This window comes from Microcebus murinus, chromosome 22 (assembly GCF_040939455.1).
Source record: "Microcebus murinus isolate Inina chromosome 22, M.murinus_Inina_mat1.0, whole genome shotgun sequence".
Taxonomy (NCBI): Eukaryota; Metazoa; Chordata; class Mammalia; order Primates; family Cheirogaleidae; genus Microcebus; species Microcebus murinus.
In genome coordinates, this window is record NC_134125.1 from 11416421 (window position 1) to 11488041 (window position 71621).

General features: G+C 49.2%; 2 long non-coding RNA genes across 3 annotated transcripts; both read right to left on the reverse strand.

Moving 5' to 3' along the window:
- Positions 1-948: 948 nt before the first annotated feature.
- Positions 949-4087, reverse strand: LOC105866847 (uncharacterized). The gene is made up of 3 exons (XR_001152044.3): positions 3663-4087; positions 3016-3203; positions 949-1793 (listed from the first exon to the last, which is right to left on the reverse strand). It is a non-coding gene; the product is annotated as an uncharacterized LOC105866847 (long non-coding RNA).
- A 36519-nt stretch (positions 4088-40606) lies between these two features.
- On the reverse strand, positions 40607-47688 carry LOC105866852 (uncharacterized). Of its 2 annotated transcripts, none has more exons than XR_012914248.1 (4): positions 47123-47688; positions 42202-42372; positions 41478-41595; positions 40607-40987 (listed from the first exon to the last, which is right to left on the reverse strand). It is a non-coding gene; the product is annotated as an uncharacterized LOC105866852 (long non-coding RNA). The 2 variants fall into 2 exon arrangements; XR_012914249.1 differs by lacking the exon at positions 47123-47688 and adding an exon at positions 44593-44798.
- Positions 47689-71621: the final 23933 nt, after the last annotated feature.

Consider the following 71621-nt stretch of genomic DNA (forward strand, 5'->3'; position numbering starts at 1 on the left):
TTGCTTATGTATTTATTATCTCTCTCTCCCTTGACCATAGAAAGCTTCATGAAGGTGGGAGCCACGTTGTCCTGCTCACCATGATGTCCCCGAGCCCCTAGCATATAATAAGGGCTCAATAGTTGCAGAATGAATGCTTGAAAAGTATGTTTGGAAGTGTCTAGAAGTATTCCTCGGCCACCACTTGACCCTACTTAATGCAGTAATGCAATCGAAATTTGGCTGCTGCTGTAAAGCTGCTCTAACCCTGAGCTGGTGAGAGCGCGGCTACCCAAGATGGTAGCCTCTGGGGCCATCCAAGAAACCACATTGACAAAGCGAAGGTCCTGGCGGGGTGCGGTGGCTCACGCCTGTAATCCCGGCGCTTTGGGAGGCTTAGGTGGAAGGATAGCTTGAAGTCAAGAGTTCAAGGTTACAGTGAGCTATGATCGCACCACTGCACTCCAGCCTGGGAGACACAGTGAGACCTTGTCTCAAGAAGAGAAAGAAAGAAAGAGAGAAAGAGAGAGAGGGAGGAAGGGAGAGAGGGAGGGAAAGAAAGAAAAGAAAGAAAGGAAGGAAGGAAGGAAGGAAGGAAGGAAGGAAGGAAGGAAGGAAGGAAGGGAGAGAGAGAGGAAGGGAGGGAGGGAGGGAAAGAAAGAAAGAAAGAAAGAAAGAAAGAAAGAAAGAAAGAAAGAAAGAAAGAAAGAAAGAAAGAAAGAAAGAAAGAAAGAGAGAGAGAGAGAGAGAGAGGGAGGGAAAGAAAGAAAGAAAGAAAGAAAGAAAGAGAAAGGGAGAGAGAGAGGAAGGGAGGGAGGGAGGGAGGGAGGGAGGGAAAGAAAGAAGAAAGAAAGAAAGAAAGAAAGAAAGAAAGAAAGAAAGAAAGAAAGAAAGGAAGGAAGGAAGGAAGGAAGGAAGGAAGGAAGGAAGGAAGGAAGGAAGGAAGGAAGGAAGGAAGGAAGGAAGGAAGGAAGAAAGAAAGAAAGAAAAGAAAGAAAAGAAAGAAAGAAAAGATAAAGGCCCCATGTCTTCAGCTTTGGGAAGCAAGCACGAGGGCAATGACTTAACTCAAGAAGGATGAGACAGTGATGCAGCTTTAAAGCCCAAAATGTCTCGCCCGCCGGCTCCGTCCTCAGAGGACACTGCCCGTGGCGGCTTTTATGAAGCGGTCTGAAGCGCAGGCAATGGGCTGTACGGGAGTGCCGAGGGACTTCTCCAAGTTGTATCGCTTTCTTAGGAAAATGCTGCTGGCTCCTGGAACTGCAGTTCAATTAAATCCAGTTGGCCGGAGACCTTCAAAGGCTGTTCCAGGCCCTCACCAGCACTCGCAGACGCAGGCATCTTCCCAGCACACGCGGGAGCAAGAGAGCGCGGGAGCAATCGCTGGCCAGACGAGGCAGTGCTCTCGGAGGTGGCACGTCCCACCCGGGCGGGCGGTGGGGCCGGTGGCCGAGGACCTGAGCGTCCAGACCTTCCTCCACCCATTGCACCCGTCTCCACTCGCCACAGCGGAGGTGAGACGATGCCATCTTCACAGAGGTGGTGCAGGGTGCCGGGGCTGTCAGAGAGAGACACGCGCGGGGACGAGCAGGCCCACGTGACGGGTTCCCAGCCACCAGCTCATGCGATGACCCTCCTCACGGGACTCACCTCCGCCCCAGGGCTGGAGTCTGCAGCACGGGCTCCTTGACGTGCGTGTCCGAGGGAAGAAAGATTTGGGGGCCACGGGGGTGGGGGAGCCTTCTGGAAACTTGAGATCACGCAGACCAGTCTGTGGCACAGAAGATAAACACGCCTGCGTCTTTTCACAGTTCCTAGAAAGGACAATAATTGGGTCAGAGATGCAGTCCAGACTCCACGGGGCATTTTGGGTATCTCGGTAAAATATAAACATAAACACAGGCCCTATCAGTTGCAATGTCCAAAGTAAATAAATAAGTTTTCACTTCGATATAACTTTTCATTTAAAAAAGAAAAACAATAACAAACAAAAATCTCACCCCCATAGCCCCAATTCCCAAAAAAACTAAAGAAAAACAAAAACAAAAACAAAAACAAACAAACAAGAAAAACAGCCTCTGGTCTCCAGGAAAACCAAACTAAGCCCGAGTCTGTCGCCAGGTTGAGCAGACCTTTGTCATCTGAGGTGCCCAGGACTAGGCTAGGGGCATACAAACCTTTGATCTCCCTTGATCGTGTCAACAACACTGAGAAAAAGGTTTTGTTAAGCTCACCTTCCACAAGAGGAAATCAAGGCACACAAAGGTAATTATCACTCCTTCAAGATCACTCAGCTTGGAAGTGGCCAGAAATCTAAGTTGAGATGGTTAAGCGCATGCATTTGGCGCTATTTATTGGCAACCTAACGCTATTGATTATTGGCACGGTTTTGGGTGCTGTGGATATAAAAGTTAAAAAAATAAAAATAAAAATAAAGCAATCCTGGCCCTGAAAGAGTTCACTCTTTCTTTCACATTTAAGATTTCATCATACATTTTGATGAGTGTGTTTGTCTCATTCCCCGGTTACACTGCAAACTCTTGAAGAGGAGTAGGAGCCTCAACTCAACTTCCCAGGACAGGCTGTGACTCCCCTGGGCAGCCCGGGCGAGCCTACGGACTCCTTTTCTGAGCTAGGCGTTTCAATATATAAATTAAGCACACAGACTTGCAAAGGAAACCGCTTATGCTATAATACAGATGTCAGAATATTTTTTTAAAAACCCAGTTTGTAAAATAGGAACACGCAAGCTTCTTATCTGTGAAGTGGCAAGATTGAGCCCCTACTCTTTCTACGACTATATTTTCCAAGTTGTAAGGAGCACCTGTAATATTGTCATATATCTGCAGCAACTGTTAGTGACACAAAAGTATCTGTGATTTGCATGGGTGCATGACACTGTGGATATCACACACTGCTGTGTCACCTACATTCCTAAGAGAAGAAAATGCTGTGATGTGGTTAGAGGTTAGTGAGAATAAAGATGTCATTCCCCCCTCCCCCAGCTAAATTTATGGACCCCTAAATTCTACTTACGTTACCCTTGAGGGGTCCAAGGACCCCTATTAATCGAGTGGCATTTCCCTGCAGTGTGCTGGAAGCCCGTAGGGTCACTGTCTTGTCTTATCATGATGGAAGAATGACTGCTTGGTTTTTCCATGTCATCCAGGAGGTTATGGGGGCGGGTCACATTCCTAGGGTGGCACACGGAGATCAAGCCACACCTAAATTCAGGAGGGCAGAGTGGTCATGGCCTGGAAGTCACAGAAGACTTCGATTCACATTTGGATACACCCGCTATTTGGCGGCTGTGTGTCCTTGGGCAGGTCAGTGGTGGGTCAGGTCTCAACTTTCTCACCTGTACAATGGGTCTGAAGAGCCTGCTCACAGGGCTGCTGTGAGGACCAACAAGATACAGGACGGAACATGTGCACACAGCTGGCACATGGAAAGCACTCAATATAAAGCAAGTGTTTGACACCCCCTTGTACCTCAGGCAGCATTCGAGTTAGACCCTTCCAGAATGCAGCTTCTTGTTCCCCCCACCCGGAATCCCACGCTAGGATATGGCTGCTCGTAGCTGGCAGACTTCTCTCTGTAGAAGCTCAGAAAGTTCCTCTCTTCCTCCTCCCTTCCCCCCAGCCCTCTCCATGCTCCAGGGAGTTTGGGGAGGGCGTCCTTACCCAGTGGCCTGGTGGTTTTTCTTTTCTTTTCTTCTTTCTTTCTCCTTCTGTTTTTTAATTGTCCGCCTAAGCCCGAGCTGCTGAGTGAATCGTTAGGGGAGCGAATTCCAAGAGCATGAGCGTCCCTCTGTTTCCCAGGACAGGTTCGGGCCAAGACAAACCCTGGCGATGCCAACAGCAGTTGCTTAAACAGTGGAGCTCAGAGCAGCCTTCCCGGCTCGCAAGGGCTCTGTTTGAACTTTCTCCTCCTCTCTCCTTCCACCCGGTGATTAAAGGAACCACATGTCACTTTCTCCTTAGTCCTCTTTCCCCCGGGTCCTTCCCGGCACACCCCAGGGACAGGCTCTGCAATGTCCCCCGGTGGTTCTCAAAGAGGCTGGGCGGGCTCTTGATTTACATCCACTTGGCAATGCAAAGCCCAAACGGCCTGAGAAGCCTGAGTAACTGGAAAGGGACGTGGGGAAGAGGAGGCTGTGGGTGTCTGACTCCACGTGGCTCACGCTTGGCACTCCTCCCGACCAGAGGTCCAGAGCCCCGGACCTTGGAGCCCACGGGCAAAAGGAAAAAGAAAACAAGGCAGCTGGAGTTCGAAAAAGAAGCCCAAATTGCCCAGAGACACTAGCATCATCCGTTCTTTCTGGAAGCTTGATGACTCCCTATTTTTTTTTCTCCTTCCATAAGGATTGCCTGCTCATTTGGGGTTCAATACACAAATCATGGGGAAACAGCGGATATTTTAATCCCCAATCCGGCCCATGGTTGGGGCTCAATAAACGTTAGTGGGATTATATACTTTTTAAAGATGTTGGAAGTTGGCTTTCTTAAGTTTGGTTCTGGGAAGTGTCTTGCCTGGGCCTGTAGAACATGAGTTCGTATCTCCACGAAAGTACGGCTTTCATCCCTGTAAAAGGCCGGGTCTGTTTCTCGAATTAGATCTTGAGATATGGGAGGGGAGGAGCTATCTTCTCCTGCCTCTTTTTCTCTCCCTCACTCCTTCCCTCCCACAAATATCTACTGATCTACCACTATTGTCCTCCGTCCACTCCATTCTAACACTTAGCGTGTTTGTCCCTGATAGGAAGTTCAATGTTGAATGAATGAATGAATGAATGAATGAAAAGATGGAGTTTTAGGTGGGAACTCCAGGAAGTGGGACAGGGTCTTAGGTCTTCTTAAGAAGGCTGCACATGTCATTAACATCTTAGAACTGGGATCCCAGGTAACAGAGAGATGGGCTGAGTTTGGAGCTAGGAATGAGGACCCTTGCCCAGTACCAACTTGGCCACCATTTTGCCCTGAGACCGGAACTGCAGTTGTTCTAGCCCTAAACTGAGAGGTGTCTCAAGACTTCTTGCAAATTTAGAGTTCTATGATTGCCCAGAAACTTTTACCTGCAAATTCAATGAAACCGGATCCTTCCATAAAAGAATTATGACACCACCAGAGTCACTCCCAGCTTATTTGCTTCTTGGACTGTCTCTTCCTGATCTCACTTGGAACTGGCCACATCTTTTCTTGTTGAAGAATCTACAGTAGCTCCCAATTGCCTGTCACATCCAGTGTACCTTCCTCTCCTTAGCTTTTAAAAAATACACAGTCTGTACACAAATCCCACCTTATTTCCTAGCTCACAGTGTTGAGAATCCTTCACCCCAGTGAGACTACTCCCCTTCTGGCTCTATGCTACACTTCCCTCTTGGAGCACATCTTCCCATTCTATTTATGCCTTCTAAACCTTAATGATGTCACAAAATTTCCAATTAGAGTCAACCCAATTTAAGTTGGTTTGGAGTAGATCATCCAAGACAAGGATTTACTCTAGGAAAGAAAAAAAAGTCACCCATATTTCTACACCCACAGACAAACTCCATGATCATCGTGGTTAATTTCCTTCCAGTCTTTTTTCTTTTAAAAAGAAAAGGGTTTGAGCAGGGTTTGAAAGGATGAGCTATGTAATTTACTTATCTGTCCCCTACCCCCTACTGTTGGTTGGATGTGGAGGCTGTTTCTAATCTTTCACCATAATCTGCATGTTGCAAGGAACATCCTGTAACTGGATTTTTTTATACATCTTTTAGTGTTTCCTTGGGCTAAATTCCTAACAGAGGAATCACTGGGATTAAAGGTTTTTTAATGATGGGGGTGGAGACAGGGAGGAAGAAGGCTCACATTGAGATCCAGATCCTTCTGTAAGTCCAAGGAGCACATTGAGTGAGAAGGTGACAATACCCATCTTTTTCTTCCAATACTGGTCAGCTTAATAGGTATTCCAGCCCCCTGTCAACCCTGCCCAACATCAAGCTTCTGAGACATCTAGAAGGTTCTCCAAAGGCAATATGTGATGGAAAAAAACCAGCCAGCATATCTCTAGCTGGTGGCAAAATTTGCGACACAGGGGCTGAGGATTCTGGAGCCCATTCTCCTGAGTCTCCCCACCCCCTACCCCTACCCCCACCATTTCCCTTCCCTCCCCCTCCCCCCTCCTGGGTTGATGCACTTGGACAGACATGTATGATTGACTGTGTTATTAAGAAAATATGTATGACACAATGTTTTTTAGCTTTTTCCAGAGATATTTATATCACACAAATGGCATATTGGGTTTTTTTTTTCCCCCCTCTCAACCACTAAGAATGAATAAATCAATTGTCCTAATCAAGCTAATGGAGAGTGCATGGGCTAGCAAGAGAGGCGGGAGGAGCTCCGTGCTGGCTTCTGATACTCCTTTATCAGGGGTGCCCTGGTATCCCCCTGGTGGCTTTGTATCTCTGGGCCTCTGTTTCCCCGTCTCTGAGATGGGCAGGGTGCTATCTGACCGCTAATGACCTCACGAGTTAAAGGTTGTTGGGAGCATTTGGAGTCCCTTGGAAGGAAGTCGCTGCACGAATTTGTAATCCTCTATTTTCAGCTCTTTGGAGCCGTGTGCAGGAGCAGAGCTGTAAACGCAGAGAACTCACCACTACGTTCTAGTTTATAAGGTTTTTGGTTCACACAATCCCACAGACCTGACCTTACGAACCACTCAAAATGTGGGGGAGATGTAGTTTGTTGTGGTCGTTGTTATTACATAAAAATTAATGGCTTGGCAAGCACAGGGATCATCCTGTCACGCTGAGGTCATGTTTACACCAAGCGAATATATTTCAAGCTTCCTGTACCTTCAGCAGCATTGCAAGGCAGAAGGGACACAATTCCCACGTAAGACGAAGAGTCCCGTGCCAGATTCACACGGCTCCGCAGGGAGACATTAGTGAATATTAATTCTGCAACTAGAATCCCATCAGCCCCCAAATGCCTTACGGACAAAGCAGGTTTTTCAGTTCCTAACTGATTGAGGCCAGCTAACTTTACTGATGGGTGAAAAAAAGAAATGTAAGATTACGACCAAATTGGAGGCTACGAAAGGAAGGCTATGGGATCGAGAGCATCATCAGAGGGGTATCTGATCTAGTTTTGGGGCGAGAGTGAGTAGAAGCAAGGAGGATGGGCTGGGCGTGGTGGCTCACGCCTGTAATCCTAGCACTCCGGGAGGCCAAGGAAGGAGGATCACTTGGAAAGAGGTCAGGAGTTCGAGACCAGCCTGAGCAACAGTGAGACCTCATCTCTACAAAAACTAGAAAAATTAGTTGGGCATGGTGGCATGTACCTGTAGTCTCAGCTACTCTGGAGGCTGAGGCAGGAGGATCGCTTGCACCCAGGAGTTTGAGGCTGCAGTGAGCTAGGATGATGCCACCACACTCTAGCCCAGGGGACAGAGTGAGACCCTGTCTCAAAAAGAAAAAACGAAAAATAAGAAGAAGTAAGGTCCCTGGCATGTGGCATGTTTGAGGACATGAAGGTCAGAGTTGTAAGAACTAAAAGATGGAGCTAGGCACACACACGGGAATGGTGATAGTAAAAACAAAATGGGAAAATAGCAAGTGACTGTTGGTGGGGACGTGGAAAAACTGGGAACCTTGCGCACTGCCGGCAGGGGTGTAAAATCGTTCAGTCACTGTGGAAAACAGTCTGGCAGTTCCTCAACAAGTTAAAGACAGAGTTAGCCCATAGCCTAGCAATTCCACTCCTAAGTGTATGCCCCAAAGGACTGAAAACCGGTGTTCAAACAAACACTCGACCACGAATGCTCACGGAGGCACTATTCACAGTGGTCACAAGGTCGAAACAACCCAGGCGACCACCACCAGTGAGTGGAGCCACAGCATGTGGTCTGTCCCCACAAAGGAATAGTACTCAGCCATAGAAAGAAATGAGGTGCTGGCACATGCTACGACACGGGTGAACCTTGAGGACATTGCGCTGAGTGGAAGAAGCCAGACACGAAAGGTCCCATGTTGTATGGTTCTATTTATATGAAATAGTCAGAACAGGAGGATCCACCGGGAGAGAAAGCAGATTGGTGGTTGCCAAAGGCCAGAGGGAGGGCGGAATGGGAAGTGACTGCTAGTGAGCAGGGGGTTTCTGTTTGGGGCAGTGGGGAGGCGGATGCAGGGCCTGGAGGGGAGTTTTCATGCTGAGACGGTGACTGCTGGTGGGGAATGGATGGGGGAAGGGAGGAGACAGCTTGAGAGGGAGACCAATGAGGGAAGGAGCAGTGGTCCAGGAGGACATGCAGGTGGCTTGGACCAGGGGCACAGGGTGGTGGAGGGAAGGGGGCAGATTTGAGCCACATGCAGCAGGTGAAAGCAGGAGGGCTTGGATGCGCAATCACTCCACAGGGACGCAGCTCTGCTCCCTCACACTCAGTCTGAGTGTGCGCTTGTCACTTATGGGGTGGCGGTGGAAGATGTATGTGTTCTCATAGGGATGCTGGAAAACATGCTGTCAGGAGACCCCTGGGTTCAAATTTTGACATTTTTTTTGTCACCGGACCTCAAGAGAGTAACTTCATTCCTTTATGCCTCAGTTTCTTCCCCTGTAAAATCGGGTCGTCGTGTGGAGATGGGGACAACAGGCCTCTCCCGGGATTCCTGGGGGACCCAGACGAGCTGTTCACCCTTCAAGGACACAGGCATCACACAAGGAGGGCAGCTCACACCGCTGGGGCTGATGTCATTGCTTTTAGAAAGCAGGTCCCTCGAACGGATTCTCCAAAAGCAGGGGCTTTACGATCCTTTGGAAGGCGACAGATTATAGTTGTTGAGGCTACGATTTAATAAATAAATAAATAAATAAATAAAAGCAGAGGACTCCAAGAAGCATGCGAGATGCGTAGCCAAGTGGCCCATAACGCTCTTGCTCCCGTGCTCGCCCCGCCCCCTCCGGCGCGGGCCCCGCCCCGGATAAGCCCCGCCCCGGCCCCGCCCCCGATGTTAGCGCGGGCCACGCCCCCTGGGCGCCCGGCTGGGGGAGTTGCAGGCTACCCACCTGCGCCAAGCGTTGGGTCCCGGGGTGGGGGTGGGGTCGGAAACTGGCGGGGTGAGAATGGGGGGAATTAGTCTGGGACGGATGCCTCCAAGCCCCCCTCCCTCACTGAGCCCCCGGTTGAGGGCCGTGGCTTTTGCATAATGTAAGTACTTATTTAATGCGTGCGCTGGCTCGTTCGTCTTCTCTGCCCTTCGTAGGCCGGCGTGCTTCCGCCCGCCGCGTGTCTGTCTGCGTGGTCGGCGGCGCCGGAGAGGAGGGCGCTTCCCTCCGGGAGCTCGGGTCTACCCCCAGCCCTGGGGCCGAGGGCAGAGCGCGGCCGGGGCTGGCGTGGGGGCGGGGGGCGGGGGCGGGGGATGGGGGGGACAGCGGGCGGGAAGGAGGAGGAGCGCGCCAGATGACAGGCTTGTGCCACCAGAGCGGATGCCAACTTGGATCCTGTCCTTTTCGCCAATGAGAAAGAACTTTTCACTTGTTTTTCAAACACCCTTTTAAAAAATGTATTTAAAGAGACTGGGCTCGCATGCATCTGACTGCAGGCATCGTCGTGCAAAAGCAAAGCTGAGTCCTGCACACTCGCGCGCGCGCGCGCCCCCCACCCCCCGCGCGCGCGCACGCCCCCCACCCCCCGCGCGCGCGCGGCCCCTCCCGCGGCTTTCCCGGACGAATCTACTCGCGGTACGCGGAGCCGCGCCCCTCCCCCGCCGCCTGCCCCTCCCTCCCGGGCTCCTGCAAGGAGCGCGCCCCGCGCCTCCCGAGCCCCCGTGGGGGCCTTCCGCGGGGGGAGGGGCGGGGGGAGGGTCACGTCGCCAAGGCCAGAAAGAACAAATTAGATAATCAGGAGAATTACAGTAATTGCTCTCCCTGTGCCCGGCCCGCCCGGCGGAGCCCCCCGCCGCCCCTCCGGGCTCCGGCCCCGCGGGTCGGGGCCGCCGGGTCTTCCCGACCCCCTCCCCGTTGCTCCGCCGCCCTTCCCGCCTCGCGCGGTCCCCCTGCTCCGCGCGCGCCCGTGCGCCGGAACGCTCGGCGGACAGGTGATGAATGATCACCTGTCACGGCTTGTTTATTATAATGCAGGCAATCAATTACACATCCCCAACGCCGGCCGGCCCGCAGGAAATTTATATGCTCGGCACAAACCAATGTGAAACTGGAATCTCATTTGCCAAATGTCTCTCTCCCCGTGCCGCACGATGATTACAGTCTGTGTTTGTTTCGACAGTCGTGTACAACTGACAGTGCCATCATTTACTGCCTGGCTCGGGTCGCGTTACTCTAAGGCTTTATTTATTGTGTTGCGCAGGCCGGCACAGGATAAAGGACAGGGGCGTCTGTCAGGGGTGCCACTGTGTGAAAATGTGGGCGGGCAGAGCCGCATTCCCTGGGCAGACGCCGCGACCTCATTCCCTGGGCCCTGCCTGCTTCGTCCTTGTCACCTCCCCCTGTCTCCAGCTGCCCAGACTCCACCCCCCAACCCCCCAAGGCAGCTCTGGAACCAGGAGCTCCACAGGTTCTGGAGTGCGACGCACCAGAGTTCAAATCCTGGTTCTTGCTGCTGTCTGATTGTGTGCAGCAGGGACTCAATCACCGCATCTGGAAAATGGGCGTTTTAACACCCCCTGGCAGGGATACTGTGATGTTTGGGACGCCATAGGTATTGATAAAGGTTCGTTTGCAGAACTTCAGAAAGACGTCCTGTTGGCACAGGTGCGAATCGGAATTCCTGCCCTATATTCAAATCTGTGCCAGTCTCTATCTACTTCTGAGACTGCCTCTCTCAGGACGGTTTGTTTCCTTCCTGGTGGGATTTTGCACTGCGTGTCCCCTGCAGCGACAGGTAATGGGACTTTGGGCAAAATAAAAGAGCCACCTTGCTGTCCTTCTGTTTCTGTCTTTGTAGCATTGCTGGCCTTTCTAGCTGTGTGACCTCCCGTGGGTCAGTCCCTGTGCCTTGCCAAGCCTCAGACCCCTTTCCCAAGACCTGAAGGAAATTACTCCTAAAGCACCTCCCCGGGTCTGGCTGGTAGGGCACAAGGTGTCAATGGGTGTAACAAGTGTCTTGTAAACTGTCAAGTGAGGTTGCCACTGCTGAGTGACATCCTTTGGTCGGGAACACTGGAGTTTTGCTGCACAAAGCATGGACCCAAATACGTACCCCCAAAGCACATGAGGTCACATATGAGCTCAGTCAGCGAGGGGCAGGCAGAGTCTCATGGGTGTTGGACTGTTCTGTTTTGCATTGTGTATTTGTTATTTCACACGTGTGTTTGTTTAATGGCCTCTCTGCCCTGCTAGTATGGAAGTTGCAAAAGGAAAGCCACCAGGTTGCTGTGGGTCACCTCTGTATCCCCAGCACCTAGCCTCTACGTGGCACGTGCCAACTGCTCAGTAAATAGTTGTGGCTTTAACAGATGAATAAATGAATGGCTACATGGATAAACTCAACTCGAGGGCAACCTCTGTCTTGCAGCAGGCGGGCCTGGCGAATGCATATTTACAAGTATCTTCACTATTCCTGATCCCCACAGAGGTTCAGGCTATGCCAGGTGTACCCAGCCCCGCCTGGGGTTATGTATTCTACATGTACTCCTGCCTGCCTCCAAACAGGTGCTTTGCAATCAATCCACCAATCAATCGATCGAGGTGGATCATCTTTGCCCAACACTCATGTATGCACTCTACAGCTTAGAATTCCATTCAAACACCCAGGGTCAAGAAAAAAAAAAAAAGTTCAAATTCCTATTTTAAAAATGAAACGTGCATGCTGCGTTGTGTATTTTGGTCGAGTGCTTCAGATCAGTGGAAGGGATTTCTCTCTATAAATGTAATTGTTAGTCAGCATGCTGATGATGATGATAACGAGGGGAAGAGCAGGGAGCCCCCGCAGCACGGGCTGGGTAGAGCGGGGTATCCCCTCCGCTGATTTGCTTCACTAGTTGACTAACAGACCTTATTCCCTGTGCCCTGCCCGCGCCAGCTTCCCAGCGTGGAGGGGTGGCCGCGGGAGCAGGCACTGTGGGATCCCAGGGGGGAACGCAGCCTGTGTTTGCTGCTGCTTTGACAGTTGAGGCTCCGAGAGGGGCTGGCAAACAATGGGAAATGAAACATTCGAGTGGCTGCAAAAAATTCCGTGGGAAATCCCCCCTGGTGGTATTTATGTGCGACGACGACGGCTGTGACAAGGACAGCACTCAGGGCTTTCGCATTTCAGGGGTTCCTGGGCAGACCACATTGGTGTTCCCAGACGGGAATAGCTCTCCAGGCCACAAAAGGCCAGTCTGTCGGTGCAGGGACGATGGGGTCCCACGCACGACGTGAACTGCAATGGCTTGTTCAAGGTCGCCCACATTGGCAGGCTCTGGGCCTCCAAGCCTTCTGCTCTTAGGACAGATCTGTCTCAACTGGCCCTCTAGCTTTTCCCTGGCCTCAGAGCCCGGGGGCTCAGCCACCTTCAGGCCTCCTCCTATTTTCTCCATTCCTGTTTGTGATGGACATTTATTTAGCTGTTACCTCCACTCTGCTCTCATTTAGAAAATAAAGTTAACTGATATTAACCAATCCTTGTTTCGCTTTCCTTAGAACTAATAAATATTCAAAATGCCACCGTTGCTAATGTTTTGCTGCTGCTGATGTGATATAATTGATGCGTTTATAAATCTGCTGAAAGGTAAGGTTTATAGATTTTTAGGGACACTCGGTAAAGGAGAAAACAGAAACGCAAAGAGGTTAAATCACTTGCCCGTGTCTGTTAGCTGTGAAGTTTCAGTTGCAAAGTGACAAAACCCTAACTTAAATGGACTTAAGCTAGACTGAAATGTATTGAAGTATTTAGCTGAGAAGCAAGGGCCGTGTAAGCTTCAGGTATGGCTAGATCCAGGCCCTCGATGAAATCTTCAGGAATTTGTGTCTCTCTAGCTCTTTGGCTCTGCTCTTCCCTGTATTGGTTTCATGGTTAGAGTGGCTCTCTCTACCTGTTTTACATCTTCTCAGAGTCAAATCTGGCCTTTTCCCTGGTTGCTTCCACAAAAGTCCCTTCTGGGTCAAGTCCAGTGGGCTCTGACAGTTTCAGTTGCTCATTGCTGAATAATATGAGTGTCCAGGTTCCAGTCACTGCTGAAGCCTCGACAGACCACCTACGCAGAGTAAGAGGGAGAGGTTCCTCAAAGAAAATCAGGGTTCTCTTACCAGAAGAAGAAGGAATGGATGCTGATGGCCGTGAAGGTCCAATAGCCTAAGCTCTTACGTCACAGTGTCACTAAGGGGCGAGCGGACCTGCACAGACAGCTCTGCCTTGAGCCTTCTTCAAGCCGCTGGAGACCACCATGGGACCCTCGCACTCTCTGTCCTGCCCTGTGCCTCCGGGCCCCGCCCCTGCTGCAGGAATTCAGTCTAGCTGGTACTTTTCAAAATGTGCAGAGGGAGGAAGCCAGAGAAAGCAGGCGGCTGTGTGACCTGTGGCTATGGCACTTCCCTCCCCCAGTTCAACCACCCAGCAATTCTTACGCCCCTTGATACATTCAGTTTCTTTCTCCACTTTTATTTAAACAAAGGACTCACTGGATTTTTTTTTTAAGCTTGAAAATCAGCGATTTTTCTGGAACCCCTCTCCGCTCACCCATTCAGAAAGAGGCGAGAGCTTGACCAAGGCCACAGGCACGTATGAGAAGCGACAGCTCCGGACCCCCATCTCCTGCCTGGCCTCTGCTCGTGCAGAGAGCCATGCGCAGAGACCGCCACACGCACCCCTGCCCTACCTTCCCGACTTACCAGCCAGCCCCGCAGACCCTGGACCAGGGGAGCAGCTTCCCAGGGCAGAGCAGGAAGAGGGAAACTTCATGAAGTTTCCTTCTAGTTTCTTTCTAGTCTCTGGGTTCCCTGCACCCGAGGACTCAGGCTGCAGGTAGAAGAATCCTGCCAAGATGGGGAAAAGCAGCCGGATTCCTGCTCCTCTCTCCCAGTCCTGGAAGCTTCCATCACCCTTCCAGTCGGCCATGTGCTCCATTTGGGAGGATGTTTACAAACAACTGTTCTGTCCTCCAGGTGTCTGGGAAGCTAGTCTCTGCACACCAGGCCCTGCCATGTATTTCAAACACAGCTCCCCGCTGCACCGACCAGAGCGAACCCTCCTACTTAACCTTTCTGAGCCTGTCCAATGTCCCTGCAACGGTGTGCTAAGCGCTTGGCATGTACGGTTTCGTTGAACCGTTCCAACAACCCCATACGGTAGGTACTATTATTATTTTCATTTTATAGGTGTCAAAAGCGGTACGGAGAGATGAATGAATTTGTCTGAGGTCCTCAGCCAGGTTCAAACCCGGGCAGTCGGAGTCAAGACACGAGCTGTTAGTTCTGTTGCTACGCTAGATGCACAAGGAGCGTCGGACCAGGAAGATGTAGGGTGTTGCCAGCACCTGTGCACAGACAGACAGACAGACAGACAGACAGATAGACAGAAAGTTCTCTCTGCTTTCTTCTCGCCCTGCTACTGCCCAGGGGCTTCCAGCTGAGCTTGTGCTGTCCTTTTATTTCCTCCTGTCACCTGGTGTCCTCAGCAAAGGGGGATTCACAAGGAGAGAAATATCCCGTTACCGGGTGGGCATGGCCCCGAGGGTGCCGGGCGCAGGTAAGTCAGGTAGGGAGAGGCGTGGCCTCATTACTTAGACTACCTTGCAGTAGCTGATTGAATTAGTGTGATTCTTAACATCTCCCACTTGGATCGCCTCCAGGCCGGCCAGCTGCCGAATTCATCCCCAGGAAGCTCGCCTTAACTCAATTAACTGAGCCGGGCTGAGCTGAACTCAACAAGTTGTCCTTAAGCACTGAGCTGGCTTGGAGGGGAGGGGGTGGGGAAACAACAACAACAACAACAACAAAAGAGAGGAGATGCCGACTTAGCCCTTCCAGGCTTGCCTTGTGCACTCAGTTTCTTTCTCCACTTTTATTTAAACAAAGGACTCACTGGATTTTTTTTTTTAAGTACCACTTGCATGATTTCTGCCATATCTGCGCTCCCACTGCGCTTCGCACGTATTCTTCTTTCAATAAACTTCCTTTTTCAAACTTAAATAAGTTAATTTTTTGATGTATGCAGGCGAAGTTGGCACACCATAAAATTAAGCATTTTAAAGTGAGCAGTTCAGTGGCGCTTAGTACATGCAGTGTGTGCGGCCGTCACTTCTGTCTAGTTCCAGGACATTTTTATCACCCCGAAATAAAGCCCTGTAACCAGTAAGCAGTCACACCCTGGTCCCTCCCCAGCCCCTCCTCCCCTCAGCCCCGGCAACCACCAATCTGCTGTCTGTCCCTGTGGATTTATCCATTCTGGACATTCCACATAAATGGAACCCTATAATTTTTATCCTTTTGTTCCTGGCTTGTTTCACCTAGCGTAATGTTTTTGAGGGTTTTCCATGTTTTAGCATGTGTCAGTGCTTCATTCCTTTTCATGGCTGAATAATATTCCATTCTGTGTACATAGCACAATTTATCCGTTTATCCATTGATAGATGTCTGAGCCTTTCCCATCTTTTGGCTATTGTGAATAGTACTCATAAATATATTTATTTTTATTTAAAAATTTTTTTTAGAAATGGAGTCCTGCTCTGTCACCCAGGCTGGAGTGCAGAGGCATCATCATAGCTCACTGCAACCTCAAACTCCTGGGCTCAAGTGATCCTCCTGCCTCAACATCCTGAGTAGCTGGGACTACGGGTGCACACCACCATGCCCAGATGATTTTTAAATTTTTTTTGTAAAGACAGGGTCTTGACCTATTGTCCAGGCTGGTCCCAAACTCCTGGCCTCAAGCGATCTTCCTGCCTCAGCTTCCCAAAGTGCTGGGATTACAGGCATGAGCCACCACACCCAGTTTAAATAAATGTATTTAAAAGGAAATTCTATATCACTCCCATAAATGAGAAACCTGCATTTTTCTAATACACAACAAAATACGTACATAACTATCAGAAGTAAAAATTTCTCCTCCGTAGCACCTAAAACCATACCTTGAGCTATTAGATGCCATAGTAAAAAGCCAGGGCTCTGGGACTTGAGTTCGAATCCTGACTTTGCCATGGGTGTGACTCTGGGCCAATGCCCTGTCCTCCCTGAGCCTCAGTGTCTTCCCTTGTAAAATGACAATGCTTATAATTCTTTGCTCCATAGCTGTGAGAATTTAAATCCTAAGTAAAGTGTCGAGCACCGAGCACCGTTCTGGGCACATAGGAAGTGGGTGGGTGGGACCACAAGTCCTCACCACTGTAGTAGTAATGCCACTGGCAGCTGACAGAGCAACTATGTGCTGTGTGCCGCACACTGGGAGAAGCACCCTCCCCGTGTCTTCTCATATCATCCCCTGAACGTTCTAGGAGGCAAATATTATCACCCCCATTTTGTAGATTGGAAAACAGAGGCAAAGAGAAAGGGAGCCGGCAGTCACAGGCTCCACACAGCCCAAGACTCAAGACTCTGGGGAAGTTAAAGGACAGTAAGAGAAGGAGGTAAGGGTGCCCTGGGTTGTAAGGGCTGCCCCGGGGCAGGGGTGGCTCGCTGCACAGTGGCTGTCTGGGCCCCTGAGGTCCAGCCCTAGCAACTCGCTGCAAACCCGGCCCCGGGGCTCTGTCCTTACTGGCCTTCTCCCAGGAGTGTGTCTTTATCACGTGGCTCTTTCTCAGGCCCTCCAAGACCTGGCGCCCTGAGCGACGGCTCTCAGCCTTCATGGCTTCGCTGGCTGACTTACCACCTCCAGCAGTTTCATGGGCTTCACCTGTCCCTCCTGCGTCCCGTCACCCGGGGACAAATCTGGTGTCCCTAAAACCCTTCTCTCTCTCACTGTTTCTGTGCTGCCTCTGAGCCCTCAAGACTGTCACGACTGTCACGCAGCCCCTTGCTAATTATCCACCCCTGGTGCAAGAATTAGCACGTCTCAAGTTCACACGTATCCATTATACCTTCATCCACAGGGACGCAGCATGCATAATTCGCAGCTTCCGTCTGCAGTGGGGAATCGTGTCCTGCGTCTGTCCGCGGTGACACCAGCACGTGGGCTGTATTAGACTCCTAGGGCTGCCATCCCCAATAACACAAACCCGGGGGCATAAAGCAACAGAAATTTATTCTCCCATAGTTCCGAAGTCCAAAATCAAGGCACGGGCAGGGCCGAGCTCCTTCTGTGGGCTCCAGGGGACAATCCTCCCTTGCCCCTTCCAGCTTCTGGTGGCCCTGACATTCTTCGGTCCATGGCTGCATCCCTCCAATCTCCTTCTCCGTCGTCACCTGGCTCCTCTGTGCATCTCTGTGTGTCCTTATCTGCCTCTTACAAGGACACTTGTCACCGAATTCAAGGCCCACCGTAATCCAGGATGATCTCATCTTGATCCTCGTCTTAATGACATCTGCAAAGACCCTGTATCCTAATGAGCTGACATCCTGAGGTTCTGGGTGGACATGAATTTGGGGGCAGGAGACACTCTTCAACCCACTATAGCCACTTCATATAGAAGAAGTACCTGGTGTTCTTTGCAACTGCATTATTGTGTATCTGAGCCCAGTGGGCACAGACATAAAAGAGTTTAATTCTCCTCCAAAGACGGTTGGCAGCCGTATCCTTGCCAATCTCCCTGTCTCCCGGCCCTTAGTGGCGTCATGGGCAGATCGCGTCACTTTGTGGCCATTTTCCAATATTAAGAAGGCCAGGCCAAACTGAAACACCCCTACTCCCCATCTCTCAGCTCAGGGTGGTCTCACAGCCTAGGGCACCTTGGCATGGGCCTGGCCACCTCCTGCCTGTCCTGCCTGAATTCCTGGTTCCCAAAGTACACCAGCGCTGCAGGGCCCCAAGTCACCCAGTTGTCTTTGCTTTAGATTCCGCCGATGGGTGAATGCACGTCCAAGAGCAGGTTTCCAAACTCCTTCAGCCCAGGAAATCATTTTTCCAAGGATCATCCCACCTCCCTGGTGTTCCCCAGAACACCCTTTGGGAAACGCCACCCAGCATAAAATACGGCCCGATATAACGTGCGTCTACAAGCACTATCACGCCCACATAGCAGTGGAAGATGGACTTTTGAGTAAACACAGCGACTGCGGAAGGATTTTGTGATTCATTCAGAAAATTGGCTTCCAGATCACCGTGGACAAGACCCAACTTGGCTGGAAGATTGCAATTCCTCGGTCGCGTCGCACAGACAGCTACACTGGCCGAATTTTATTCTGAGAAAGGATCAGAGACCGAAACTGCTCTGATTTCCCTAAGCCCAGGAGGATGGAACTCTCACATTCAAAGGCAGGTCCTTTCCACAAAAAATTTGCATGAGAGTGTCATCCTCTAACTCACGCAATTACGTTATGCACATTCAATGATACAGGCTCGGCAGAATAATACTAATAACAATAATAATGATATGTTAATAATAACGAGAAAAAAGATAGGATTAATGAATAAAATGCAAGTGCCAGGCAAGGTTTCGCCTGCCAGTTTTCTCCTGGTATGGATCTGGGGTCCACTCAATAATCTCTGCTCCCATTCTCTCAGCCTGAACATGAGTCTAATATTTAAATAGCTGTTGTTTTCCTATCATATAACCTCCAAAAACTGGCCGGCTTCTCCATCTGTCGTTCAGCTAAGCCATCAGCCACCTTCTCAAATGCTGGAGAAAACCCAGACCGACTGGGAAAAAGTACACCAGCCCCGAACTCAATGTCCTTCCGAGGATTTCCAAGGATAATTTCTACTTTTTTGGGGAGGGAGAGGAGGAAAGAGATTTTACTTTGCTGGCAAAGGAGGAAAAAATGGCAGACCTCCCAAGAGTAATTTCTAACCATAGCCTTTGTTCTCCTTAGGAGTTCTAGCAACTACAGAGTCACACGACCGTGCCAGATTTGGCTGCCCTATGGTTTCAAAGCTGAATCAAATCTAGTTTTGTCCATATAGACAAGGCAAATATTTTCTGGAAGCCGGAACTAACCCTACAATTGAGTTCAGGTGATAAGATTTTGGGAAAGGCAACCAACCTCACTCCATGCCCTGTTTCTCATTCTCCCCTCTTCCAAAAAATATTAAAAAAGCCTAGAGGAAAAAAAAAATGCTTCATCTAATTGTGTTAGATGGATGGGGTGATTCGTTAGTACTCAGCAAGGATCAGTTTATGTACTTAGTTAACAGCCCACTACAGGGGAGAGGGGTGGAGATTTGGAAAGGGTCAGCTGCCTGGGGGGCATAGAGCTAGTTCTCCATGTCTCTCAGCTTTTTCCTCCTGCATAGAAGCTCCCCCTGCCCACAGAATGATGCCCAAACTCAAGGCATCTTCTGTGTGCTGGCCCCAGCCTACCTCAGGAGCTGAGCCCCCTCCAAGGAAGGATCTAGTTCTCATTCATCTGCCAGACTGCACTGCTCTGAGCACACGTTTCAGCAGATAAGCCAGAGTTCAGTGGATGAATGTCAGATACGTACAAAAGTAACCTACGTAACACTCGGGTACCCCACGCTCCAATCTCAGCGCGGCATCATGTCAAAAGAATTTTTCTTTTCTTTTTTTTTTTTTTTTTTAGTCAAGGCACAGTGGCTCATGCCTGTAATCCAGTGCTTTGGGAGGCCAGGGCGGGAAGCTCACTTGAGGCCAGGAGTTCGAAACCAGCCTGGGCAATGTAGCAAGACCCCATCTCTACAAAAAATTTAAAAAATTAGCCGGGCGTGGTGGCGCATGCCTGTAGTCCCAGCTACTCGGGAGGCTGAGACAGGAGGATCGCTTGAGCCCAGGAGTTTGAGGTTGCAGTGAGCTAGGCTGACGCCACTGTACTCTAGCCCAGGCAGCAGAGCAAGACCCTGTCTCAAAAAATTTTTTTTCTAAACTGGAGAACAATTTAAATCTTTACCAAATTTCTCCAGGAACACACACACATATACAAATCCTATTTTAAAAGTTCAAAAGCAAAACTACTGAATTTTTATATCTCACCAGCATGGCAGTTTGACCCAAAATCTCTCTCAAATTCCTCCAAACTCTCCTTCAGATCTCTCATCTCTCATCCCCTGCCCGTCTCCCTCTCCCAAAATAACTTCCACTCTTGCCTGGCGAGCACACAGGCTCTGGGGCGCATCTCGCTGAGTTCAGATTTAGTTTTGTCACCGTCTAACGTGGGCGGCTACCTGGCACATAGTAAGTGCTTGATAAATGTAACTCATGGTTGCTTTGATTATTATTCAAATCCTGTTGGCTTCCCCAATATTTTTTTTTTCTTCACTTGACCCATTTTGCTGTTGACACAACAAGACATGTGCATTTGTTTCCTAGGGCTGTCATAAAAAATTTACCCCAAATTTGGGGGCTTAGAACGATAGAAATCTATTCCCCCACCATTCTGGAGGCCAGAAGTCCAACATCACGGTAGCGGCAGGGCCATCTCCCCTCCGGAGTTCTAGGGGACATCTTGGTCCTTGCCTCCTCCAGCTTCTGGTGGCTTGTGGCTTTCCTGGGGCAGTGGCTGTATCAACCTCTGCCTCGGACTTCACGTGGCCTTCCCCTGTGTGTCTCCTCCCTGCCTGTGTCCTACAAAGACACTCGTCTTAGCCTTTCGGGCCCACTCCGATAATCCAAGATGATCTCATTTCGAGAACCTTAACTTAATTACATCTGCAAAGACCCTTTTTCTAAATAAGGTCATATTCCCAGGTTCTGTGCTGGGGGGAGGCTCAGTATGTGGGCGTGTCTTTGGGGAGGGGACGGGCACCACTTATTTATCCCCGATGCAAAATGACTGGGTCCTTCCCAGTGGGGGTGGCAGGCAGGGAAGAGGGCTGTGCACTCATATAATTCTTTTTTTCCTTTTATCCTTGTCATGGAGAATAAATCAAGCCAGCAGCCAGCACCAAGTACCTGGGAATGCGGAGGAGGAAAGAGAGGGAGATAGCAGAGAGGCCTGTCGCCTTCTCCTTTTCATTGACATTCATGCCACTCTCTAAATGGTGCAAGCTCCTTGCCAGGGAACACGGGCCTGCAAGAACTACGGCATCCCAGGTGGGAGGAGTGTGCCTCGGCAGTAAGCGTCGGGTTTCAGCCCCGGGGGCCAACCCTCAGGTAGACACACCCTGTCCCAGGACTGGAGACAGAGCATCCTCGCTGTCCCTCCCAGAGTGGTCACCTGCACGCGGCTGGCCCTGTGTTAAGATTCCGGCCTTGGCTGCACCGAAGGGATCTGAGTGGCTGTGACTTCGCTTGACTCAAATTGCAATCAGCCAGCCTCTTGGCTCGTGCATTCATCTACCCGGAACTATTTTTGGTGTGTGTTCATAGACAGCACACACCAGAGTATTTGGTATTTGAGATGCAGGCGTGAAGGATGATTAAAGTGAGCTGCTAATGAGCGTGCCTAAAATAGACATACTCTGCGTGTGTGTGCGCGCGTGCGCACGCGTGTGTGTGTCCTCCGCGGGCGTGCTCCGTTGCGTGTCTACAAAGCAGGTGTCTACGAACCTGCCCTCAGGTGACCTAGCGATGTCCACGAACTGTGGCTGCCGGATCAGCCAAGGGGCCCCGGATGGAGGGCAGAGATGGACAACAATCGACCCGTCTCAAGCTCCGGCCCCACTGGGTCCCCAGCTCCTCCGTCTGGGTCCCACCTGTCCTTCCAAGCCTCCCCCGCCCCACTTTACCCAGGAGGCCTCACCCTACTCCCCGCTGAACTGCTAGACCGGGGACCGCAAATAGATTTCATCTCAGGTGCCAAGTGGGACGGGGTTGGCAGGGACCACCTGGAGCTCGGGACTGAGGGGTGCCGAGCACAGATCTGGGCTGGGATGAAGGGTGCTGTGTTCGTTTCCCGGGGCTGCTGCGACAACATACACAGACTGCATGGCTGGAAAACACAGAAATTGATTCCCTCCCCATGCGGGAGGCCAGGCGCCTGCGATCCAGGTGTGGCGGGGAGGACCACACTCCTTCCGAAGCCTCGTGGAGGGGGGAAGTGATCCTCCCTTGCCTCTTGCAGCTTCTGGTGGCCCCAGGAGTTCCTCGGCTTGTGGCTGCGTCACTCCAACTTCTGTCCCCGTCTTCCCGCGGCCGACGTCCATGTCCTGGAACGGCATTCTCCTCCGTGTGCAGGTGGGGGGCCAAATCGCCCTCTCCTGAAACAGACACCAGTCACCGGATCGGGACCCTCGCCAATGACTTCATCTTAACTCGATTACGGCTGCAAAGACCACGTGCACACGAGCCACGGGTTGGGGCTTCAGCATATCGTTGGCGGGGGACACACTTCAACTCATGACAGATGCCGTGAGTAATTGGGAATATCTGGCATTGGCGAGGGACGAGGAGGAGCCACCTATTTGCTAATTTTGCCCTCGTGCATTTAATTTTAGTAGCGTTTAGTGGGAAATGAGCACAGGCTGCCATGACTACTGAGTATCTATCGGTTTTTTGTTTTTGTTTTTGTTTTTGTTTTTGTTTTTTGAGACAGAGTCTTGCTCCATTGCCCGGGCTGGAGTGCTGCGACGTCATCATAGCTCTCTGCAGCCTCCAACTCCTGGGCTCGAGTGATCCTCCTGCCTCAGCCTCCCAAGTAGCTGGGACTCCAGGCCTGTGCCACCACGCATGGCTGATTTTTAGAAACCTTTTTTTAGAGACAGGGACTCGCTATGTGCCCCAGGCTGGTCTCAAACTTTTGGCCTCAAGGGATCCTCCTGCCTCAACCTCCCAAAGTGCTGAGGTTACAGGTGTGAGCCACCGTACCTGGCCTATTTACCTTCTTAAATAGATCAAAAGTCCCTTGAGGGCAGGGACCACAGCTTCAAGCCCTTGTATCTCTCCACCGTCTAACCCAGAATCTGGGCGGCAGTAGTGGCCACTCAATAAATACTTGTTCGATCATTAAATTTCATTGTTTGGACTCTGCAATTAGGTCAAGAAAAGGTCTCTGGGGCATAAAGTTGGATGCTCACTAAAGAGCTGGACGGTGTATACTGGGGCGTCTCCCGCTAATAGGACAGCCCTGTCATTGTTCAGTGAGATCACCACGTCAGGCTCATCCATCAAACTCTCCTCTAAGTAGTCTGGTTTTCCTAACGGAATGCAGTGTCCTAAACAAGGAGGGGAGCGTCAGAACGTGGCGTTTTATGTGGGCTGGTTTCTAGCCCTGAGCTGTGGACCTGAAATGATAGTTAAATCGATGCAGAGGCTCTAAGCTGCAGCCTGTGAATCTGGGCGTCCGTAAAACCCAATTATTGACAACGCTGAGTGCATGTCTTGCAGGCCGCTCTCCCAGCCTTGACTGGGGCTCGCTCTCTCTCTCTCTCTCTCTCTCTCGCCAGAACCAGCCCAAGAGAAATGGAACTATGATGGCTAGCTGATTGTTTTGAAATCTGCATGACAGACCACTCCCTAACAAGACTCTAGGTCAAGTGCTCTTTTGCACTCTGTGGATTTACTAGGGAGAAATTAGCTCTCAGTGGTATTTCCAATTATGGAGAAAAGTGATCCCTCCCTACTCAGGCTATATAATGTGTTTGGCAGTGGACCGAGAGGCAGGAAGCCCGTCTTCTACCCTAGCCCCTTCTACCTGTCTTCCAGCATGACCTTGGGAGGTGACAACCTCTTGGCTTCTTCGCTGCCTCCTCTCACGTTCCACCTTTACTGCCTCGTAGTCACCTGCTAGGCTAGATGGGGCAAGCCTCCGCGTCTTTTAGTTCCCCCGGAAGGACTCGAACCAGCTAAATGCTAAGAGTAGCCATGTCCGTTGTGTTTGCTGCGTGTCTTACTGACATGCGGAATTTTGGAGTAATGGCAAAAGTGGATGGATCTACACAACTGGGTTTTCCTCCCCCGGTAGGGAGGCTCAAGGCATTTTAGGGGTACTGTATGGTTGCTCACCTCGTCTACAGAGTGGATGCTGGTATGCCCATATCTTAGTCCGCAAACAGAGGAAGGGTGGCCTCAAAGCGCGCCACGGTGACGCTGGGACTAATGCCTGCCCCCACTCTGGTGTGGGGCTCCACCTCCTAGGGGACGCGCAGGAGATATTGGCTCTGACGCGATTATTAAGCCACATCTCAGGCCATTCTCTCGTCCCCTCTCCACTCCAGCCAGCCTCACTTTTTTTTATTTCCTCACAAGCACCAAATGCTTTCCTGCCTCAAACTGTGCACACCTGTTCTGCCCTGGGGGCGGTGGGTCCTGCTCACCTTTCCTCTGGGCGACCTGTACCGTCCTTAGCCTCAGCTTCAGCGTCGCTCTGCAGGGAAGTCTTCATGACCCGCAGGGTTTGCCAGCCCTCACCATGGCATGTTCTCATAGGCACTGCCTTCTTCCTGCCCAGGGCTTATCACGCCCGTGACTGGATACTTGTAAGTGTAATGTCTGTCTTCCCTGCCCTGATGACTTCCAGGAGACCTGCTGGCCTTGCTCTGTTCAGTACTGTGACCCAAGCACTGAGCAGGCACCTAATAAATATCTGTAGAATGAGTGGACGGATGAATGGATGGACAGGTGGGTGGACAGACAGACAGATGAATGGATGAATATACAGATGGATAGATGGATGGTGGATGGATGGATGGATGGATATACAGATGGATGGATGGACAGATGAATGATAGATGGAGGGGTGGATGATGGATGGAGGGGTGGATGGATGAATGAATGATGGATGGGGATGGATGGATGGATGGATAGTGGATGGATGGATAGAAAGATGGATGAATGGATAGATGGATGGATGGATGGTGGATAGATGGATAAATGATGGATTGATGGGTAGATGGTGAATGGATGGATATAGTATGTATCAATTAATATATGTGTGAACCACATGACTAGTTTTCATAATTGAGAGAAACTTCTAAGAAAGTTCTAAGTTGCAAATGTTCAGAGAAATTCATGGATGCAGACCTAGGATACATGTCAGCAGGGCCATGCTCTGAGTCTCTGGGTAGAATCCATCCTTGCCTCTTTCGTACTTCTGATGGTAGCTGTCCACCCTTGGCACTCCTTGGCTTGCAGCTGCATCACTCCAGTCTCTGCTTCCATTGCCACACTGTCTTCTCCCTGTGCGTCTCTGTCCTCACGTTGTTTTTCTTCTTCTTGTGAGGACACCAGTCATATCGGATTAGGGGCCCACCTTACTGCAGTGGAACCTCATCTCAACTAATTACATTTGCGAGGACCCTCGTTTGATGTTTCCAAACAAGACACATTCTGAGGCTACTAGGGGTTCGGACTCAACATATCTTTTGGGGAGATACAATTCTGCCCATGACACTCTGTGACACAGCAACCCCTCTCTGGGTCGTGTGTCCTAGAGACATCGCTGCATAGGATCATAAGCACATATGCGCGAGGATGTTGGTGGCAGCCAAGTGTGTCCCAGCAAGGAGCCAGAGGTGACCTATGTGTCGCTGGCTGGGGGAAGCGGGTAAACCAGAGACAGGACACATGCGGATGATGGAATAATACGCAGCAGGCAGAAATAAAACACGCGGTACTGGATCTGCATATATCATCATGGATAGATCTGAAACACATAGTGTGAAATGAAAAAGAGTAGGGAACTAGACTGAGATTGATGACACAATCCCATGGACATAAATTTTAAACATACACTCGCCGAGCGAGACTATATAAGTTCCGCAAGCATGGGAAAGTGGGTTGGAAGGATTTATTTTGCAGACACTGGAGTCGCGGCCCGTGGGAGGCAGCGAGAAGTGCCAACCGGAGAGGAAGGCAAAAAAATAATAAAACAAGGCACAGGAGGGGCCTTTGAACAGGCAAAAGGCGAACGTGTGGCGCAAACCTTGAGAAGTGGGATTCTAGGAATGCGCCCACCTGGGGGACCCAAATCTTGCAAAGAGGAAGGGATGGCGGAAAGGATGGCTGCGCGCACGCGCACGGGGCCAGGCGGAGTCCGCGTTCTGTGCGCATGCGCAGCAGACGCACTCGCGCGGGGCCAGGCTTGGGGCTGGGAAGAGGCCCTGAGCCGAGGCCCGGAGCATGCCGGGAGCTGCGCAGGTGAGAGTTGCGCAGACGGGCCCGCGCAGAAGGAGCAGCAGGTGTAAGAGGCCCCAGCGAAGGCCAGGCTGGCCCGGGTGCGGCAGCCTAGGGACGAGGGAGGGCTCCATCTCCACGGCGCCTCTGAGGAAGGAGAGGGGCCAGAGCTGGGGCGTGTGCGTGTCACCGCCCACGCGGACATGGTCGCGGACGAGGTGGCGGAACTGACCAGATGGTCTAGGCGCGCGTTGAACGCGCCCACGAAGATGTACGGGCCGTGCTATATCCCAGAAACCCAGGAGCCTCCCAGATTGTCTTTCTTTTCCTCGCTTTTGATGCAGACAGGGGTGCTGGGGCCTTAAGGGAAACAATGATGGAGTGTGATGAGAAGAGGCAGCTGCCTCAGGTTGGGGGAGCATTAGAGAGGGCTGGAGCTTGCGGAATAAACAAGGAGGGGATGTCCCAGCTCAAGGAGACAGTCGCCACTTGGCTTCAGAGGAAACCGCCCCCCCCCCAATGTGGTCCTAATGTTGTCAGATCTTTCCTTTCTTAGGAGAAGCCATTCAACTGGATTTTTTTTTTTTTAATTTCGGCATATTATGGGGGTACAGATTTTAAGGTTTCAATAAATGCCCTTCCCCCCCCACACAAGTCTGAGTCTCCAGCATGGCCATCCCCCAGATGGTGCACAATCTTTTCATGTGACATGTTAAAATCAAAATTGAACCACAGTGAGGTGCCACATCACACCCACTAGGATGGCCATAACAACACAGAAAGTAACAAATGTTGGCGAGGAGGTGGAGAAATTGGAACCCTTGCGCATTGCTGGTGGGAAAATTAAATGGCTTAGCCACTGTGGAAAAGTTTAGTGGTTCCTCAAGAAGTTAAACATAGAATTATCCCGTAACCCAGCAATTCCACTCCTAGGTATAAGCCCCAAAGAACTGAAAGCAGGTACTCAAACAAGTATATCCACATGCATGTTCATAGCAGCACTGGTCACAATAGCCAAATGTCCATTTTGACACGTGCTGCAATGTAGACGAATCTTGAAAACATTGTGCTAAGTGAAAGAAACCAGACGCTCAAGGTCACACACTGTGTGATTCTGTTTATGTGAATTATCCAAACAGGCAAATCCATAGAGACCAAAAGCACATTAGTGGTTGCCAGGGGCTGGAGGGAGGGAGCACGGGAGTGAATGAGTAATGGGTACAGGGTTCCCGTTCAGGGTGATGAATATGTTTTGGAACTAGATAGAGGCAGTGGTTGCACAAGATTGTGAATGTGCTCAATGCCACTGAATTGTTCACTTTAAAATGCTTGATTTTACGTTATGTGAATTTCACCTCGATTTTTAAACAATGGGGAAAAATGAAATTCAAATATTTAAGAAAAGACTACCTGAGCCAAACGGATTCCGTCTGCAGGCTCCATCTGAACTCTTAGAAACCCAGGTTTCTAAGCCTGGTGGTGCAGGGCTTGTGTTCAGAATGAACCCCACAGACGGTCTTGGGCAGAGCTGCAGGGCTGGGATCCCTGTTTAACTGGGAGGGAAACTGAGGCTCTAAAGAGGTACAGTGATGGGATCAGAGGCAAGTGCAAGAGCTGGGGCTGGAGGCCAGAGTGTGGTCTGCAAGGATGGTCGATCCTGGGCTCCCTGGGGTTGGGGCTGAGGGCCATAGAAAACACGAGAAGGGCAGGAGCTACTGAAGCAGGAGGCAGAAGGAGGATGCCCGGAAGTTCTGTGCAGTTGAGGCCCCCTTGGAATTGTCACCTCCTCCTTCACAAGGCCCAGAGAACTCACCGTGCATCTAACTCCATTCAGCAACACTGAGTTGAGCACCTACTATGCACAAGGCATGCACAACACACGAGAGCAATAAAAGTAGCTGCGTTCACCCTGTGCAAAGCAGGCTCTGCAGAGGGCCTCTCTCGAGCTCACAGTGACTCTGTGACATAGAGGCGGAGTGGCCACACGCCTTGCATGCATGCATTCAGCTCGCACAATGCATGCATTTAACTCCCACAAATCCAACTATGCGCAGTTGGCCAAAAAGAAAAGAGAAAAATGCTCATCGAAAGGGTGTAGACCTGTCACGTCCTCATTGGAACTTGCCACACGGGAAGCACGGAAATGGCACATATGGATCCGGTCTTCCAATAGTCTCCCATCCCGGCAGCCCTTCCTAGAATGCGCAGCTCTCTGTGCTCAGTGGGAGTCTACGGCCGGATTTCTCAGCCTCGGAACTATCGACATTCTGGTCTGGATAATGATTTGTTGGGGGGGGGGCTGTGTCGTGCATGGAAGGATGTTTAGAGACAGCCCTGGCCTCTACCCGTTAGATGCCAGTAGTGCCCACCCACGCCCCCCGCTGTGACAACCAAAAATGTCTCCAGGCATTGCCAGATGTCACCTGGAGAGTAAAATCGCCCTGGTGGCAAATCGATGGTCTGGAGTTTAAAAGGCATGTTCACTGGTGCTCGGCTAAAACGTGGGATTGGTGGCAGGGCTGGGGGGGTGGAAGGAAAGTGGCTGAGTTAGGACATTTGCTGAGAGGTGTGGCCCTGCCATACCTTTGGGGGATGATGGAATTAAAGGATTGTCATGGAAGTTTTTTCCTTCCCACTAGACTGTAGAATCCAGCACTCATGCCCGCTGCAACTCAAAGGCAGTGTTATTAACCCCTTCCACAGGTGAGAACACCCAGGATCACAGGGAGTTAGTCACTTGCCCAAGGTCTCAGAGCTCATGAGTGATGAAGAAGAGATAATCAATCTGTTTTACTCCGAAACCCCTTCCTTTTTTTTTTTTTTCCCATTTTATTTCCCCTCTCTCACTGTTTCGCCTCCCTGTCTGGAAGAGGAGCCTAAGGGACACCAGCGTGCCAGAAGGCAGAGTCCCTTCACAGGCTCCCACTGCTGCAGGTGACACTCAGCAATCACCTGCCTGCCTCTTGGTTCCTTGTGAGGTCCCAGTTCAATGTAGACTCCAAAAGGTATTTATCAAGCTTTGTATTACTTGGGACTCTCCTGATTGTGCGAGATCAAAGCCTAACGCAGACTAGCTTAATCCCAAAAGGGACTCTATTGGCTCATCTAACTAGCAAGTTCAAGGGGTGATGGCTTCAGGCGTGGCTGGATCAAGGGGCTCCAATGATCATCCGGACATTGTTCTCTCCATTTTTGTTTTCATCTCCGTTGCCTTCATTCTCAGGCCAACTCTTCCATCTGGTGTATAAAGACAGCCAACAGCAGCACTGAGTTTAAAACTTGACCTTTTGGAAACCCAGCGGAAAGATTTCCTCCCTCCTAAGAGTTCCCCATCAACATTCCTGAAGTCGGCTCCGATTGTCCCTGCTTGAGTCCCATGGCCGGGGGCTTGCGAGCCTCTGCACGATCAGGTCCAGGCCTTCTGCTCACTTCCAGAGTTTGAGAGTAAGGTGAACCCAAAATCTCACTGAAAGGAGGTGGGAAGAGGAAGAGTAGGGTGCTGTGGCCGCACCCCAGAAAACGACAGAAGTCCCGGCCGCCTCCGCCTTCACTGCTGGGACCTGAGGGAGACTTGTCAGACACAGGCTGGGTTCGGAGCGGGCAGGGGCGCTTTGGGAGGAACCTTCCAGAGGCCCAGCCAGGCCCAGAGTCCATCTGTTTGCACAAAGCCCAGCTGAGCCCCACCTTCAGCCAGCCCTCAAGCATGCCGATCAAAGTGGGTATTTTTTTTTTAAAGCGCTTTGTGAGACTTTCAAAAGGTGCCCACGGGGAGGGAAGTGGGAAGAAGAGTGGACGGGGAAGAAGCTTCTAAATCTTCTTTAGGGGATGGGCCGGGGCAGGAAAACAGGGGCCACCACGCACCACCATGGCACGGCAAGAACCGGGCTGCATAGCTTCCGTACACGACGTCATTTAATCCTCGTGACAGCCGTATGTCATCGCTGCTGTTTTGCAGGTACGGGCCCGAGCCTCCCAGAGGTTCAGTGTCACGGCCCGAGTCTCACTTAACACCTGAGCAAACGTCCCTCCTCGCCCAGAGCCACCCGGCCCTTAGCGGGTGGCTCTGGCGCTGGCACCCAGCCCTGTCTGCCTCCAAGTCCGGAGCTTGTCCCCCATCCCGCAGGGACCCCTCCGCGCTGGTGAGCCCCACGAAACCTCCTCAGCGTTTCGTTCCAGTCTTTTAACTTCGAGCCCCGTCAGCGAGTTCTTTATTTCCACAAATGGTGCTATTAAACTAATGGCTCCGGGAACCGCAGGCCGGCCTGGGAACAGGCCCCCGTCCCCCAGCCATCCCCACGCTCTGGCTTGCAAAGAAACGCGCTAGAAATTCCAGGAGCCGGAGCCCATTGGGAAGCATTCACGGGCCACCGTTTGGCTTCGGGATGGCAAAGAGAGAACCGCACACCTTGAACTTGAGCGCCTCCCGTGCAGCCTCTTGGCCGGCCAGGCTCTCTGCAAGACGGGGGCCTGTCCCCTCCTTCAAAAGTCCCTTGTCAAAGGGCGGTAGCAGACCTTGTGGGGCCAAAAAGGCGGAGGAGCCAGGGTTGAAATAGAGGCCTCTTTCTGTTTGGTCGACGAGCAGCTGCGAAGGATGCGTAGGATGGAGCTAAATTTGCCAGTTCCTCTGGGTCTCGGCACAGCAGCGACAAGGCTCCGCGCGCAGCTGTCTCGCCTCGCCCGAGTCTTTTGCAGGCACCGACATGCACAGAGGTCGGCTCTCCGGGAGGAGGAACCCTTTATGTATTTTGTCCCCTTCCTGCTTTGCACAGGACTCTCGGCAACGCGGGGCGCGAGAGTCCTGTGCCAAAGGGTAGGCATGTGTCGCCCCCTCCCAGACCCCGGGTGCAAGCGTTACCTTTTAGAAACAGGCTGCACGACAGAGATACACCCAGGCCCGGGGAAGGCAGCTCGGGGCCGCACCCCAGAAAACCACAGAAGTCCCTGCCGCCTCCACCTTCACTGCTGGGACCTGCAGGGAAACTTGTAAGACACAAGGCCGGGTGCGGAGCGGGCGGGGGCGCCTTGGGAGGAACCTTCCAGAGGCCCAGCCAGGCGGCTCTGGCACGGGCCTTTGCAGAGACCATCTGTTTGCACAAAGCCCAGCTGAGCGCCACCTTCAGCCAGCCCTTGAGCATATTGGGTCGAAGTAGTCGGGGAGGAGGTTTTTTTTTTTTTTAAAAAAAAGTGCTTTGTGAGACTTTCAAAAGGTGCCCACGGGGAGGGAAGTGAGAGGGAGGAGGGGACCGGGGAAGAAACAGCTTCTTTATTTCTAGCCTTGCTTGGATGGCTTCTTGACGGTTACTGCCACGGTTTTGCTGACTCAGAAAAACCCCACAGCCGCTCACCGGAAACACAGCTGTTAGGCAAAAATAACCACGGAGCCGAGTGTGGTGCACCTTCCAGAGAAGATGGCAGAAAACCTCAAAACAAAAGAGAAAAATACAAAACGTAAGGGACGCTGTTCAGAAAAAAGAAAAAAAGAACAACAAAAAAAAAACCCCACTGCAGCTCAGTTACTCATGCAAGCCGGCGTCTGTCACCTGGTCACTCGTAGGCTCAGCGACAGCTCTGAAAAGGAGCAAAGTTCATTCGGCTGCTTTTTCCACGGTAGTGGGTTTAATAGTGTGTCGCCTCCACCCCTGCCAAAAAAAAAAAAAAAAGATACGTGCACATCCTAATGCCCCAACCTGTGAATGTGACTTTGTTGAAAAAGGGTCTTTGCAGATGTAGATTAACTGAAGGATCTGGGGATGAGAGCATCCCCAGATTATCTGGGGGGCCCCACATCGAGTGACAGGTGTCCGTGTAGGAGTGAGGCAGAGGGAGGTTAGCCGCACAGGCGACACACGCAGGGGAAGATGGAGGGGGGGATGGGGCTCTGCAGCTGCAAGTCAAGGGTCACCCAGGGCTGCTCACGGCACCCACGGAAACCGGGGCTGCTGGTCGCCGGGTCCACCCCCTGGCCCTGCCCTGCTCCTTGTTCAGACTGGAAACACTCGCGGCATCTTGTCTGCGTGGACGCTGAGGTTCCCTGGCCCCAGGCTTTGGAATTATCAGGAAGCAGGAGGGGGCGCTGTGGACCACCCCCTCCCTGTCCCCACCCCTGGGACCAGGGAGGAACTGGGGTCCCTGGTTGTAGGTGAGATCTTGGCTCTGCCCCTTCCTAGCTGTGTGGCCTCGGGGAAGGTGTTTAGCCTCTCTGGGCCTCAGCCTCCTCATCTATACAGCACAATGGGGATAAGGACAACACCTCCCTTTCACAGCTGTCGCAAGGATGAAGTGAGTGCGTTTCTGTGTTGCTATAAAGGAATACCTGAAGCCGGGTAATTACTCAAGAAAAGAGGTCCGGCGTGGTGGCTCACGCCTGTAATCCCAGCACTCTGGGAGGCTGAGGCGGGCGGATTGCTCGAGGTCAGGAGTTCGAAACCAGCCTGAGCAAGAGCGAGACCTCATCTCTACTAGAAATAGAATTAAAATTAATTGGCCAACTAAAAATATATAGAAAAAAATAAGCTGGGCATGGTGGTGCATGCCTGTAGTCCCAGCTACTTGGGAGGCTGAGGCAGCAGGATTGCTTGAGCCCAGGAGTTGGAGGTTGCTGTGAGCTAGGCTGACGCCACGGCACTCACTCTAGCCTGGGCAACAAAGTGAGACCCTGTCTCAAAAAAAAAAAAAAAAGAAGGTTATTTGGCTCATAGTTGTATAGTTGTGCTGCACACCAGCATGGGCCTCTCTTGAGGGCCTGGGGGAGATTCCAATCACGGCGGAAGGGGAAGGGGAGCAGGTGTGTCACCTGGTGAGAGAAGAAGCAAGAGAGAGGGGAGGTGGTGCCAGGCTCTTTTAAACAATCAGCTCTACCCGGAAGTAACAGAGTGAGAACCCGCTCCCTGCCATGGGGAAGGGCACCAAGCCATTCCTGAGGGATCGACCCCCCCTCCCTCCCAGGTACCTCCCACTTCCAACACTAGGGATCAAATTTCACTGTGAGATTTGGAGGTGATAAACATCCAAGCTGTATGAGCGGGTGAGTGCGCAAAAAGCTGCAGTTGGACCAGATCGTGCCCATAGCTGTTCCTGTTCAGTGTAGGCAGTCTGTTGTTTTCCCCTGTTCAGCATCTATGATACCATCTTTTGCTGACAGCATCTGCCTTTGGGAGACCATCTCTCTTCCTACCCTCTTGTTCCCGGAAAGGCGGAGCTCAGGAGGTGATGCGAGTGATGGGGGAGCGCCTGTGAATTTTTACTTTAGATATTATATTTCTTATCTCTAGAAATTCCATTAGGTTCTGTTTTATATCTCCCACTTCTCACTACGTTCATTCTTTTTCAAATCTCGGAACATTTTTTATTATAACTTTTAAAATCCTTGTCTGCTAATTCCACCGTCTTTGTCATTTGGAGTCTGTTTGTGTTGACTGTTATTTCTGATGATAATAGGTCACATTTCCCTGCTTCTTCAGATGTCTAGTGATTTTTTTATTAGATGCTAGACATTGTAGATGCTATTAGGCTGAATGCCTGGCTTTTGTCATTTCCCTTTGAAGTTTGGTTTTGGCAGGCAATTAAGTTACTTATTGATCAGCCTGTTATATTTTTTGAGACTTGTTTTTAAGCTTTGTTGCAGTAGTTCTAGAGAAGCCTTCCCTTCTAACGCTAGTTTAGCCCTCCAAGAAGGTGTGGCTTGCTGTGGTCTCTAATGAATACCTTGGATGTTCAACAAATGATTTCCATCTGGCTTGCTGAAACTTGAATGTCGCCCAGTCACGTGAGAGCTCTTGGAATTATCCAGTTTATACCTCCCCTGAAGCTACTTCTTGCCAACCTTATAGCATTTCACCCGATGCCTGAGCAACTTTGGATACAGCCAGTGACTCAAGTGGTCCCCAGTACAGATTTCTGGCACGATTGTTTATATAACAACTCTTTCTCTGGGACTTTGCCTTACAAACTGTAGCCTTTTCGACATCCACATACTATAGTCTGTCTCCTCAACTCAGAGAGCCCTCCATGCTCTGCGGGATTGTCCTCCTGTGCAGTAATTTAAAAAGCACTTGTAGGTGGAAATCCAGGGTGATCACAGGGCTCACTTCCTTTGCCCCCCTTCTTCCAGGGCTCATAATTCTGCATTACCAGTTGCCCAATATCTGAAAACAATTGTTTTATATGTTTTGTCCAGCTTCCTAGTTGTCTACCGCTGGAAAACAGCTCTGGTACCAGTTATTTCATCATGGCCAGGGGCAGGGAACACTCTGATAAGTCAAAAAAAAAAAAAAAAAAAAAAAAGGCGGGGCTGGGAGGGGTCTTAGAAGGGTTCACAAAATAATAGAAGTGATAGCCAAAAAAACAGTCCTCAAGAGGGACAGAGACCAGGGCAGCTCTGGAAACCCGGAGCAATTAGGAGACAATCTCTTTTAGGGCATAGATGATGGCCTGGGCAAATGAGCTCATTAGTTCCAAGCCCGGGGAGGCCTTCAAGACTCCAATTTCTGGGAGAATATATCTGGCCTAGTCACAATCCTAGACTTACTTCTTGGCCACGGGAGGGCAAGACATTTTGGTTAATGACACTGACAGGATGGTATCCGATGGGGGGAGGATGGATCTCCCAAACAAAACTGGGTTGCTCTTTCCAGAAGAAAGGAGAATGACTGCTTGGCAGGCGAAAAAAACAACAGAAACCCATTACAAGATGTTTACTAAAGTACAGAACCTTTAAGTGGGGCTGGCTTTTGAATTCACAGCCTTGGGGGGTTCTTTTTGCTGTTTAGCCACTGGGCTGCATAGATCCGTTCTTTCCCCTGACCGCCCTGCCTTCCCCTACGACACGGGCAGACTTTCGCCACCATTCCTCTTTATGAACACGTAAGAAATACACACTTTTCATCTGGCCAGACACGCCGGTTTGGGGCTCGCCAGGAACAGATTCTCTGAGTCTGCTGGCGTTCGACTGAGACTTCCAGAGAATAAAACTCGCTCGGGGGTGAAGGGCCAGGCAAGCTTGAACCTGCGTCCTGGAAACTGCACATGAAACAGAACGTGTTCGTTCTCCTTCCACCTCTCATAACCACCGGGAGTTGGAAGCTCTTCGCCTAAAAGAGAATGTTGTGTTTTGGGTTTCCAGAATGAGCCTGAGAGGTGGCTGCGGGCTAGTTTGTCAGGCAGCTTCATTCAACCAAATATATAGACAAATGCTCCGGCAGGTAGGAGAGTAAAGATGTTCTCCACCCAGATTGCTAGGAGGAAATGCCAGATTGCGTGTCTGTGTGTGTGTGTGTGTGTGTGTGTGTGTGTGTGTGAAACCCCTACAAAGTTAGTCACCCCAGGTCATTACAATTTCCACAAACGTTGTTTTCTTGTATGATCATACCCATTTCAGAGATGGAAAATTTGAGGTACAGTACGTGGAACGGTGAGTCAGCGATAAAACCAAGAATGGCGTTCAAGATGGCAGGATAGAACTTCCCTGGTATACTTTGAGAACGATTTTGAAAGAAAGAGAAATGGAAACTGAGAGGGAGGGGAGGGAAGGAGGCATGAAAGGAAAGCAAGCTACCTCTTTGGCTAATTAATATCTTCAAAGGTCCCTGACTTAAGGTGTTGAGAGATACTGCTTGCAAATGATCAAGATTCACATTGACATCATAGCCAGGTAACAGCCATATCACACCACACGGCTAACTTCTCTCTCCAGCTTTGTTTTTTTTTTTTTTTTTTTTTTTTAGCTATGTCCACCATCAGGTTCAACTTAGAAAGAAATTTTTTCATTCCTCACAGGAATTTTTCTTTCCCAAGAGAAACCGGTGCTACTTTCACACTGATAGAGAAAATACCAGAATGAGGTTATAAAATTAATTCCCGGGAGGTTTCCAGTGACTTGTATCTTGTTGACCTCTTGATAAAGTTCTGTTTTGTTTATTAAAGGCTGCAGAGAGAGAAGAAAATGGAACTCAAAACCCTCAGAGGAGGAATGAGAAACTTTGAAGCTCATCTCCTAATCCAGTGGGAAAGAGTTTTGGGGATTAGGAAAAACCTTCCAGGGAAATGTCTGGAGCCCATGAGGTCTTTAAAGGGAAAAATGATCCTGTTCCTTGTTGTATTTCTGATGCCTGCTCCATAGTAGGTATTCAGTAAATTACTTGTTTATATATATATATATATATATATATATATATATATATATATATATATATTTTATTTCGGCATATTATCGGGGTACAGATTTTAAGGTTTCAATAAATGCCCATTTCCCCCCCCTAGTAAATTACTTGTTGAGCAAAAAATTGATTAAGTGGGTGAACATGAACCTCCAGTCACACCTGCCCTACATAGTCACCAAACCAGACTCCAACGCTCTGATGGCGTTGCCCATTTTTCTCATTCTTTGTGGCAATTGTGTCTGACCATTTCACAGCAATGGCTCCAAACCTTTTGTAGATCATGAACTCCCCCTAAAAATCTGCTGAGAGCAATGAACCCTCTTCTCAAAAAACGCAGGGGTGCACACACACACAATTTCGCATATCTTTTCCAGTTGTGAGCAATCACCCTGAACTTCACCTGCAGCCCCAGCCTAACAATCTCTGGATCTCTTCCCACTCTTCTCCCGGACTTCCCTGTCCCCCTTCCCCACAGAGTTATCTGCTCCTTCACTGGGTCCTCATAGCACCCTCTTTTCTTTTTCTTTTTTAGCTTAAAGCATTTATTCTGCTCACAAATCTGCAATTTGTGCAGGGCCTTGAGGGGTGCCCTTTCTCTGGTCTCTTCCAGGCTGGGGCTGGAGTCACTTGAAGGGCCACTGCATGGTTTACATATGTCCCCCAAATTTCACATGTTGGAAAGGTAAATCCCTAAATTCATATGTTGATGGTATTTGGAGGCGGGGCCTTTGGGAAGTAATTAGGATTAGATAAGGTCATGGGGCGGGGACCTCAGGATGGGACTAGTGGCCTTATAAGAGGAGGAAGAGATACCTGAGCTGACATGCTCTTGCCCTCTTGCATGCAATGCCTTCTGTCATGTTACGACACAGCAAGAAGACCCATGGCCAAAGCTGGCACCTTGATATTGGACTTCCCAGCCTCCAGAACTGTAAGAAACAATTTTTTTTCTCCTTGTAAATTACCCCAAGTTTGTGGCATTCTGCTATAGCAACAGAAAAGGGACTAAGACAGTCCTTCACTCACCTGCCCAGAGGTTGATGCTGGAAAGACCTAAACAGCTGGGAGCTAAAACAGCCGGGGTTCCTGGGACATCTCTTCCTGTTTCTATGTGGTCTTTCCATGCATTCTCTCTGGCATATCCAGGGCGCTTCAAACACATCTCTCCTATTACTTAACACGCAATATCGTAGTGATCATTTATGTCCGTTGATTGTGGCAATTTACACGTGTTTGCTTTTTCAGCAAGACTGTAAGTCCTTCAAGAATGAGGACCGTAACTTGTTCATCTTTATTTAGCAGGTACCTAGCACATAAGTAAGCATTTCATACATGCTATTTGGAATAGGCATATAGGTGTGTATTTATTTTATTATTATGCTCCACTACATTTCAGAAAAGAATTAGAAGAATTAAAAATGTGAAACAAGGAAATGGGGATGAAGTGAAAATAAAGATAGGAAAATATATTAAAATAAAGGATATATATATATATATATACACACACACACACACACACACACATACACACCCCCATCCATATATATATATACACACTATGGAGTTATATTTCATTACTGGCAGTGGCCCAGAAATCTGGTTTGAGAATCCTGGCAAAAAAGGGCAAAGAAGGAAATATAATTAGTTAAAAGTCCATAGTGTTAGATACAGATGGTCTTCGACTTACGATGGCTCAGTTTACTATTTTTCGACTTTGCAATGGTGCAAAAGCAATATGCATTCAGTAGCATCTGTACTTCCAGTACCCATACAGCCACTCTGTTTTTCACTTTCAGTATAGCATTCAATAAAAGTGAGATATTCAACACTTTCTTATAATATAGGATTTGTGTTAGATGATTTTGCTCAACTGGAGGCTAATGTAAGTGTTCTGAGCTCATTTAAGGCAAACTAGGCTAAACTATGATGTTTGATAGGTTAGGTATATTAAATGCATTTTCGACCTACAATATTTTCAACTTACAATGGGTTTATTAGGACGTGACCCCATCATAAGTCAAGGATCATCTGTATAAGCAAACTGATTGTTCAGGAAAACACAGCTTTTATTAGTAACAAGGTATAAAAGAAATGTTTTTTCTATTGGTTGCGATTTTATTGCAAACTCCCTGTGATAAAAATAATAGCAAGATTATACAGTGGGTTCTCGATAATGTCCTTCAATTCAGGTTAAGGGAAGTTCAATGTAAGCAAATCTATAAGTGACCAAAACAAAGGCCTTAAAGCTGCAATTCTCTAAGAGTCTGGTTTTATCTATTTGCCTATCTAGTCTAGCTTTTTCTCAAAGATATACCATGGAATACCAATCTTGGAGAAGCTCTGCCCACAGTGGGTTCTGTGGTTGAGGAAATGTAGGAAACCCACCCATGTCTTCCTCTTGGAACTGCATATCGAACAGTAGCACTTTAAAGGCTCTGAGAAGTCCTGCAATAAAGAAACCGAGGCTTTCCAAAGTTTCTTTGACTGCTGTAGTGCAAGAACCTAAGGATAGTCTCCAAGTGGGACCTAGTTCCACCAATCTACCACAGAATGAGTTTGTCCTTCTCATGAGAATAGGTAAGGAGTAACAGACCACCATTCTTCAGCAAGGTGTGCTGAAATCTCCCTCCTTTGTTCTTTCCTGAAAGAAACCAGGAAGCGGAACAAAGTAATATTTGCAGATCTCCTGCTTCAACCACTTTTGTTTAAGATCTTGCTTGCTTGCTGTTTTTCATAGGTATGTCAACGACAACGAAAGGTTAGGAAGAAACTTGTCCTTTCAAATTCCAAAGAAGGTAATAGTAAGGTATGATTGAATGTCACAATTTCTGCCTCTGAGAAAAATAGAAAGGGGTCATCTCTATAGATGTCAGACAAGACCCCATCCCAAAGTTCTCTATAGCCCTGATCACTAAAACATCAACCCGTGTTGAGGCCAATCAGAAAACCAATGCACCTTCAGCAGGGAGGACAATAACTGTCTGTTTTGGCATTGCACATGAAAAGAAATAAAGGCTGTCTGTTATTCTTGGTATTGTTTCAGTCTGTTGGTACACTAACATTTTCATCTGCAAAGAATCAAAGCTTATCTAAATGGGAAGGCATGCCTCAGTTTGGCATGCTGTAGAACAATCCGAGAGTCCTCTCTTCACAAAGCACTGCTTAATATCCTACTTAAAAGTCTGTGGAACACACTGCAAAAAATAAGTACCCAGAGGGACCACAGTCTTTAGGTTACTGATTCTCAAGCTGGGTTCCACGGAACACTAGCGGTTCTCAGAGTCTCGGAGGCTGCTTAGAGAGCAATGAAGAAGCCCTTGGCAGGCAGAGGTCTGGGCTTCTAGCTTCAACTCAACACTCTTTTGTCTACATAAAAACTTATTTGTCAAACATCTTGTTCTGATCTAAAAAAAAAAAAAAAAAAAACTTGTTTGGAAAAAAAGAAAATTTTCTCTTACTTAAAATTAGAAAACATTTGAGAACCACTGCTTTAAACATAGCTCCATATAAATTATTTTTCCCAGCTGAGATTCTGATAAGCATTGCAAGGCAGTGTTCGTTATATTCTTAGCAAGAACCTGGGGGAAGAAATTTAATTTTTGTTTTTAATCGAAAGCAGAGCCATGGTAAGACATACCATAGCCAAATAAAATATTTGCAACTATATAATTGATGAAGGGTTAATAGCCTTCATTTATAAAGCGATCATAAGAATTACAAAGAAAAAGACCAATAAACCAGTAGAAACACAGGCCAAGGCTATACAGCATTCACAGAAGCAGAAATGCAAATGGCCAATAAACATATGAAAAGATGCTCGGCCTCACTTGTCAGGGAAATGCAAATGAGAACAAAGAGATACTATTTTTTACCCATCAGATTGGCAAAAATGGAAAATATGTGTAGCAACCAGAGCTGGTGAGGGTATAAGAAATCCAGTTCCTTCAAATGCCATTGGGGGAGGCTTATAAATTATTATAACATTGTGGAAAATCAACTGTTGGTATTTTTGAAAATTTAAACTGTGACCCAGCACTCCTATTTCTGGGAATATATCCACCAGAAATGAAAATGCTAGTATATAAAGACATAAATATATCAAGAAGTTTATTGCAGCATTGTTTGTAATAGTTTAAAAAAAAAACAAAAAAAACCCTGTAAACAGTCTGAACGTACACTAATAGAAAAATGGTTGAACAAATCATGATATATTTATAGTAAGGAATACGGTGCAGCTATTAAAAATTATAAAATAAATCTATACATGCTGCCTGGGAAATAATTCTTCAACACCTTGTTAAATAGAAAAAAAGCAAGCATGATCCCATTTTTATTAAAGAAAGAAAAAAGAAAGAAAAGGCCAAATCCTGAAAGTGAGTTTCTATATGTTTTTATAAATGAAGAGAACAGTAAAGAAACATTTATTTCAAATTCTTAACAGTGACTGGATCAGGGAGTTGGGTTGGAGAGGAGTAGAGAGACAATTTTATTTTAGACACTTCTTTATTGTTTGAATTGCTACAAAAGATACACACTGCTTTTGTAATTCAAATGATCAGTATTTTTTAAAAACAGCATTAGGAAAAGAAATTCAAAGCAAATCAAATTACTTTGACAATCACCCAAAGGCAGGGACGGAGTCTTAAAGAAGCCAACTGGGGTTTGTGCCTAATGAAGGCCCCCAGCTATGCATGGGGGTTAGGTTGAGGGGACGCCTTCCAATAGGGTCACCGTTTTCCCTGAAAAACAGTCCTGACTCTTTAATCTCTGCAGAAGGCTTGAATGAGACCCCAAAATAATATACTATAAAACAGGGATCAGCGAATGTTTTCTGTAAAAGAACAGATGGTAAATATATTAGGGTTTGTGGGCTGTAATACTTACAATCTCTGTCACAACTACTCAACTGCACAAAAACACCCTTAGATGGTGTATAAGTGAATGGGATGGCCGTGTTCCAATAAAACTTTATTTATAAAGCAGGTCACTGACCAGATTTGACCCCAGGGCTATAGTTTGCTGACCTCTGCTATAAAACATGGGCATAATTATCTTTTAAAAGTAAATGTTTAGGCCGGGCATGGTGGCTCACGCCTGCAATCCTAGCACTCTGGGAGGCCGAGGCTGGCAAGGCCGGGCATGGTGGCTCACGCCTGCAATCCTAGCACTCTGGGAGGCCGAGGCTGGCAGATGGCTCAAGGTCAGGAGTTTGAAACCAGCCTGAGCAAGAGCGAGACCTCCTCTCTACTAAAAATAGAAACAAATTAATTGGACAACTAAAAATATATAGAAAAAAATTAGCTGGGCATGGTGGCACACACCTGTAGTCCCAGCTATTCAGGAGGCTGAGGCAGAAGGATCGCTTGAGCCCAGGAGTTTGAGGTTGCTGTGAGCTAGGCTGACGCCATGGCACTCTAGCCCGGGCAACAAAGTGAGATTCTGTCTCAAAAAAGAAAAAAAAAACCAAGTAAACGTTTAAATTGAAGTGTTATAAGAAGCATATAATAAAATTATACAAATCCAATTAATTTATATCTTAAATTAATATTATTAATTATATTAATATTATTAATAAATTAATAGATTTTATTTTATTAATATTGATTAATATTATTAATATCAGTTATGAATATATCTTCATAACTGCCCCCCAGATCGAGATATAGAACATTACCCACACCCCAAAAGTGTTCCTCATAGGCTTCCAAGCCATCCCTGTGCACTCCATCAAAGATAAACACTGATTTGACTTCTATCTTCCTGATTTGTTTCGACTGGTTTTGATCCCTATGTAAATGAAATCACACAGCACGTTCTTTCACTCCATGGTGTGTTAGATCCACCCACGTGACTGGGTCTGTCCAACTTCATTGCTACACAGCGTTCCGCACGTGGTGTTGCATTTGGAGCGTTGTGCGAATGTGCCGCACTTCATTTACCTGTTCCACTCTCACGGTATTAGGGCAGTCTCTAGTTTGGGGCTATAACAAATAATGTCACTACGAACTGCGGTCCCCAGCCCCCAGGCCTCAGACTGGTACCTACCCGTGGGCTGTTAGGAACCGGGCCGCACAGCAGGGCCGTTAGGAACCGGGCCGCACAGCAGGAGGTGAGCGGCGAGTGAGCGAAGCTTCATCGGTATTTACAGCCGCTCCTGTCACTCACCATCTTCTCTGTCCCCGTCTGTGGAATTACTGTCTTCCATGAAACTGGTCCCTGGTACCAAAAAAAGATGGGGACTGCTGACTACGAACATTCTTGAATATGTCTTTGGTGCCCACATTTACACACCACTATTAGGCATATTTATGGAGTGTGTGTGCTTACGTTCAGCTTTAGTAAACACTACTAAACAATTTTCCACAGTGGTTGTCCTAATTTGGACTCCCAACACCCGTGTACGAGAGGCCCAGCTGCTCCAAGCTTTACCAACACTCGGTATGACAGGTTTCATTTTTGTTTGTTTGTTTGTTTGTTGTAAATTTAGCCTGTCTTGTGTGTGTATGTGTAAAATTTATATAGAGTAAGGTGCAAAATTTTTAGGTATACAGCTAAGTCTCATTTACATGGATAAAAATTCTCACTGTGGTTTTCAGTGCATTTTAACTGACTAGTAATGTTGACTCCCTTTTGAGAAATTTATTGGCCATTTGGATTTCTCTTTTGTGAAAAGCTTATTTGTGTGTTTTGCCTATTTTTTAAACAATGGGATTGTTTGTGTTGGAAACACAAAACACATAAATTTGCAGGTATTTTTTAAATATTCTGAATCCGAGGCCTCTGTTTAATATCTTTGGTTCCACTATCTTCTCTCATTCTGTGGTTTGTGTTTTCATTCTCTTAATGGGATATTTCAACGAACAGAAGCTCTTAATTTTAATGAGATTCAATTGATCAATGGTTTTCTTCATGGTTAGAGTGTTTTTGTGCCCTGTTTTAGAAATATTTCCCCATCTTAAGGACATGAAGATATTCTCCTATGTTAGATCACAGACGTCTGATTGTTTTAGTTCGCACAGTTGAGCCTACGGCCATCACAATAATTACAAACAGGCATGTCTAATGGGTAGGCACTACCCATGGCAATATTTTCAGTCCCTTATAGTCTTCCAGAACCTTGTCTTTGCCCATCAAGAGGTGGGATCTATTTTCCCTTCCCTTCTACCTGGGCTGGTCTCGGTGACAGAATGTAGCAACAGTGACACAGCATGACTTTTCACAGGTCATAGAAAGTGATAGGGCTTCCACCCCACTCTCTCTCCTTTTCTCAGGACACCACCACATAAGAAGTCCACTTCCTGGTAAAGCCACCCACGTGGAAAGACCACATGGGGACAGAAAGAGACACCCCATGAGCCCGATGTTCTGGCCCCCAGGTGTACAAGGCTTCCCTACCCAGACACCAGACATGAGCATGAGGAAGTCTTCTAGATGACCCCAATGGTGGCCACAGGAGATGCCCTGAGCTAGAACTGTCCGGTCAAGCTGCTTCCAAATCCGTAACTTACAGAAACTATGCATGATGACAAATGACCATTGTTTAAGCCACAACTGTTTGGGCTCATTTGTTGTGTTTCAGTAGACGATGCAAGAGCAAGAAGGAAGGGCAGCCATGTCTCCTACCTTTAATTTCTATGGGGGCCATGCTGGTCTCCACCCCTGCTGCCCCTTTCAAGTGTGTTTGCAACCTCCAAAGGCAAAGGAGGCCTTGACTTTCCTTCTGGAAGCCTCTCTACTTAGTGCCTATGCAAATAGCTGAGCACATTCAGGAAAAGGGAAGGAGCCCAGGAGATGAAAGAGTTGGGAAAGCTCAGATAAGGAAGATAAGAAGTCTTTCTTGGAAACTCTTGAAGGGCAGTGAAGTCTTGGTGAGAATCCAGAGGGGTTAGCAGGGACACTCCCTGAGTTAGAAAGATAAGATCCACAGGGGGGCTGGGGGAGCCCCTTCTTCATCCAACAGACAAATAAGGCAGCTTCAGAGAGATCCCCCGGGCCCTGGAGCACCCGCCACTCAGCCACTCAGCTCTGGCTCCAGGGCGACTCAGGCTCATTCCAACCCGGCCCTCTCGACACAGCCCCGGGGAATAGGCAGTTCTACTTACTGGTGGTTGAAATGGAGGAGGCAAGTAAGGGTGGCTGTTTCATTAGCAGAACTATACTTTTCACTTTCTAAACACATGCTTAACATGCTAATAATGGCACTAACACCTGCCTGGATCCACAGTCACATTACTGACTTGTTTGCCTGTTTATTCCCTCTCCCCGCCCCCACCCTGCCAGTCCAGCTACAGGAGATAGGAGACTTTGGTGTCTCCCCTGCACTTCGCCCAGTGGCTGGCAGAGAGCGGGGCCCCGGGATTATTTCCTGAATGAATGGATGAGTGAATGCACGAGGGAGTGAATAAATGATACCAGCAGCCCTTCATGAGAGCCTACCTGGTGCAGGCACCGGGCATGGTTCCATGTCCGCCTTCAGCCTTGCCGTGGGTGGTTTCTTGGTCTTCCAGAAGTCAGAAAACTTGCCCAAAGCCCTAAAGTCGCTAAAGGGGACACATCTTATTTGAAGCTCAGGCTGTCTGACTCACACACTTGAACTCTTTTCTCCTAAGCACACTCTTAGCTACTCTTAGCCTGCGGGGAGTCCACCCACACTTTTCCCTTTCTTAAGATAAGGCTGGAGTGTTTTCGCAAGGGCCTTGGGCAGCAAGAGCCGAACTCCTAGCTGGCGGGCCGGGCGGGGCTCGGGCCCCAGAACACTGACACCACCCAGGGGTTCCCTGCCCACTCCTGTGGCCTGGGAACTCGGAGGAAAGGACAATTAAATTAAAGGGGTCAGGGCAGGAGGAGGAGGGTGGGGAGATGGTGGCCAAATCCAGAAAAGGCCAGATTTCAATTTGCATAATAATTTTGTTAGCAACAATGGGCACGCAGGACATCTATTTAAAGGCTATAATGTTAATTTAATGGGAAAAAAGCTAATACAATTCTCCCAGAATTTTTCAATTAAATTAATGTGATGGGCTTTAATGGATAGCTTAAGTAGAGAGCGTGAATAGGAGAAATATTGCATAAATTATACATACATTTCTATATATGCCGCCGGTGTATATGAGCTCTCCGCTGCAAGGTTTTGACATGTGGGAGGCCTTCTGTTTAAATCTGGCAACCAGTTACGACTCTATTTCAATTAAAGTGACCCTTTTATCATTCCAAGGAGGGGAGATGCTCCTCCCCAAGGAGTTTCCACCCACCCCTTCCCTCCAACGACACGCCAGAAGATTCCGGGTCTTAAAGAAACAGGAGGCTGGAGAACAACCACCCGTGATGACACACACACACGCACAAAAAAAGCCAACGGTATGAGAAACCCTTTGACGCAGAATCCTGTTCCCCTGTCTCCACTCCCCCAAGACATATGTGACAGAGCAGTAAATAAAATGGACCGAGTTTCAACGACCCCTTTATTTTCTCGAGCATGTGCCCATGCGTGTTCTATGCAGCAAATGTCTATGGAACACTCTCTAAATCCTGGACATTGTTCTAGGTGCTTCCAGGAATATTGCAGTGAACAGTCAGACATGACCGCTGCCCACGCGATGCTCTCACTTTTCTGTCGAGTCTACAGAACCTTGCTGATTCGGTCTCACAGAAAAGGCAGGGCACACTCAGGTAACCCCCTTCATGCCTCCATTTTATTTTATTTATTATTTTATTTTTAAAAATTATTTTATTTTTTAATTTTTAATTATTATGGGTACATAATAGTTTTCCACGCCTCCATTTTGTCACTTGTGAAAAAAATATATATATATAACAACTGCAGTAGCCATAAGGCAGTGTCCAAGACGGCCCCCAATCATCTGCCTGATCTTCACATCTTTACGTAGGACGCTGTAGAAATGGGGGAATGTGACGTCTACAGCAAGGCCGTGAAGGACACTGCACCCTCCTCTTTGCTCTCTCTTGGCGCCTTTGCTCTGAGGGAAGCCGGCGGCCATGTTGTGAGGACGTCCAAGCAGTCCTGCAAGAGCTCCCTGTGGGGAGGCACTGAGGGCTCCTGCCAACGGCCGGGTCATCTTACCAATAGCCACGGGAGTGCGCCACCTGAGAGCGGGTCCTCCAGCCCCATCCGAGCCTTCAGATGAGACTGCGGCCCAGCCCACACCTCACCTGCAGCCTCGTGAGAGATCGAAGTCTGAACCACCCAGCGATGCCATTCCCAGGTTCCTGGCCCACGGAGACTGCATGTTTACTGTTGGTTTAAGCCACTAAGTGTCGGAGGAATTTGTGACGTGCCGATAAATAACAGATACAATATTCTCCCTTTCGGGCTGGCCCTAGGTGAAATTGCCAAGGAGACAAAGCAGGTCCTCTCTTCGAGGTCCCTGCACCTGCTTTCTGCCGTGTGTCACCTGCCTCTTTCCTAAGCCCGCAAGTACCTCTGCTCCCTTGTGTAAGCTTGGAGCTGATATATAGGCTCCAAGTTTAATATGACCAGTCTCAGAGGTACTGTCATTTGAATTAAAGCCTCTTGACAATCAGAAAGGATTTCAGGCCCAAAGAAATTCATTTCTCCAGGTAAAATCTCAGGAAACCAGGAAGCTATTAGGTGACAGAAGCTCCTGGGGATCCTCAAATCACATCTCCAGGGATCCGTGCTTTTTTCCTCAATCCTGAGCATGTCCGCAGCTTAAACAAAAAGGGCACACAAGTGCCAACATCGACTAATTTCCAGGGTTTTTTTTATCATCAATCTATTTCCACGGGCTATGCTTCTCCCCTCTTGGGCTGTGGTGGCTCATGAATTGCTGATAGGGAAAACAAAAAAGCTAAGTGAGGTTTCCATTGATTAAACTCCAAACCCAAGCAGCAGTGAGCGTCCACGAAGTCCTGGCCACTCCAGCCCACCCAGCCCGCCGTGGACTCCCACGGAGCCCCGGGTGGGAATCTTAGCTCTGCCACTTACCGGCTACGTGAGGATGAGCAAGTGCACCGGCCTCTCTGGGCTCCGTGGGGATATTCATGGCTGTCTCGCAGCCTGGCACGGGGAGCAGTCGAGCGCACGCTTGCACGCTTGCCGCTGCTCTTGGATGGCACCCCACGGAGAGCGTGGCAGAGGCCGCAGGAAATAGCCCTTCTGCTCAGCATCCAGGGAACTGTTCAATTTAACCTGGCAAGGGCTGACACCTAAGGGAGATGGCGGGTCTGCAGCACTGGGCGGTGAGCGCTTTCTGGCCAGCGAGCCCAGCCACAAAGAACCCCATGCCTGCCAGCGCAGGTGGCTGTCTCTCTGCTGATTCCCCGAGAGGGCGTCCCTCCGAGACTGCCGTGTTGGCCCCTTTCCCAGGAGACAGGAGGGTGACAGCAAGGTGGCAGGGGACCCACGGCTCCTTAGAGGAGCAGAGAGACGGTCCCCTGCTGGGATCAACTCCGACCCGCAGTGGAGGCAGGAGGAGAGCCTGAGTCTCCGAGGGCAACACGTTTAGGGAAGTCACGGCGGGGCTGGCTCCCCAGCGGTGAACGCGACTCTCGGTTTGTACGAGCCAGGGTAAGAGGGCTGCTTTTCTCCACAGAGCCGGAAGGATGTGACCCAAGGTCTACCCCAGCCGTCTTCACCGCCGTGTGGACAACGTCTGCAGGAAGAGAGAGGGGCACACAGCTTCTGCTTCTCAACCGTTTCCTTCTCTTTCTGAGCAGACACCTGGACCCTCGTCCTCTGCAGCATGGTGTGTCACTGTCCTCAGTGATCGGCAGCAGGAACGGAAGGGAAACTCACTGGGCAGAGGAGCACCAACTCCTCTATGTGGTAAAAGAAAGCGAATAGGGACTGTCACAGGAATCAGGTAGCCAGACAATGAGAGTCGCCAGTCAGCCATGTTCCCTTGATAAGAGCTGCTCTTGGCTTCTATCAAGGAGCAAAGAGGTTAACAGTGAGCAGTGATCAAGATGGCATCCCTCAACTGGTCCCTCCATCCAGGCATCCATATATAAACTCATCCACCCATTCATGCATCCACCCATGCACCCACCCATCCATTAATCCATCAACCTGTTCTTCCAGTCAGCCAGCGACTCACCCATCCATCCACCACCCACCCACCCATCCATCCATCCATCCATCTACCCACCCATCCATCCATCCATCCATCCATCTACCCACCCACCCATCCTACCATTCATCACCCATCCATCCATCCATGCATCCATTCATCCATCTACCCATCCACCCATTCATCCATCCACCCATCCATCCATCCATCGACCCATCCATCCACCCATCCATCCATCCACCCATCCATCCATCCATCCACCCATCCATCCATCCATCCATCCATTCATCCATCTACCCACCCATCCATGCATCGTATCCATCTATCCCTCCAACCATCCAACCGTTCACTCGCTCATTGAGCAAACTGTTGTGGAGTAGCCTCCATATCCCTGGCCCTGTGGGAGAGAGATCCCAATCCAATGGGCATTTACGGCACGGCTGCTCTGTGCTTGCTCTGCTGGATGTCGAGGATTCAAAGGGAAATGAACCAGGGCCCTCAAGGAGTTTGCGATCTGGTTGTGGTGGGGAGTAGAAAAGTAAACATCCAGCTGAGCCAGGAAAGAATGAGAGAAACACAGAGGGGGCCAAATAGCGCATGGCTCAGACCGGCCCACCACAGGGGGACGGGGTTGCCCAGAGCCGGTCCGTGTCCTCGGTCCATCGCCGCCTGTGTAACTGCGTATGCCGTGAGGAGTCGGTGAAGTGGGAACAGAGTGACAATTGTCGGGGTTCAGGTGGAGCCGCCCCCACCCACCGGCTCCAGGTCTGGCCAAGCGGAGAGCTGCTGGGCTCCGGGATGGGCTCTGGGACATAATGACCGAGCCACCCTGGGGACCGGGGCAGGAGCCTGGGGAAAGGACAGACTCTCCTTCCAGCGCTGATGAGCCTGGGGCTGCCGGGACCCACGCCGCCCGCCACGAAGGGAGAGGGTGTCTGAGAACGATGCCAGCGCAGGGGAGCACTGCAGAGAGAGGAGAGGGAGGGAGGAGGGCCCGGGTGACCTCCTGGATCCCGCTGTGCCTAAAGCCACCATAGAACCCTCACCTGAGACAGCAGCCCTCACCTGAGACAGGAGCCAACGAACCCTTCTTTTGGCTCCCGCCAGTCTGCGGTGGCTTCCTGCACAAACTCGGGGACATTCAGAAAGGAGACCTGTGTCTGTGGGAGTAGGAGTTGCTTTGCCTGGAAACTCGGCTTGCAAGTTGGGAGACACGGTGGTGGGGTGGTGGGTGGGTGGATGGATGGATGAATGGATGGATGGATGGATGGATGGATGGATGGGCTGACAGGTGCTGCCTTGGTTATCAGTCGCAGCCTCCTGTGCAAGGAGCAGTCCCTGTCCAGGGCAGGCAGGGCTCACTGACTCTCTCACTTGGGAGACAGTTGACCTGGAGTTTAGTTTCAGCCCCACCTCTAACTTGCTGTGTCACCTTGAGCTGGACACCGTCCCTCTCTGGGCATCAGGCACGTCAATTGTCAAATGAAGGAAGCATACCAGGCCACTTTTCTGGAAGCATGATCGGAACAGCAGTCCTTTGGGCTATACTGGGGGAGGAGACTGTGTGTGAGCACACACGCTCGGGAGTCATCATGGGTTGAACTGCGTCTTGCAATACTGAAGTCCTAATTCGAATACCTCCCAACGTGACCGTGCTTGGACATGAGATCATTGCAACTGGTTAAGATGAGGTCACGTTGAGGCAGAGTGGGTCCCTGATCCCGTAGGGCTGGCCTCCTTACAAGAAGAGGGCCATGTGACGACAGAGACACACGGAAGGGACGCCGTGTGCCGACCATGATGTAACAGAGATGGGAGCGATGTCGCCCCGCAAGCCCAGGAAGCCCAGGCACTGGGGGCCACCACCTGCAGGAGCCAGGGAGAGGCAAGGAAGGGTTTCTCTATAGATCTCGGAGGGAGTGTGGCCCTGTCGTCACCTTGATCTTGCGACTTCTTGTCTCCAGGACTTCGAGACGACAGATTTCTGTTGTTTGGAGCCCCCCGAGCGTGTGGCACTTAGTCGCAGCAGCCCCGGGAGACTAACCCGTGAGTCAAGGCTGTTTGCTAACGCTGTCTACCGTCTCCCTCTAGATCCGCCGCGCACACGCTCGTATTAAAGGCTCTACCAAGACCTCCAGTAAAGACCCATTTAAATGCGTCTAATCCGGCATTTCCACAACCTCTTTGATGCCTCCTAAGAGTGGATGATCTCTAAGATCTTTCCCAATTGTGCCTGTGTAGGATGCTCTTAACCTAATCGTCCGAAAGGAAACCAGGAAGGGGGCGAGCGATCCACAGGGGGAGGTCTGGTCGCACCTTTATACTTTTTATATTTTTAACCTTCGAAAGAATCCATGTAGGTGGTTTAAAAATATTCAAACAGCACAAAAAGCCGCAGAGTGAAAATAAATCTGTCTGCCCCACACCACTCCCCCAAGGGCCTTCGCAAGACACGGCTCCCAGTTTTCTTATTTATTCTTCCGAAGATAATTCGACGCAGATACAAGCATGTACACAGATACGCTCCTTGTGTCGCACGACCGTTAGTCTACTATATTTACGGTTTTCTGCAGCACTTTTGTTTTTTTTTAATTAACTTATCTTAGCAATTTCTGTATCATAGGTACAAATCTGGCGCTCAACCTGGGGACGGTTGACATTTTGTTCTAGATGATTCTATGTGGGAGGGGTGTCCTGCACACTGTAGGCTGTTGAACTGCACCCCTGGCCTCTGCTCACTGGATGCCAGTAGCACCACTCCCCCCAATCCAGTTGTGACAACTAAAAATGTCTCTAGACATTGCCAAATGTCCCCTGGCGGGTAAAGTCACCCCCAAGTGAGAACCATTAATATAGATCTAACTCATTCTCCTTAAGGGCTGTCCCGTGTCTGGTGTCCAGGGGCACCATGGTTCATAATTCCCATAGCTCTTAATTCATAATTCTCATAATTCCCATAATTCCCATAACTCCCATAGTCTCTTGGTGGTGGATGTTTAAGTTGTTTCCGGTCTTTGGTTAGTATAAACAACGCTGCAATGTATCCATGTGTCTTTGGCACACAAATAAGTTTGCCTGTAGGATAAACTGTAGGACATTGTCTCACTCACCACTCGGTAAATATTGGTTAAGCAAGCAAGTAAATGGAAGAGAAACATGTGAACTGAGAGCTTCTGGTTCCTATCTTTTCCACCGAGTGGGGAAATCCTACCGACGGTTGGAGAAAAGGAGGCCAACACACAGAGAGAAACAGAACCAAGAGCTGAAGCTCTCCTTTAAGCCCCTTGATCCAGCTGTGCCTGAAGCCACTCTACTCCTGGATCTGCCCGTTCTGTGATCCAGTGTATTCTCTTTATGGCTTAAGCTTGTTTGACTTAGGGTTTTCTAAGCTACCACTCAAAGACTCCTGGGTACGAACAGAAGCATTACTCCTCCAAGAAGACTGTCCTGACTCAACCCTCCCTTTGGCTGTCACAGCCCCTGCACTGTCTGCATTCAGCCAGGTCTATCCTCCACGGGAACCACTGTCTCCTCAGCAGTCTCTGTGCCCCCTGGGTCAGAGTGGGCGCTCAAAAGAATCTGTTGAATGAATGAGATCAACTCACAGATGGAACTCACAGCCTCAAAGCTTCTGCTCAGTGGGGGTTCCATAAACCCATGCAAGGAGCCTTCTGGCAACCAGGAGAATTTTCTTAACTTGACTCAGGAAGTTCTGCCAAAGGAGCAAAACAATACTTGCTCCAGGGCACTGGGCTGCGTGACAAAGGGAGGGACTATCTTCCAGGAATCCCTGCCTTCCCAGCTGCCGGCTGGACACCGCCGGGCAAATGGTGACATCTCTGACGGTGCTTAAACTTTCCGCTCACTTCCAGAACAGGTTTGGCTTCACCCAGAGCCATCCCACTTCAGCAAATCCTGCCCCGGCTCCCACACGCAAAGCACGTTATTTGCAGAGTGAATGTTTACAATGCGCTCGCTCTCGGGGCCTTGGACAGGAGCCCCTGCACAAGTATGACACTTTAGGAGCCAGCAAGAAGTGACAAGCACCTCCCTGAATGGCTTCCAATCTGTAAAGTGGCCCAAATTCACACCCGTCAACACAAGGGGATCCCAAAAGACCGAGGAGGGAGGGAAGCAGAAAACATGCATGTCTAAGTGCCGGGCACATTCACTTGCATGGCAGGCTGACCAATAAATGAGCACCTACTATGTGCCAGGCCCTGTTCTAGGCCCTGGGTGCTCAGCAGTGAACAAATGCTTTCATTCTAATGGGGGTAGGGGTAGGCAAAGAGATAAATGAGTTGTTTCAAATGCAAGTTTAAAAGGAAAGCGCTGAAGATGAAATAAAGAGGGACTTGGGTCTCACACCTGTAATCCCAGCACTTTGGGAGGCCAAGGCAGGAGGTAGGAGGATTATTTGAGGCCTTGAGTTCAAGTTCAGCCTGGGCAACACAGTGAGACCCCCATCTCTACAAAAAACATTGTTTTTAAAAATTAGCCGGGTATGGTGGTGTACACCTGTAGTCTCAGCTACTCGGGAGGCTGAGGCAGGAGGATCACTTGAGCCCAGGAATGGGAGGTTGCAGTGAGCTGTGATCATGCTATTGCACTCCAGCCTGGGTGACAGAGCAAGACCTACAAAAATAAAAAAAAAGGAGGTCGTGGGTGGTGCTTGCTGAGGCGGGAAGTCACTTCTGTTACTTACTCAGTCCTCTCAACCACAGGACGTCCTGGTCCCCACTTCACGGAGGAGGGGAACGCAGCTGGGAGAACACAGTGACCTGCCTCCGTCACTTACGGGAAGAGCAGACTGTGTTTTGGGTACCCGGGGTTTGTTTTAATCAGGGGCGATAAGCCACACACAGACACAGAAACGACAGTCACAGAGGCAGAGCCTGTCATCTGCGCACGGCCCCACACGCCAGGCTCACGGGGCAGCCCGGGGTCGGGCAGGAGGCAGAGGAAGGAGGGAAACGTGGGCAGGAGCCTTTCTTGTGGTTTCCACAGGAAGGAATAAGCAAGGCAGGGCAAACGGGTTCGGGATTGGCTCGTTTGAATAATTCCGCTGGGCTCTGGGGCGTCGGGGCTGTCCCTGGTCACCTGGTCCCTGGAGCAGGGGTGATCGGGGCAGGTGGATAGTGGCCCCGAGCATAAGGTTCCCATAAAGGGAGCCGTTAGGAGTCGGGGCTCTAGACTGGAGGGCTTGCATTTGCAAGGCTTGCTCTTCCGGCGAGTTGTTTACTGTCTCCAGGAATTGGCCGGCCCTGGGAGGGGCGGTCCCTTCCGTGTCCACAAGGTCCCCAGATCATCGGAATGGAGAAAACAAAAGACACGGCCAATACGCAGGCCCAGCGTGCAGTTCCAGCCGCCCTCGGGCTGCCTTTAGTCACCTCTGGGACCCAGACCCCGGAGGACCCTAAGACAGCCTCCACTTGCGGGGAAGATGCAACAGGTTGGCCTCAAGTGCAAATGGAAGAGTAATGCTCCTCTTTGTGTCACTTAAGACACCCCTGGCACGGGCTCAGGAGTCCTCACAAGCTGGCAGACAGAGGGTAGAATGAGGTATAGAAAGGCACTTAAATGGTGGAGCTGATGAGAAGGAAAATGAGTTTGTGCTCAAATTTGTGCAAGAATTATCTCATTTTCTTATAAATTCTCCCCCATTTCAATTCAGAGTTTGTTACTGAGGGTGGGAAGGGTGTCCTTGATTAAAACAACAAAAATACTGTTTTCAAAAATGTCGCTGGCCGGTGCCCATGTTGTTTTAATTTGCTGGGACCAGATTGTCCGGCCCTCATGGATCTGATCCCAGACAAGCTAGTTTGACTTACTCAGAGGAAAACTCTGTTTTTCAGCCACAAACTGCACCCCTAACCCTGGCCAAATGTGTTGCAATCCTTGCTAAAAGTCCCAACAGTGGTTGTCCAGGAATTCCAAGCCCGCATTCTGAGTCTCATCTCCAGACCCTCCTTGCATGTCTTCCACATGCCAATGGCCCCTGGAGGAATCACCCTGACTGGAGACCACAAAGCTGGTCTAGGATTAGCCTCACAGTAAAACTAGACAAGGTACAGGCGGATGGTAGTTACTCTGTAATTTTTTGCTGAATGAATGAGTGAATGATTGGATGGGTGAATGGATGGATGGATGGATGAAGGGATGGATGGTTGGACAGGTGGATGGGTGGGGAGATAGGTGGGTAGGTGAATAAATGGGTGAATGGTTGGATGGATGAATGATTGGATGGGTGGGTGAATGGTTGAATGGGTGGATGAGTGGGTGGATGGGTGAGTGGAGGGATGGATGGATGAATGATTGGATGAGTGGGTGGATGGTTGAATGGGTGGATGAGTGGGTGGATGGGTGAGTGGAGGGATGGATGATGAATGGTTGGATGGACAAATGGCTGGATGGGTAAACCAGTGGATGGGTGGCCGAATGGATGGATGGATGCATGGATGGTTGGATGAATGGATAGATGGATGGATGGAGAGATGGTCTTACTGAGGATGAACTTTGTGCATTTCAGGATGAGCTTCAGCACTGAGAGGCAGATAGCATAAGGATGAATGTTTTGGAGTCAGACAGACCTCAGTCTCCAAATTAAAGTACCTACTTTGTAGAGTTGTCATAAGAAAGGCAATGCACGCACCAAGCATAGCACCTGGGCAGTGGACGTGCTAGTGACTATTATCGTGGACAAGGGTGAAGCCTGTTATGATCTAAAGGATATTGACAAAATAGCCTTCTGCTGAAAATGTCTCTGGCCCCATCCCATCCCCAACCCTATTTCCTGCCCAAATGACATAGGCACAAAAACTTCTATCATCAGAAATTCAGACCTTCAGGAATCATAAAAAGACATATAAATGGTCAATCATATGGAAAAGGTTCAAACTCACTGGTAGTCAGAGATATGCAAATTTAAATAAACAGATATCAAATTGGCAAATTTTCTTTTTACATTAATAAAACAGTTTGGCAAAGTGTTCAGAAAAGGAGACCCTCAATATAGTATTTATGGGAGTATTTGTGGCAACCTTTCTCAACAGCAATTTGGCAATTTGTACCAAGAGTTTCAATTAAGTGACATCCTTTAACCCATTGATCCTACTTTTTAGGGATGTTTCCTAAAGAAATAATCACAGGGATGTGATCAAATGTTTAAGTATAAGGAAACTGATTGCAGTGCTATTTATATTAGCAAAAAAAAAAAGGGAAACGATCCTTTTGTGTTCAGCTGACTTAAGACAGCACCCATCAATGCATGCATGCATCCATTGATCCATTCAATCATTCATTCATTCATTCAGCAAATATTTTTTGAGTACCTACTATGCTTGGTCCTGTGAGAGATTTCCAATTCAGTGGCATTTATGATACACCTATGTAATGGATTATTAATCCAGCCAATAAAAATGAATTTTTTAACAAAATATTAAATGACATTAAAATGCTTAAAATGTAATGTTAACAAAAGAAGTGCAATATGAAATTTTACACACAATATGACCTGAATTAGTATTATGTATACACACACACACATACACACAAAAGAGGGAAATACATCGAATACATCAAAATGTTATGGTGATGCGTTGCAGTGATTTTTCTTTTTCTTTTATTTTTCCCTATTTATAAAAGTTTTACAGTGAACATGTCAGAAAATAAAGCTAGCAGAGTTTTTTCCTGCATTATTTGAAAGTTTTTACAATGAACATAAATGATACAATTAGAAAAAAAGCCAGGCATGGTAGCTCATGCCTGTAGTCCCAGCTACTAGGGAAACTGAGGCAGAAGGGTGGCTTAAGGCCAGGAATTCACAACCAGCCTGGGCAATATAGTGAGACTCCATCTCTAAAATTATTTTTTTAATTAGCCAGGCCTAGTGGCACATGTCAATAGTCCCAGCTATTGGGATAATTTGAGCCCAGGAGCTATGATCGTGCCACTGCACTCCAGCCTGGGCAACAGAGTAAGACCTCAACTCTAAAAAACAAAAAAGATAAGAAAAAAGAATAAAGCTATTGTCACTGAGAAGAAAAATACAATCAAGGAAATCAATTAAGCCTTTAGATTTGCTCATACATTCTTTCATCCAACAAACATTTACCAAGGAGCTACCATGCACCAGGCACTGTGCTGGAGATGACAAAGATACAGGCCCCAATCTCTAGACACTCATGCCAAGGGGCGATTAAGCTGCAGGGTCCTAACTTTTATGAGATAAATACACATGTGAGTGAAGGAGTTTTGGTCTGGGCTTATCGAGGGAAGGGGACAGGAATGAGGTCCCTGAAGGCAGAGAGGTAAAGCCATTAAGCAAAGGCAAGGACTTGGGTGTCATCATGAGAGACCCAAGATGAGAGAGTCAAGGTCTCTGGGGACTCCTGATCTTATAATCCTATGGGGCTCAGGACTCACCCAGGCCTGAGAACCAGATGTAGCCTGCAGACCTGTTTTGTTTGACCTGCATCCTTTTACAGCTTGAACCACTCCTTATGAAACTCCAGATTCCTGGCTTCTTAAACATCTGGCAATGCTGGCCCGATTCCTTCCAGGCCATGAGCAGCTGTAGCTGAAAGCCAGCTGCACCCTTGTCCTCCTCTGTCCTCTTCACTCTCTTATCTTACGTCTGGCCCCGGGGGGCATCGAGCTGGCAATTCCTGATCTCCTCCAGCCCGTGACCCTGGTACAGATAAGGCAGCTGAGGCCCAGGGAGACAAGTGGCTTGTCCAGTGTCACCCAGCTACATTGTCGCCAAGCAGGACCCAAATCAGGAGCCAGATTCAAAGCTACTTCTTCTTCCCTTAACGTGGTCCCAACTAAACTCCTGACCTCGGCTCTCTATGTAAAAGAGAAAACAGAATTCTAAACGTCTTCACGGCTGACAGGCAATATTTTAATTGTAGTTCTCCCTGCAGAGATATATAGAAATATCATTGTGAGTTCTCAAGATATTTTTTCCTTTAGAGTCTTGATGCTCCTTGTCATGGATTTGCCATGAGGATGGCCTGTTGGCCTTCAGGGGGACAGAAGTAAAGAAAGGACGGGGACTTTGTTTGCCTGGCATTGCTGGTCAACTGAAGTCTTTGACACCTGAAATCCTCGCGACCTCCTGGCATAGCAGGTATTCCTGTTCGCCACTTATCAGAGGAGGAAACTGTGGTTCAGAGACATTAAATGACTTGTTCAAGGTCATGCGGCTCATGAACGACTCATTCCAAAGCCCCCTGCCCTCTCCCACACGCCCGGCTGCTCAGAGCCCACGATGAAGTCATTTGGACAGATCAATGCCGGGCCACGACTCTTAACCAAACGGCCAGAGCTCCACTTTGGGTTTTGGCCTTGGTTCAAGTTCTACTGGGCTCGTGAAAAGAGTTTTTTTCCCAACTCTTTTCCTCTTCTGCAATAAAATATTTCCATCCCCATATGGTTTGAAACAGCTCCTTCCCTCCCTCCCCCCCCAAAAAAGGGCCACCTCTGCCTCCTTCGTATTATTGTTTTCACTTATTTGATTGCCTTGGAACAAGCCCTACAGCAGCAAGGGTACACGGTGATCGCGAAGACAGCCTCTCCTTTAAACATGACCATGATCTCAGCTCTCCTCCCCAGCCCAGTGGAAATTGGAGCACGGCTCAAGGAGACGCTGTTGTCACAGGATCCTGCTTAGGGGCACAAAAGCGGGGAGATTTCAGAGCCAATCTGGGCCAGGGGAGGCAGGAGCTCGTGAGCTGGGCTCGAAATGATTCTTCCAGACTGCAGGGAAGAGAGAAGCCTGCCCGCCGGCCCGCCGGCCTGCCTGCCCAGAGGCAAACAGGAAATCCCAGAATTTATAGATGACCCCGTTACAAGGCAAATGTTTTGGAACAAATTGTTCTTCTTTTAAAGCCTTGTTTTCCACTAGTTTTTCTTTCTAGAACCACCCCCCCACCACCGCACCCCCCCCCACCTTCCACCTTCCCACTGTCCTTGTTAAACCGGGGCCATGGCGCCACCTGCTGCCTGTCGTGGGCGGCGGTACGCAGCTGGGACCCGGCCCTGGGTCCTCCCCCCACCTCCCCTGTCTCAAAATGGGTGGGAGAGTGGCTTCCTGGCTCCTGTCCCGTGGATTTGTGCTTAAGATCACGTACCCAGCCGCAAGAGAACTGCCTCTGTAGTTATGTGACCTGGAGACTCGTGGCAGACTCTCCCCACGCCATTGCTTGTCCTCTGAGACAGCCAGAGCTCGCTGGCAGGAAAAGCAAGTCAGATGGCATCGCCGTCCAAGGCCAGGTCTCCACTCCCCGCAAACCAGCTATGCCAGCGTTAGCCAACCGCGAAAGCCCAGCGAGCCTCGGTTTCCCCCGGACCCACCGCGGCCACTGTGTGCGCCGGGCCCACGGTAGACGTTTAAGCAACAACACGGGGATCCTTTCTCTCCCATCTGGGGAGTTGCTCACTGGGAAGGAACAGCGTGGAGGGTCTTAGAGGCAAAGGCTGGACCCCAGGAAAATGGCATTTTTATCTCTTTACAAGAACGTAAGCTCCAAGAGAGAAGGCCGCACCAGCGCACGCAGCAAACCACCTCTGCAAACCAGCGAGGGACACCCCAGCCCCCTGCTTACAAGCCGAGTGACCTTGGGTAAGCACAGGGTCCTCCCTTGCATTTGGAGACGGGAATAGTAACCATACCTCAAAGGGTTCCTGTGAGGCATCGGAATTGAGCAAAGGGACTTGCAGGTAGGGAGTGTAGACCCGCAGAGACAACCCTAGCTATATAATCATCGTGATGCAATGAACACAGTGTCTGACACAGCATAAGCATTTAATAAGTATCTAAGGAATGAACGAACGAAAACACTGGAGGACGTATGTCAGAGGACTTTGATCAGTTACATGTCAGCCACCGTTTGCTATGAGACATGAGCCTCCTTCTCCTTATCCAGAAACCTCTCTTTGCTGGGCATAGGACTCTCTGATCGGCACCTTGGTTTTTCTACCTGTAAAATGGGCATGACATCTTACTTGTTGCTCAGAGATACGGAGGGGATCCGTTGAGTAATGCATAGGTGGGACTGCTTTGAAAAGTTTAAAGAGCAGAGGAAAGAAGGGAGGGAGTCTTTGTTTGCATTTAGGGTGGTTTCATGTGCCTGGTGGCTTTGCCTTCCTCCTTCAAGGGTCCCGGGGGCTCTCTGGGGTACGTGGGGTGCCTCCTGACACTAAGTGGTAGTCATCACTGACTGGCAGCGGCAGGGGGAGAATTTGACAAAGGCTGGGCTAACTAACTCTTTTGCTGCTGGCACAAATTGAACACACTTCAAGAAGTGGCTTCCCCCTCTGGGAAAGCTCCCTTTTTTTAACATAGGGGGCATAGGAGAGTGCACGGTGGATCTCAGTATGACGCCTAATTGGGGTGACTCACAGCCAGATGGAGGTGGATCAGGTGACATCAGGAAGTAAGACTGGGGCCAACTTGAATGCCATGAAGAGGCGTTCCAACCCAGTCCAGTGGGCCCTAAGGAGCCATAGAGGATTCATAAGCGGGGGAGGAGCATGCCCAGAAACAGACTTCCGGCAGCAGCGTGAGGGATGAATGACAGCCAGGACTACGATGTTCCACCTGGCCTGGAGTTAGGGTGACCAACTGTCCTGATTTGCCTGGAACAGAGGGGTCTCCTGGGACATGGGACCTTCAGTTTTAAAACTAATAAAGTCCCAGGGTGGGCTGGTCACCCTAATTCAGTGTGAATTGCACCTTCTGGAGCTGTGCACAATAGTGACACTAGCCCTACAATCCACACTGCCACCAACCTCCCTCTCTCCTTTACCTTGTTCCATTCAATTCTATTCTACTGAGCGACAACTAGTTTAGCAGATTAGCACATTGGAATGAATTGCATGCATATTCCTTCCAGGTAATATTTATGCATCTAAACAGGTAATATTTATGCATCTAAACAAAGGTCTCCAGGAGACAATGTTTTAATCCAATGGAGCGACTCTAACAGTAAAACATTTTAGCCCACGAGAGATGGGGAAGATCTGGGGGAGTGAGTCGGGAGTTGCCACATCACCCACATCACATCCTGTCAGCAATTATCTGTTTTACCTTGCACAGAATCCGCTCTGTCTTCCTGGATCTCAGCTCACCAGCCCGCCCTGCCAGGCATGCCTGCAGGAGCCTGGGCTGCTTAAATATTCTGTAAATAATGCTGACTACGGAACTTTGAAGATAGACTCACAGAATCACAGCAATAGAATCACAGAATGTCAGAGGAGAAACAGATGCTAGACATCACACAGTCCAGGGTCAGAAAATACACTGCACTCACGCTGCCTCTTCCCCCTGCCGTGCCCATGGCAGACATCACTAATCAATCATGACACTGTCTAGCTGGGTCTGTTTGCAGCCTTAGAATCCTTTGAGGCATTCCAGGAAGCAGCTACCAATGATCTTGGATGTACTAATTATAGCTAAGGCTTTTTGAATACATTTGCTGTATTCCTTTTCCCACATCCTTTTTTATCATTGCCACTTTAATCGCTAACTGTTTGCCAGACACTTTGTATCAGGGTTTCTGAAGCTCGAGCACCGTAGGCATTTGGGCTGGATAATTCTTGGGGGGTGTGGGGGGGGGGCTGTCCTGTGCATTATGGGATGTTGAGCAGCATCTCTGGCCTCTACACACCAGGTGCCAGTTATAGCAACCAGAGCTGACTCTAAACATTGCCAAATGTCCCCTGGGGTGGGGGCGGGGGGAAGGAATGGGGCGAAGTTGCTCCCTATTTAGAACTACCAGTTTGTATATTATCTCTGATCTTCACAATTACTCCTCTAAAGCAGATTTTGCTGCATTTTTGTTTTACAGATGAAGAAACTGAGGCCAAGAAGGAGCCAGAGCTGAGCTGGTAACAAAAGCAGGATGCAGAGCCCAAATTCCCCTCCTACAGCTGGGAAATTCCGTTTGGATCATGGGCTCAGGCTGCAAGCTCCCCAGGGAAAAACCAGACGCCTGATCGATGCTCCGGCACCGGACCAGGGCGCTGGAGGCAGCCGGAGCCTGATGCAGCGCGGCTCGCACCGCGTGCACGTTCTCTTCCATCCTGCAAATGGCTCTGGGTGTGGAGACGGCCCAAGGAAGAGGCTGTCTGGGACCATGTGGCACTTGCCAGTGGCACCCAGGCTGTTAGAGGCAGTGGTGGCAATCCCACTAATAATACTTCCCTTCCCTCAAACATTGACAAGACTCTTGCCACTTCATGGGGAAGCACAAGAAATCTGGCCTTGCCTCCAGAGATTTGGGATTGAAAACCTGACAGTTTGGACGTACAGCCCGTGGGCAATGTTTCCCTTCTCCGGGGCTTGTACCTGTGCCAAGAATTCCTAACAAAGGGGGAAAAGATTAATTAATTTTTAAAAAATCCATAAAAAATGCTCATGAAACTGACTAGCAAGAAACTGTCCATTATTTTTTTTTCCCCCCTTGGTAGTGATCAAATTGTTGCGCGTTCCTACGCACATAATTTACAGACGTCCATAAATCTTCCCGTGATGCCTTCCCCCTATAAGTAAGGTCCCTTGGGAAGTTATTGAGGCTTCCTCACTACATGTATTCAAGAGAAAATTGGTTGTAACACTTAGAGAAGGCGGCTGGCCGGGAGGGGAAGAGGGGGTGGGGAGGAGGGTGTCTGAGGAGAGGCACTCATCCAAGTTGAGTTGCCAACGACAGAGAGACTAGGAAGACTCACTCCTTTTCTTGGAAATTCCTGGAATTTCTAAACTGTCCTTTGCTTTTAGCGCACAAATAATCTCTTTGTGCTATCTTTTCCTCCTTTGAATTTATTTATTTCTAATCGCAAAAGAGGTGCATTTTTTTTTTGGCACAAAAATCTGAAAAAGTAGAGGAAAGTAGAAAGAAAAAAACAGCAACCAAAAAAAAAACAAAAAACAAAAAACAAAACCCATCCCAAATCCCAAGGTGTTTTTTTTTTTTTTTTTTGCTTTGTTTTATTTTGTTTTGAAAAGATTTTTCCTGGGCAGTCTGACAGCACCATTTCAGCAAAGGGGGTCCAGCGTCAGTGTGCATGATTCCCCAGGGAGCTTGTTAAATTTGCAGATTCTCTGAGCCTGCACCCCCCACAGTGGGAGTTTGTGGGTCAGGGGGGTGGGTCCCCCAAGTCTGAGTGGATTTTTGGTTTTTTTTTTTTAATAAGCCCTTGGGTGACTCTGAGGAGGGTGGTCATCAGACCACACTTAGAGAAATAATGAGTTTCAGGTTTTTCAGACCCTCCGCAAGTGAGAAATGTGAAAATCCTGATTTGAAACAAACAAACAAACAAACAAAAAAATCGGGGGGTAATGATTTGTTTTCGGGAAAGGCTCGGCTTAAATAGGCATTTCCCTTAGTGCTGTTAACATATGATTCCGTTCACACTCGGTGATTCAGCCGTGCAGCCAGGACTTCATCTGCAGCAGTCTGGGCCAACGCGGCATATCGCCACCTTTTTACAGAGCAGCGTTGACACCCATCTGCTCAAATAAATTAACGTTTCCATCTCAAATAACTCATTTGGCTGGATCATCAAGGTTACACGCCAACCCAGAGAGGGAGGAGGGGAAGCATTCAGGGGACGGAGAGAGGGAGGACAGGCATGCTGCAATGTATACGTTGCAAGTAACACCCGTTGCATTTTTGTAGCCAGAAAGGAGGGGTGAGTAGATGAACTCAGCTACTCCTATAATATTCACATGCACCTCGTTACTATCGCCTTTCCCCATTGCTACTGATGCCTTAGAGTAGGGCACAGCTGCAGCTGGACTAGCTGATGGGGACATTCCCTGTGCAAAGACACCGTGGAGTTCGTGTGAGCACTTGTGCACGTGCGTGAGTGCGCATATGGGGGTGGGGGGTTGTTCTGGATAATAAGATCGGGACGTTCAGTGAAAGGCCCAGAGAGCATAGAGTAGAGAGAGAAAGTAGTTTCTGTCTTTTTTGCATGGACTTAATTTTTTGACAGCAGTTTTTCATTTCATTTTTGAGAGTTTCACAGCAACATTGAGCAGAAGATCGCAAAGAGATTCCCCATATGCCACCTGCCCCCACAAGCGCACACCCTCCGCCCTTCCGAACAGCCCCCGCCAGAGGGATGCATTTGTTACGATTGATGAACCTACATTGACACATCATACCCCAAATCCCACAGTTTCCATAAGTGCTCAGGATAATTTTAGAGTTACAAAAAAAAAAAAAGGTGCAAAAATAGTACAAAGTTCCTGTAGAACCTTCACCCAGCTTTTTCTAATATTAACAGCTTATATAACTCTCATAAGATGATCAAAACCCTGAAACTGACATTACTTCCTTACTATTAACTAAACTACAGGTCCTATTTTTGATTTCCACCAGTGTTTCCACTAATGTCTTTTTTTTTTTTTTTTTTTTTATGGAGGACAGCTACTTTCAAGTCAGAGAGATTTGGGTCCAAATCCAGCTCTTCCACTTGAAAACTAACTGTCCAAGTCAGATCATCTCTCTGAGCCTCTGTTTCTTCTCTGTAAAATGGGACATAACAATACCGACCTCACAAGGTCTTTGTGATGATTAAATGCAAAAAACGTGTGTCCAGAGCTTGGCACGAAAGTGGGCACTGATGTTGCTTTTATTTTCTTGCCCTCTTTCAAAGAAGCCTGTTCCATCCTCAAGGACAAATGGGCATTTGCTTAAATTCCTGTTGGACCAGTTTGACTTAATCTCAGCTGCTGGATCAAGTTGCTCTGTTTTGGAACAACAACAGCAAAAAAAAAAAAAAGACAGGAGGCACAGAGATTAATTAGGAAGCTATTGCAACAGTCCTTGTACGCTAAGGCCACATAGTGGCCACAGAGAGGTAAGAAGAGAACAGAACAGGTCTGATGAAATTTCAAATGCGGAACACAGAGGACATGACGCCCGGATTGGCTGGGCACAGTGGAGATGGGAGGAACCAACAATTAAAAGATTACAGTTCGGGAGGACTAGGAGACTGGCGATCCCTTTAACCAAAGTGAGCAAGAGGAAAACCAGCTCAAGGGAGGAGAAAGGCGAGAAACAGTAATGACCCCTCACCGGCGTTTGTCCAATCCCTTAGCACTTTCTGAATGCGATTTCATTAAACTCATCTAACAACCCCAGAAAACTGAGACGCAGGGAAATGAAGTCACATGCCTCAATACCTCTTTTTTTTTTTTTTTTTTTTTTTGGAAGTACTATAGTGTGAGGTTCCTGCAGGCTGGACCAGCTACATAATTTGCAGGGCTCACTGCAAAGTGCAAATGCAGGGTCCTTGTTCAAAATGAATGAAGAGTTTCAAGACAGCGGAGAGGGGAACATTAAACCAAGCCCAAGGGGCCTGGGTGACCGCACAGCTCGGCCCCACCGAGCAGGCTGTGCCACAGGAAGTCTGTGAGAAAGGTAGGCGGATTTTAAGAGAGGCGAGTTTGGGAAGAGCTTTGGGGACAGGCTTGCGCTTAGTGTCACACTAACAACAATCAGCAAAAGAAACTCACGAGGAATCATCGGCAGGTAAGAGGAAGACTAGGAGAGTACAATGACAGCCACCAAACCGGGGGGAAAAAGTCACATGAAAGAGGCAGGAGGCCCATGAAGCAAAACACAGCAAAAGGGCGTTAGGAGCGTGAGAAGAAGGACCCCCTGTGTTTGCCAATGTGAATATTTCTGTGGGCCTCTGGGAGCCAGCTCTCAGAATCGCAGGGGCCAGAGGTCAGACTGCAATCTATACGGGGGACTTAATGGCAGTGAGCAAGCGGCAGAAGTAACTCCGGCTTGCTTATCTTGAAGTTCTTCCACTGCCAAGATCAGAGGGCACGTTTATGTCATTTACGAAAGTGATATATATTTTTTTTTTTTGCAAAAGTCAAACCGCTTAAAGACTGCTTCTCATTTCAGCCCCACGGGTGCTACGAAATGGCTTCTTCCTTTTGCCTTTTCCTCCACCCACTTAGCCTCACAAATGGTTGGCAGGCTCTGGCCTCAACTTGCGGCCAGGGACTGGGGCTGGAAGTGCCTTTGAGGATTCTCGTGCTGCAACCACTAAAATCTCTTTCTGGAGACACAAATGCGGCTGAGGCTTCGGCGTGGTCAGGGCAGGCCCAGATCCAGCAGCAGGCTACTTTCCTTCGGACAATTGCAACCAGGAGGGACCAATCCTGGTCTCATTCTGACTCAAGACACTAGAAGGGTCACCCCACACAGACCCAGCCTCCCAAAAAAGAAACTTGCCTTTGATTTCACAGCCTTTGATGTTTTCAGTGTGATTCTCCCGAATGTTTTCGTTCTCCTTTTCCTCTCTAAGCCATAGAGTCCCCCAACTATATTGGAAATCCTCCAAGCTTTGGCCTTCTCCCAAAGCATGCAGATTATCACCTACATTGGCATGGAATGCCTAGATTGTTTTCACCACTGGTTAATTCCCGAGTCTAACAATCAGTGTTTTCAGGAATTTTTCTATTTTTAGAGTAGTCATAGGAATGGCACATACCACAGCAGAAGTTTAATTTTTAATAAACTTCCTATTTAAAAAAAAAAATACATGATTAACGTTGAAAAATCCAACTGCACAGAAGTATATGCAGTTTGCAGAATTAGTCTGCACAGGTATGCTATGCTGCAGTAACAAAGAGACCCTGAAGTCATGGTCACTCATAACAAGTTCATTTCTCACTTTGCACAGAGTCTGGTGCAGGAAAATGGGGCCTCCCTGCCCCATCTTAACACACGGTTTCCCCCATCACAGAAGCAGCAGAAGAGAGGGATGGGAAGCTCCCACCTGCTTTTATTTTTTTTTAATTTTATTTATTTATTTTTGCAGAGACAGGGGTCTCACTATGTTGCCCAGGCTGGTCTCGAATTCCTGGGCTCAAGTGATCCTCCTGCTTCAGCCTCCCCAGTAGCTGGGATTACAGGTTCCTGACCCCATGCCTGGCTCCACACGCTTCTAAATGCATCATCCCAGAAGGGACTCACAGACATGCCTGCTGCCCAATGGCCAGAACTAGTCACTAAGCCCCAGTCGGACCACGTGAGATAAGGGAAGGGAAGTGAGCACAAAGGGTATTTAGTGGCTGTGACGGTCTCCGCCACAGGCTGGAAGTCATCTCCATGGCTGATCCCAACCTGCAGAGGTAACTAAACACTGTCAACAGCTTGGTTGAGATCCTTCTAGAGCACCCTATGATATACGGACAGTTGTGTGTATTGCTTATAACTTACTCTACTGTACATTTATATATAATATGTAAAATTTCTTTTATAAAAGAAAATGGAACCATGCTATGCACACACTCTTGCAATATGCTTTCTTCCCTTAACACTATATCTTGGCTATTCACCCCAGTAAAGGACGAGCTGGAATGTAATTGGACAACAGAACAGTGAGACTAAACTGCACCCTCTTTCGTGCCACAGGCAAAGCGTCGCATCCTTGGTGTCATTCACTGGGACATTCCTGATTACCAGGCATGGTGCCAAGTGACTGATCCCACCCCCAACAACCCCGTAAGTCGATCCTATTATCTTTTTCCAGTATGCAGCTGATGTACCTGGAGCTTAGAGAGGAGAAGACACGCACTGCTCAAGGTCTCACATCTGGCAAGTAGCAGGACAATCCAGCTCCAAACCTGGGTTTTCTCCTTCCCTCTTCACATGGTGCATTTTCAGAGACTCCATGTCTAGCCCAGGCCTGGTACATCATAGGTGCTAAGTCAGTATTTATTGAATAAGGGGCTAAGAAGAGCACTGAGACTGAATGGAGCCCCCAAAATATATGGAAGTGGCCATAGGCATCTATAATACTACCAATATCACTCATCAAACTCTTAGATAAAAGGTGTGCTTGCATTTGTATTCCAATGCTACTGCAAGTTCCCAGGGACCTGTACCATGTCTTTCCTACTATGGATTCCCAACTCCCGCCAACACACAAAAAAACCAGGTAGAGTCTTAGATGCACAGCAGGTATATAAGATTCAACTCTCCAATTCAGGGTTTCTGAACCTCAGCATGACATCTCTTGTCTGGGGGTGCCAGCAGCCTCCCGACTGGTCCCTGGCTCCCCGAGGCTTCCCGCAGGGTGTTTTCCATGCAGAGCCCTGAGGGACCCTTTGGAAGGTCTCCTGGCCTGCTGGTTCCCCCAGGTGACATCGACCCACATCTTCTCCTCCCGACCTGCAGCGCCTCCTCCTGGCCTCTAAGACCCTCTACCCAAAGACAACTTTCACCTGCCTGGGGCCTCTGCTCAAATACTCTTCTCCAGAGCCTTCCCTCCCCCCTTCCTTGAAGAACACACTCTGTCGTCTCTAGCTCAGGGGTTCTCAGCCTCGCATGGGTGACATGATGGCTGGGTGAGCCTTTTTTCGGGGAGAGGGGCTGTCCTGTGCATTGTACGATGTTAAACGACATCGCCGGTCCCTATTCACCAGATGACAGGAGCATCCTCCACCCAATGTGACAACCCAAAATATCTCCAGATATTGCCAAATGTCCTCCAGGGTGGGCGGCACGGCCCCTAGTTGAGAGCCACTGCACTAATTGCTTAGAAGTACACCGTGAGCTCCAGAACAAAGGTTGAAAGGCTGAATCTATTCTAAGAAGCTAGAATAACATCTAAAGACGAGTTCCTCTCTGTGCCTTCCGGAAACTTCTCGGCCCACCAACCAGAGCAGCTCTACAAGAGACCTCGAATTGGTTTTCTGTTAAACAAAATCAGTCCTTTTAAGCAAAGGTCTTTGAAAAAGACTTTCTGGGAAGTGCAGGTGGAAAAACTTGTGTTTTCTCTTTGCTTCCTCCTTAGCAGAGTGGGGATGGTTTTTCACTGAAACATCTGAAGATTTCTTCTTGGAATTCCTGCTCCAGAAAGCAGGTGGAGCTGCTGATAGCAGCAGCTGGGCTGAGAGGCAGGAAGACACTGGCTAGGTGAAAACTCTGTCCCGGTCCACCCCAGACTCAGTGGAACTGATGTGAAGCTGTCGCTGTATGTGTAACTGACACAGCACTGTGGTTAAGAACACAAGTTCAGAACAAGCCTGCAAATGAGCAACTGGTGCTGTCAATAGTGATAGTTGAGCTAAATGCAATAAAATACATTCACGTGGATATTCTCCCCCTCCCCCCCCCCCCCCGCTGAGTTTCTGGCTTCGAAGGGTCAATCCAAACCTCTGCTTCAGACCTTGTCACTCTTCCATAGCCACGACCCCAAAGCGGGACGTGCAATAAACTAACCAGGAGCCTCCTGCATGTCCCTTTGGCTCAGGGATGGCTGCCCTAAGAAGTATAGTCAGATACCAACAGGGAAATGTGATAACTAATTTTCTTCTTGGAATGATTTACAGGTTCATTCATTTATTCATTCTGCAAATGCTTATTGGGCCCTTACTACACTCCAAGTGTTGTACCATCTAATGGTTAAGAGTGCCAGCTCCCAAAACAGAAGGCTCACCTACAGGCCAGCTCTACCCCTTATTAGCTGTGTGACTCGGGGGAAGTTACTTAACTTCCCTGAAACTACATTTACTCATATATGAAACAAAAAAAAAAATGAAAACACTTGCCCTTGGGGCACTGAGGATTAAATGAGATATTGCATGTAAAGTGCTTGGCAGAGGCCGGGCGCGGTGGCTCACGCCTGTCATCCTAGCACTCTGGGAGGCCGAGGCGGGCGGATTGCTCGAGGTCAGGAGTTCGAAACCAGCCTGAGCAAGAGTGAGACCCCCGTCTCCACTATAAATAGAAAGAAATTAATTGGCCAACTGATATATATATAAAAAATTAGCTGGGCATGGTGGCACATGCCTGTAGTCCCAGCTACTCGGGAGGCTGAGGCAGGAGGATCGCTTGAGCCCAGGAGTTTGAGATTGCTGTGAGCTAGGCTGACGCCACGGCACTCACTCTAGCCTGGGCAACAAAGTGAGACTCTGTCTCAAAAAAAAAAAGTGCTTAGCAGAGGAGTATCAGATGGAAAGTGTACATTATTATTACTCTATGTTCAGAAAATTGTAGCTAGCACTGTAATCCTTAGACACAGTGCAAAGGGACAGTGGTGGGCAGTACGGCCAGGCAGTAACATTTCTGACTAAGAGATTATAGAGAAGATTGAATTTTAGAGCAGAAAGGAACATCTGAGATGATTTGGTTCAACCTCTCACTTTACAAGCAAGGAAGTGGAAGTCCGCGGATGTGGGGTGCAGGGACATGTCCAAGGTCACGAGAGCATGAAGGGTGGGCCGAGGGCCAGAGCTCAGGCTTCCTGCCGCCCAGAGGCCGATTTTCCATTCCTTAATCCATCAGCGAAGGGTGGATGGGAGGGGAACACCCCGTCCCTCCATGTTAGCCGAGCCCATGGTCACAGACAGAGGGCAATGCTGGCGGAAAATTCAAGTCGATGCACAGCATTTTAAAGGAATGTTTCCATAGAGATGCACAAATAATTGGAAACAATAATCCCTTATCCGGACAGAAAAGAGCCATTCATTCAAACAGGACGTGTAGAGCGACTGGGGGTGACGTTCCTGCTGACCGGGGGGGGGGGGGGCATTGGGGGGCAGGTCAGAAAGACCAGGCTGGGAGCTGGAAGATAGGACGGGTCTAACAGCCAGCATTCCAGAAGGGAGGCCTGCAATCTTCTGATGGCCCCACACCTCGACCATGCCCAGAGCCCGCGTCTCCACGGGACAGGCGTGAACCCGGCATGTCTGCACGCCGGGCCCCGGGGACGGTGCCGACGGCACAGGGACAGCCCCTGCTCTTGAAAGCGCTTCCATCTCTGTGCGTTGCCTGTGGCCCCTGTGACAAACGGCCACCGACTCGGTGGCTCGAAGCAACACACATCGTTCTCTTACAATCCTGGAGGTCAGAAGTCTAAAATCGAGGTGTCAGCACGGCTCCTTGCGGAGGCTTCGGGGAGGGAGTATCGGTTTCCCTGCCTTCTTAGGCTTCTAGAAGCCACCAGCTTTCTTTGGCTAGTGGCCTCTTCCTTCTGTCACTCCGACCTTGTTTCTGTCGTCACCTCTCCTCCTATGGATGACGGCACAGGCCCAGCATTTGCTAGCTGAGGGGCTCCCGGAAAGCCACTTAACTTCTTTTGAAGGCTCAAGCGATCCTCCTGCCTCAGCCCCCCAAGTAGCTGGGACTACAGGTGTGCACCACCATGCCCTGCTAATTTTTCTGTTTTTGGTAGAGATGAGGGTCCTGGAGGGTGGGGGGGTCTCGCCATGTTGCTCAGGCTGGTCTTGAACCCCTGACCTCAAGTGATCAGATGGCTAGGAAGGAACGTAACCAACAGACAAGCAGAGAAAGGGCGCTCTGGGCAGAGGAACCAGCACAGAAGAAGGTATAAGGACCCTTTGCAGAGTAGGAAGGACACAAGTGGCCGGCAAAGAGGATCACGGCCAGTGCCGGGATGTGGGACGGACGGCTAAGGGCTCAGAGCCTGGGCTTTGGGCTCAGACGGCCTCAGGTGCAAGTTCTGCGGCTCCACGCTGAACTCGGAAACCTGGGGCATGTCCCCAGCCCCTCCGGTTCCTGGTCTGTGAAAGGCGCAGGGGAGCGGTGCCTGCCAGACTTGCAGCCATTCCAGCCTGTTCTGATTTGGCAGAGGCCTGGCTAAGTGAATTCGGAAGGGTCCCTTCCTCTTTTCTCATCCACTCTTCCTTCTACGTGCTCTTATCATTTTTTAATTCAGACAACAGGATGTCTGAGCTCTGACCTTCCTAATCTTACGTTTCTGTCACTGTCCTCCTGCACGTAAAAATAATAGATTTTTCACAGGTTGGAAAAGATGTTACGAGACCTTTGCTCATCTATAAAATGTGGGTAATGACAGCTTCGACCTCCTATGGTCGCTTGGAGGATTCGTGGAGAAGGGAACGCGCAGAAAGCGCTTGGTATGATGGCAGGGCAGGTTGCACGCTTGGCCTCTGCGGTCAGAGAGGCTGAGCCTGCTTTCTGGCTGTGTCGCTTCCCAGCCCTGCAATGTGGGCGTGTGACTTAACCTCCCTCTGAGCTGTAATTCCCTGTGTGCAAAATGAGGAGGATCATAGCAACGACAGAGATCCTTGGGAGGGTACTAGGAGGTGCCTGTTAACTATGACGGTGATGCCCTTTCTGTTGACACAGGAGGAAACTCAGGCTCAGAGAGGGGAAGCGCCTTGCCCAAGGTCACACAGCACGCTGGTGGCAATCTGTCACACGGGCAGCTTCCTGTGGGATCAGCAGTCCAGGCGGGTTCCCGGCATGAGTTCTGGGCGTGGGAGCCTGAGACGGTGCAGAGCACTGGCCGTTCAGAGGCTGCTTTCCCGGGTGAAGGGTGAGGTGGTGTCCCCCCCACCTGCAGCCTATAAACCTGCCCTGGTGGCCACTGCGCCCCAGGACCGCGCAGCTC